This window comes from Abrus precatorius, unplaced genomic scaffold (genome assembly GCF_003935025.1).
Source record: "Abrus precatorius isolate BTA unplaced genomic scaffold, Abrus_2018 Scaffold9, whole genome shotgun sequence".
Taxonomy (NCBI): Eukaryota; Viridiplantae; Streptophyta; class Magnoliopsida; order Fabales; family Fabaceae; genus Abrus; species Abrus precatorius.
Genome location: NW_020874439.1, coordinates 26,400,766 through 26,463,896, shown reverse-complemented (window position 1 = coordinate 26,463,896; position 63,131 = coordinate 26,400,766). Strand labels below are relative to the sequence as shown.

At 30.2% G+C, this 63,131-nt stretch overlaps 4 protein-coding genes and 1 pseudogene across 6 annotated transcripts; 2 read left to right on the top strand and 3 right to left on the bottom strand.

Annotated features, from left to right (window-relative positions):
- Positions 1 to 13,164: 13,164 nt before the first annotated feature.
- On the bottom strand, positions 13,165 to 27,141 carry LOC113849168 (lysophospholipid acyltransferase LPEAT2). Of its 3 annotated transcripts, none has more exons than XM_027478865.1 (14): positions 26,614 to 27,141; positions 25,007 to 25,187; positions 24,852 to 24,911; positions 24,174 to 24,337; positions 24,017 to 24,080; positions 23,843 to 23,908; positions 22,843 to 22,938; positions 16,514 to 16,558; positions 16,085 to 16,155; positions 14,823 to 14,889; positions 14,318 to 14,368; positions 14,027 to 14,137; positions 13,890 to 13,937; positions 13,184 to 13,797 (listed from the first exon to the last, which is right to left on the bottom strand). In XM_027478865.1, exons 1-14 carry the CDS (start codon positions 27,012 to 27,014, stop codon positions 13,636 to 13,638), a joined length of 1,587 nt encoding a protein of 528 aa, XP_027334666.1. In that variant the 5' UTR covers positions 27,015 to 27,141; the 3' UTR covers positions 13,184 to 13,635. The 3 variants fall into 3 exon arrangements, 1 of the variants encoding a protein (XP_027334666.1); XR_003502076.1 differs by having other exon boundaries at positions 13,220 to 13,797; positions 14,259 to 14,368; positions 26,614 to 27,140; XR_003502077.1 differs by having other exon boundaries at positions 13,165 to 13,797; positions 16,085 to 16,558; positions 24,174 to 24,351; positions 26,614 to 27,136.
- Positions 27,142 to 34,442: 7,301 nt separating this feature from the next.
- LOC113851114 lies at positions 34,443 to 40,286 on the top strand (annotated as a pseudogene).
- Positions 40,287 to 49,309: 9,023 nt separating this feature from the next.
- LOC113851113 (serine/threonine-protein phosphatase 7 long form homolog) lies at positions 49,310 to 50,078 on the bottom strand. Its single transcript, XM_027481597.1, has 3 exons — positions 49,857 to 50,078; positions 49,623 to 49,745; positions 49,310 to 49,531 (listed from the first exon to the last, which is right to left on the bottom strand). The coding sequence occupies exons 1-3, from the start codon at positions 50,076 to 50,078 to the stop codon at positions 49,310 to 49,312; spliced, it is 567 nt and encodes a 188-aa protein (XP_027337398.1).
- A 2,542-nt stretch (positions 50,079 to 52,620) lies between these two features.
- On the top strand, positions 52,621 to 56,534 carry LOC113850047 (putative receptor protein kinase ZmPK1). The gene is made up of 2 exons (XM_027480370.1): positions 52,621 to 53,173; positions 53,918 to 56,534. Exons 1-2 carry the CDS (start codon positions 52,707 to 52,709, stop codon positions 55,845 to 55,847), a joined length of 2,397 nt encoding a protein of 798 aa, XP_027336171.1. The 5' UTR covers positions 52,621 to 52,706; the 3' UTR covers positions 55,848 to 56,534.
- Positions 56,535 to 59,362: 2,828 nt separating this feature from the next.
- Positions 59,363 to 62,677, bottom strand: LOC113851112 (receptor-like protein 7). The gene has a single exon (XM_027481596.1). It carries the CDS (start codon positions 62,675 to 62,677, stop codon positions 59,363 to 59,365), a length of 3,315 nt encoding a protein of 1,104 aa, XP_027337397.1.
- Between the last annotated feature and the right edge of the window lie 454 nt (positions 62,678 to 63,131).

The following is a 63,131-nucleotide window of genomic DNA, read 5'->3' as shown; positions in this document are numbered from 1 at the left end:
TAATACTAATTTTATGTTAAATAATATAAATTTTCACGTTAATATATCCACAATGTAAGAAAGTATAAAATTTAATTTACTTAAAATATTTTAAATAAGTATATTATTCAAGTTTAAATTCAGTTATTCTCTCTTATTCTTGGATTAAGTGCACATGCTAAAATTTTAATATGGTATTAGAATGTAAATAAAAAAATCTTAACAATAATTGAAAATTTAAGATAAAAGAGTACAAGTTCAAATAATAATAAAAATTTAAAATAGAAGTCTAACTTAAAATATAAGTTCAAGTTAAAAAAACACTAAAAAATATATGTTACAATTAAGGTAAAATTAGTCGAATTTGAAAAGAGTTTGTTATATATATATATGAATTGACTAAAGTATTTTAAATAAGTGGGTCATTTAAGTTTAATTAATTATCTCACTCTTAGATAAAAAAAATCGTAATAAAATAAAGTGAAATATAATTATATTTTCATGATTAAATTATCAATTTATTTTTAATGGTTCACACAAATTTGTAAAGGTTTTTTTTTATTAATTTTTCTATTATAAGATAATATAAAAAATATTATAATTTATTTTACTCTATTGTATACATTCAAACAATCATTTTATTAAAGTAATTAAATTTTATATAATAAATATATTAAAAATAGGTTAAAAGAGAAAAATAATTTTAGAAATAATAATAAATAATTTTATGATGGTATAATGCAAAATATTTTAGAGAAAAATAATTTTACTAAGTAACAATTGCTTTAAAATGAATAATGTATCCACCTATTTTAAAAGAATAATTTTAGATTATCTCTTAACATCTTTTCGTTGTTTTTTCTTATTTATTGAAGACCAATTTTAGTGGGAGTTTTTCATAGCGCAATTTGATAATGCATTTCATCATTAGAAAGACATGAGTTGGCGCATTCAAATTCAACCAATCATATCTTAGCTAACAATTGCAAATCAGAAAATGGATTCATTTGATGATTTTAAGGGATCTATTTGTGTTTTGAAATTAAATAGGAAAAAAAAATACATGGTTTAAGAAGAATTTGAGGAACCTATTTTAATTAAGTTAAAAATAGATGCTAGTGAGCTATAAAGATGTATTATAATTTGTAGGGTATATTTAATAAATTCTTTAAAATTACATTATTAAAGAGGAAATTATTTAAATTGTACAAAATAAAAAATATTATATCATAGTGAAACCTATTCAAAGTTATAAAATAGAAAGATAAGAAAGTTTTGAATACTTCTTTATATGTATATAAAGTGATTTACTTTATTAATTTATATTTTTATTAAAAAGTTTAAAATATTAAAAGAAAAATTAATGAGCACCAGTTTATAGGAAGAGTGACAAATTTTAGGGAAAAAATAGTTAGTATTTTATACAACTACACATTTAAAACTCAAATTTAAGAGTATTTTAAACTGAAATAATTTTTTGCTAATTGATTTACGTACACATTCCGTTGTCATTTATATCATGATTTGGGAGGAATAACATATAATAAAAATAATTTTAAATTCTTTCATTGATTTTGTAGTCATAAAAGAAAAATAGTATTTTTATTTTAAAATATTAAATTTATTTTTATTTAACACTTTTGTAAGATATTAAATATGTCAACTGGCCAAGGATACTAATAAGAAAAAATAGAAAAAGTTATTAAAACAATATTTATAACATGAAAAAAAATAAAATTTCATTAACAAATGTTATATGTTAACGAAAAACAAACGACATTGATTGTTTTTATTGGTATATATTTTTATCTAATAAAAGCTAACCTGGTAGTATTGATATTATAAATTTACACCAAGATATAATACATTAATATAGTATAAATTTCTCTCACTCTAAATTTCGTAATCCTCCCATTTTTTTTATTACAATTTATGGGGTGTTATTAATACTCTGTTATATATTTTCACTCGCTTTCAAGTAGTTACATTTTGTTTTTAAAACACCTTTATTTTGAAAATTATATTTATAATTTATTATCATTCATATGTCATCAATTATTTTTTAACTTATATGTAAGAGAATATAAATAAAAATTAATAAATGAAATTTTATTAAAAAATATTCATATTTAATATTATTTATATATTAAATTTTACGATTTTTAATAGTAGCTTATTATATATAAATTTTATTACATGTTCTTAAGTACATGTTAACAAATGTTATTCTTTTAAAATGAAAATAATAATTTTAATATTCATTTATTTAAAATTAAAATATTATTAAAATGATATTTTTTAATTTTTTAACTTTTATGTTTTTGAATTATAATTAATTTCATTTCCACGTTATGTAACTACTATCGCTGCCATTATTGAATGATAGCTTGACCATCACTATCCTATAATTGTCACTGCCATTATATATGAATTGATTATATGTTTATTGATTTAAACCTAATTCAATTTTATCTATGACTAGTCCCAATTAGAAGTATTGATATAAAATTAAAATTTAATTTAGAATTAAATCCCATGCTTTAGTTCCTTGCATAACTCAAACACATGATTTGCACCAATTTAAGTTTTGAAAAAATTAGAATTAAAATTACAATTTTGGACTACAATCTCAATTCCATGCATGTAGACCTGATTATTCTTTGTATTTTTTTGTTACCCATAGACAAATAAGCAATATGAAGACATGAAAGTGGGATTTTATCGCTTGTGTGCATAGGTTCATACAACGTTAGAGTTGCTCTTGATAATGTGGATTGAGAAATGATAAAGTATAGAGAGAACTTCATGTAGTTGATGAATTTCATTTCTGGGTATGTCACATTTTCAAACATCACCAAAGGTAATCCAGGGCAAGGAGATTTTTATTTTTTGAAGTCAAAGTATGAATCAAGAACAAGTCTTAACTACAAGTTGTGATGAAGTGATCAAGCCTGTGTAGCCAACATGTCAAGTTACAGAAGATGAACATGAAGATGCCCCACAACCTTGAAATGCCACAATAAAGAAAAATAGAAAATACCCCAAAATTTCCCTAAACATAGCTTAAATGGGCACCCCGACAACCTATGACAGCAAAGCTCATTTAATGTCTTATTTACAACATACAATACGGAGAAAGTGTATAAGCTTCACCCCTGCCATAAAGTAATAAGCCATATTAGTACTTCACTAGCCAACACACAGAGCACTTCCATGTCATGAGTACAATGTTGTAGCTCTTGTATGTAGGTTACTGAAACACAAGTTCCCCAATTGCATTTTCATTTCCTACTATAACAAGCTCACAATTATAACACAGTATGCCGATTGGTCTATTTTATTTGATAGAATTTGACTTGCAATTTTTTTCAGTTCCTATTTAATAAATGATAGCATAATATTTTATTGCACTCGTGAAAGTTTTATCTTCCACATTCCAAACTCAAGAGATATTTTTGAGCACATTACCCTGCATATTAGAATGGTAAATTTGGAATACTCAACTCGCCTTTGATGTGATTAACAAGTTTATGTAGGTTGAGCTAAACAAATCTATAATTATTCTAACTTCTAAATTAGAAGCTTAAACTTAGTCTAATGTGAGTAGCGGGTCTCAACTTGCTATACATTTCATTTCATTTCATTTTGTTGTTAAAAAGTATATTTTATATAATTAAGCAGATATAACACCTTAGAAATTATCCATCTATTTAACATTTTTTTCAATATCATTAATCTATCCAATAAATTTAAAATAAACATTTTAAGTGATATTTAAATATCTAAAACAAATTCTTTTAGTGGTTTCAACCACTTAAATATAAGGTGATATTTAAATATAATTATTTTTATATTTGAGTAAAATAAATAATACGCATAAATAGTAAATTTTATTGGATTAAACTAAAAAAACTCAAAATTGTTTAACTCTTTAAATTTAATATATAAACTCTAATATTTTGAAGTCTAAATTATGTGTATTATTCATTAGAGACAATTCTTTTCATATATATATATATATATATATATATAATAATTTAAATTATTCTTTTTTATAAAATTTATACTTTTACACTTAAAATATTTAATAAATTTTTTTATTTTGTGTGTGATATTTTTTATTTAATAATTAATAATTAAGCATTTAAAATACGAATATTTAGAAAACTAATTTAAGATTCATTCTTTATAAAATATTCCACATTATAGATTTTTAACCACAAGTTCAAACCTCAACATTTATGAGCCACTCAACCATATTAAGCGACAGAGATGAATGGGGAAGACCGACAAGGACTCCATTCTCTTGTCATTATTTGATACTTTTCAATTATTGGTAACATAGTTTTTCAATAAAAAAATCTCTTGCAGTCACCATTATTATTAAGACCATATATAAGGTTGAAAGTTAAGAGCGCGAGATATAGTCAAGTAAAGCTGAAAAAGACATCAAAATAAACTTTTAACAAGACTAAATTCAACGAGTTGCATGTCCTATGTAAGAAATAAAAAGAGGGTAAACCGCAAGCTTACAATTTGTATCTACCAGTATATTATCACTTCTATTTTAGGTTCAGTTGAAAAAAAAATCTGTTTTTTTTTTTAAGAAATAAAAGAACTTAATTTTCATATTATATATATATGATACAGGTAAATGAATATGGTATTATAATACCAATATCTATAACCATATTCTTATTTTTGCAGATATTTATCTATTATCATATCTAAATCTGTCAAAGGAGTATTTACCATATTTTTATGGGATATTTAGTAGAGTACCCTTGGAGTTCTTATTTAAAACAAAGATAAGTAATGCACAAAAGTTATATAACAAAGAGGATACGATCTTGACTAGGAATTAAGAAATAAAGGATGGATGGAATAGTCACATTTTCCTATTATTTAATGAAAGATACTATAAACTGAGTTTTTCTTTGAGGGGTACTCCAACCCAAAATATAGTACAAGGATTATAGATAGTTAAAGTAGATAAAATGTTCTTTCCTCCCATCAAGAAAAGAAAAGGGAGTTCCCTACAACTTTGTGGAAATCCAATCCCAAGATCTAACCGTGATCAAGTCTAGAGTTTTTCCACACTTATGTTTTTCATTATTGAAAACATTACCGTTCCTATGAAGTCAAAGGACCAAACGGATGCAAACCAGATAGAATATTAGTATGATCTACCTTTCTTTGATTTCACAACGTTGAAGAAAGTGTTGCTTAACCTCCTTAGGCAAAACAAATTGAGGTTGATCCGGTTGTAGCATTCAGACAACAAATAGGTTTAACTTTGATAAACTTCCTTATAGGAAAAGAAAATTAATAAGAAAAATAAATAATTTTTTCTAATAAATTAAAAATAATTTATACTCTTTAAGTTTAAAGAAACTAAATGAAAAAACTTTTAAAAAATAAATAAAAAAATATAAATTGATTTTAATCTATGAAAGAGTTAAATGCATTTTATTACTTAATTATATTTTACTCTTATGAATAATTAATGATAAATTTATCCGAAATGAATTATAATATTTTCACCTGCATCTAAAAAATAAGATGTTTGATAGTTTTTTCTCCATCTCTACAATGATAATCATGTAAGAATCCTTTCTCTAGAGGGTGGATTTAGTTTGTAGCCTGTCCAGAATTGCTTTCCATGGACAAGTGGAAACTTTCAAAGGAACATGTTTATGTCATAATATGTTGAAGAAGTCCCATCTATGATTTCATTAGTGACTTATAAAGAATTATTATAGGGGTGATTTAACTAAGTAGATTCTTCTTCCAATCTATGACTTCTGCATCTTTTATATATATACACACGAACAGAGTTGATTAATTGTAAGAAATCATTCAGCAAAGATTGTTTTCATTAAAAAAATGAGTAAAGTGGTTTGATAAATATAAAATAATGAGTAGTTACTTAAAGTAGCTTTTAACTTTTATCAAAACATAATTACAACCCTAACCCAAAAATGTCCCCTTTACTCTCTTGTTACACTAGAGAGCTTTGTCACAAATTATATGCATGTAAATTCTAGGGCTTTTTGTTTTATCATTTTGAAACCATTTTCACTGGTTTTAAAGCTGTAGTGTCCAAAGGATAGGAAGGAAAATTGATGTTAACTAATCATTAGAGTCGTTGAAGAAATCATTTATAAGGAGTTGACACCTCCTGCATATCATTGCTTCTCAGTTCTCCAGCGAAAGGGATTTTCTTTTATCCTTATTCTATTAATCTTTCGTGATTATGAATTGTTTAGAAATTTTGATTTATATTTCAGATTTGTTTGGTTAATTCCCAATTTCGATATGAATTTGTTTAATGTTATTCTAGTTACTTATGCATAGGCTATCGTTTAATTTGTCGAAAATAATACAAAGCACCGCTGTTAAAGTACAAATAAGAAAATGATTTTTTACAATGAAAAACTGAAGAACCAATAGATATCCCAAATGTAGATAAATGTTGTTATATATAAATTGTAAATATTTCTTGATGATTATTGAATATCATTACACAAAGTCTCAAAGGTGAATTTTCACACAAAATAAATAGAAAAGAAGACATGAAAGATAAAGAGAGAAAGAATAAAGTGAAAAAGATATTAAAATAATTTTAATTCTAAATTTATATTAAATGTTTATTTTATTAAGTTATATGGTAAGCATGTAAAAGTATAAATAATTTAAAAAACTATTATTTAATAAAATATTTTAAAATTTTATATTATGTAAATATTTTTAATAATTTAATCAATAAAAAAAAATCAAAACTTTCTCTTTCTCCAATGTACCCCGCTCGCACTTCCTTCCAAATTTTGAGAGAGAAGGAGACATTCTGGTGAGGGGGAAAAAAGTACTCTTTTTTATTTCAATCAAATAAAGATAACGCACTTTTTTCTATTTTTATTCAAGTGTTAGTGAATTTGAAAAATCTACATTAAATATATGAATTGTGCAAATCTTGATATCTGTAACTCTGTACATTGCATTTTTAAAAGCTTTTATATTATTTTAGTTGCAAAAAATAAATTATTTGGTTTTATTTTGCTGATAAATTATTCTTTTTTCTTTTGATATAATTATTCGCTTTATTAATCAGAAGATAGATAGTACGATGTATATAAATTGTATATGAATGTATGAAACAAGAAAATTTGGAAAAAATAATTTCACTAAAGTTTTCTATATATAATAACACTCTTGTCAAAATGCATTTTTTAAAATTTATATAATATTTAAAAATAATATATATCAAAATATAAACTTTTAAAAAATTTAAAAAATATGAAATTGAAAAGGCAGTTTTTGGTACAGCTACACAGATTAAGAGATGAAATTACTAAAAATTATAAAGTAATAAAAATTGTAAATAGTAATTTTTTTAAATATTTAAAATTATTAAAAACAAAAAAATAGTTAATCATGACTTTTTAAATAATAACAAATTTTAAAAATAAAAAATTGTCAAAAATAATTTTAAAAATTAAATTATTAAAATAGGCAATAACAAATTTTCAGTGGAAATTTACTTATTAAAAATTTCTTATATTCCTGTAATTTTTTAAAAATCTTATATTTTAATATTTAAATTTTTTCCACATCAGAAAAAAAAAGGGCTCAACGAACAGCATCTTCACGACAAAAAAAAAAGGGTACAATTTGAAGTTTTTCGACATATCGTTGTCAGTAAAAGTTTGTTTGAAAGGTTTTTGTTTGTTTGATGGCTCCAGTTTTTTTCATTTTTATTTTTTAATTGTTAATTATAAAAGATATCCAATAAAAAAATTATATTTACTTTTTAAAATATTTTAATCAGCCCCACTCCTTTCATTTTCATCCACGAAAACTGCGGTCCCTTGTCCATTACTGTGATCTCTCTCAGTATCAAACAAAATAAAATAAAAATTTATCATTTTCTAATATTTTTTTTGTCAAACTTTATTCTATCATTTTTAACAAACTTTTTAAATATAAAGTAAAAGTCAAAACTTAAATTAAGTATTTATTTTTTAAAATCAAAGACCAATTAAGTTTTTTAATATTTTAGAGATCAAAATATTTGACTTTGAGAACTAATTTAAGTATTTATTTATTTAATAATTAAATTTCACTTATATTTTTAAATTTTTTATATAACGGCAGATGAAATCATCCTAATTTTATACTAAATTCATGCATAAGCATTTGTTAGGTCTCTCTAAATGAAAATAATGGAATCAATAACTAGAAAACTAGAAAAACTAAAACTTCACCTATTTTAAAAATTCATTCACATTCAAAAGATATAAATATCCTTTGTGACATTAAATTAGTTTTGTGCACACTCAAATATATTTTTTTATTTTACTTTTTTCTTTTAATTTTATTTTATCATAAAATTCAACTTTTTTTTTTCTAATTTATAATTTATAATTCCATGATATGCACCTCAGTTCGAACTCCAATATAAATTAACAGCATAAAATTAACCCAAAGTTGCAAACACATACATTGTTACCATAAACTCCCAAATCGAGGTGTGTCCCTTTTTGTGATATCTAGATTTTACCTTCCATGACAGCAAACTCTTCTCTGCCACGTGTCATTCTCCCTGGTTTGGTCCTCTATCGTCCACCCTCCTGCATCACATGGAACCCATATTTTAGGACAAACTATAATAATTTTTTAAAATTTAACCAAATTTTATTTTGTTTTTTGCTTTCAATTCTTTTAGTTTATGTAATAACGTAATATTTCATATTATTTTTAATTATATAAATTAATCAATAAAAAGTATATGAAAAAGAATTAAACCATTGAGTAAAATTCTTTAAATTAGAAGTAAAAGAATAAAATTTATATAATTTTTAATAAATTTTAATCAATAATTAAAAGTATGTTGAAAAAACTGTATTAAAGAGTGTAGTGTTAAAAATAACAAATGTTTTGAAAGAATAGTACTATAGATGTAATTACATATATGGAATATTTGATGCTACAATAGTTAAATATTTATAGGCGTGAATTATATATATTTGACCCTATTAAAGAGTGAGTCACTTATAACCTTTAAAGTGTGAATTTGTTGATCTACATGTAAAATTAAACTTAACTATTATTTTTTTAGTGATAGGTTTTTTAACTTATTATAAAATAATTTTTAAATATACTTTGAAGCCAGGTCAAATTTTGAAGAGTCTAAACCTTAATAATAAATATATACTTAGTAAATAAAATGAACTTAGATTTTAGATTGAAAAAATAGACCAAGTTGACATCTTATAAAACCTAACCAGCAGAACAAACTTCTAAGAATTTGGATTTGGTACAATCAACAAAAGGAGCAGTTATTACAGTCAAACAATGAGGACTGTCTAATCTTCATCCATTGGCATAGAAGATGGAACAATGAGATGATAAGAATTTTAATGCATGTTACTTTCCAATTTTTAAGCCATTAATTAAAAATCGAAGACCCTCATCGTTGATTATGATAATTGCATTGCGCCAAATCCCAATCCTATTCATAGTGATAGCACTAGCATTTACAGCTGTGTGGATAGAAAACATTTCAACATTGTTCTACCAACAATTTTGTTTCTAATGTTTTGGAATTTATTAGTAGAAGATTGATTATTGGAACTTATCAATGATTTGTATAGGGTTTGTTGTACAAACTGGTATGATGTTTATTGAAAGAAAAAGAAGATAATTTAGGTTTTACTTTTATAAACACAATTTTTTAAAGAAATTATGTTTTTTTTTTTTATGTTTGATTTATATATTATTTTAAATTAGATCAAGAACGACCCAATTTAATGGTTTTTGCATATAACAAAGATTGAATTTTGCTGCTTACAATTCATATCTCTCTAAATTATCACTAAAATATCAATGAAAGGACAACAAACTTATTGTAGCTTAAGTTCAGAGGAGATTATCCAGATTATATGTTTTAATTTTTTTTTATTTTATCTAAATTAATTATACAAATTGTTTATATAATTTTTATCAGTAATACAGTTTAAGATGGGCTTTTTTATTTATAATGAACTGATAGAAACATTTGTTGAAGAAAGCGTCAGTAGCAGAGTATGTATCGATTTTGATGACATTTAGCAATGTCGAACTTTTGGTGATTATAATAATTTTTAGTTATTATGAAAACATGACAGCATGAAAAGGAATATAAAAAAATAATAAAGAGCTTATAAAGGTTTTTTAACTTATCACAAATTCTTATGTTTCTGAGAGAGAATTTTACTGTATAAAATAATTTTTCTTACTTGTCTTTAATAAAATATGACTATAATATATATATAAAAAATAATTCTTATACTTCTAAATGAATAGAAAGATATGCAATTTGAGTTTGTAACATACTTTAAAGAATTTTGTTAATTTCAACTTTTAAGATTGAATTTAAATATTTATAAATAATTTTTTTATAAAAAAAATATAATTATTGTATTAAAGTTATAAAAATATAATAAATAATTTTTTTAAAATAAAATTTTATTATTATTAATTGCTTATTTTTCTAATTTAGAATTTAAAATTTAGGGTCGAAGTTAACAAAATCTGATATTAAAATGTGTTATTAGTAACTTAATTTTCATTGGATGAGAAGGTGTAAAAAAGTATCCAACCAGAGAAATAGCACTCTAGTAATCCAAAATTTAGCATAATTGACAAAAAAAAAGGCAATAAAATGAAATTTACTAAGACCACTTTCTTGCTTACTTCGTCGTGCACTAATGCCTTAACTTCTTATTCGACCATTTTAATTGTTAATTGAGCTGAGGGCTGTCATTTTGCCATAGCCTAATCACCCTCAAACCAAACAATTAAGTGCCTATATATCTAAATTTTTAACATGAAATCGCATTCATAAAATGATTTTTTAGAGCAAAAATGTAACTTGGAGTTCTAACATGAACTAATCAGACCCTAAACAACCAAATTTCAACTAAAAAAAAGACATTATTGATGTAAAACAAAAAGTTTCGCTAATCACTCTCTTATAAATAAAATTTATTAATTATTATAAAAAATATTTTTTAAAGCTTTAATATTTCTAAAAAATAATATTTAAATTAAATATGTTATCAAAACATTCCTCAAATTTATTGTATAATTTTTTAAAAAACTTTTAAGACATACCTAACATATATCTTAATAGTCTCAGAAAACATAATTTTTGGGAAACATGATTTCTAAGAAACATGATTCTTAGAAACCAAAGAAGATTATGTACACTAAACACCCTCTCAAGGTAATTGATAACACAGACATGATTCTTTTTCTTTTTGTACCGTACTTTTTTTAACCACATAATCTTTTTAAAAATAAATCTAAAATATATTAATCATTTTAAAAAATTAAATTAGAGAAAGTGTTAAATCAATCTCACCAAGACTAGAAAGTTAGCATAAGTCCAAACAAATCAGCAAGGCAAGGCACTAAACCAAAAACTAAAACAATAAACAATAGTACAAACAAGGTAGACAAGTACACTTAAGTACGCTGGATTAGATCAAAACAAGGAGCAAAATGCATAGTAATTTGCATCTGAGCCACAAAATTGGTTGACTCGCCAGATCCATGACATTGGCCGAGTCAGGGTCAAGTAACATCGGATCTAACCTGTTCTTATGTATTATCAACTTATTGTGTTAACCCAATTGGTTTACTTATCACATTATTGGTTGAACCCACAGATCCAATCCAAGCTTTATAATCAATGAAACTAACCAAACACATACTACAATTGTTCTCTCTCCATCATTGGTACGTTTAGGGTCACTGAAGTCTAAAACATGTTATCAATTTCAATTAATTATATTTGGTTGCTTTATGGATCTTCATGCTTTATTCTATGTGGCGAATGCATATAAATGAGTTGACAAAAAAAGGAACTAATTGATTAATATAAGGGACAAATATGAAAATGCCGGCATCACAGAGGTGAGAAATGGAATAAAATGAAACAATCTTATTTTGAATAGTTTAAAATAAAACTAAAATATGATTAACAAAATTAATTTATTTCATTTTACTCAATATTCCTGTATCATCTGTTCCCTTCTAATTTGATTAATGCCTAGTGAACTCTCACAAATTTTACTTAGTTTGAAAATTATACGCACCTCTTCTATTTTTTATATTATTTTTACACATTGATACACATTATACAAAGAAAAGCTCTTATAAGAATAATACACATAATACTTACAAACAAAACAAGAGTCGAACAAGAAAATCAAGTATAATTTTAAAATCAAGCAATATTTACGTATAATTGTTATTAACTTTAAGACTTTGTTTAAAAATTTGAAAAAAGAGAAAGGAAAAGAGTTTGAAGGAAGAAGAAGATTAAATCTCTCCCTTAATTAGATGTTTAATATTGAGAGAGGAGAATGATGAAATATTTAATTATATAAATAATATTATTATATTTTTTATTTTTTTTAAAAAAATATTTTTCTTTCTCTAAATATTAATATTTTTATTTTTTTATAAATTTTTTAAAAAATTATTACTTAAAAAATTAATATTAAAAAAAGTTAAAATTATAATCATAAAAAAGTACAAAAAAAGTAAGAGAAAAAATCCTTTAAAACTGGATAACTGAAAAAATAAAAGGTTACAGAGGATTTACAAAAACTCCCAGACCCTTCCTCTACTACTTGTAATACTTACAACTAACAAACATTAACCTCTCCTTTCACTTAAGAAAGTTAATACTTTTTCTTTCCTTTATAAAAATTATAACTATTTCACTGTTATTACACATAATACCTTCTTCTCATTTCTACAAAAATGACTCTCTCCCCTAATAAAGCATAATCAAACATATTGTTAACTTAACTTTAGTTTCAACAAATTTTAGAGTATTTTTTATATGAAAAAAAATCAACATAAAAAATAAACACAACATTTTTCATGAATCTGTAATAACTTATACTTCTTTATTTTTTAATAATTTAAAAAACTTTTTCATTTAACTTCTCTATAATTTAAAGAAATAAATTATTTTTAACTTATAAAAAAAATTATTCATTTTTTATATTAACTTTTTCTTTTACAAAGATTTTCATAGTTCGCATACCATCGCATTTACCAGAAATTTCAAGAAAGCTTATTCTGAGGCTGATTAAAACTCCATCTAAATTTAAAGAGAAACTATTTGTGCATGAAATCATCATGCATTCCAAAACAACAAAATCATTTCTTGAGATTCCATCTAAAAATTCCAGGATCAATTATATTACCTTCTGGTTCACATCTCTGAGAGTGCATTCACAATGTTTGTTACAAAAGAAAACCTAACAAGTAGGTTCAAGCCTTACATGAACCACATTGATCCCTAAATGCCATTGTGGTCCCTGAACCAAAATTCAAAAGTTGGATCAGTACGATCATCCACCCAGATAACCGACATCCAGCTGTGCAAAACTGACCTATAGTTAAAATAAAGCAGGAAGACACAAATCTTGACCAAATAATTACGCTTTATGAGTAATTAATCAGGGCAAGGTAAAAAATAAGGAAAAAAATGAGGCCTCTGCATCCTATACTGTATGTAATCCCCAGGAATACCTACCCATTACTTTGCTTTGTACTCCCTATAAGACAACCACCTAAAAAGCAAGAGTATACCCATCACACTATCTCTAGTACTCCATTAGCATTCAATTCCTTGTGCCGCGGTTGAGGTATAAAAAATGCTAAGAGGATAGGATTTCTTCTAAGGCATGAAAGAAAGTCATCCTTGTCAAATCTTCCATCATTATTATCATCAAATAACATAAAAAGCTCATGAACCTACAAGTAACCATCAGTTAACGTCGGTCAGACTACCGTAAGAGTGTTAAGAATGCTAATGACAGAAAAGTTTTTTACTAAATAGAAATTACCCCATCCTTGTTCCAGCTGGGGATGGCAGGTTGGATGAAATCTTGTAACTGATTTTAAAGGGAATTGAAACGTACAAGTTAGTGATAATCCAATGAATTATAGTAAATGCAAATATGAGCAAGAAAGGTCATAATACTTCTTGTTCAACAATGTAGGGTTTTACTGCACCACCGCATCCAGCAAAGGCTTCTTCACAGGCTTGATGGAACCCTGGCTGCTTCCTGACATGTCCAGATCCATACAAGAACTGGATACAACATACAAAAATGTACATAAGATGTGTGTGTCATAACTAACCGAACTTCATGAATCTAAAGATGCAGTCAGTAGTGTTTTGCCCCAAAACCAGTACAGTGTCGTAGTATTACTATTTGCTAGTTGCTTCTAATCTCTTGCATATAAACGGTATATTATTGCAAATAGTCACCTGTCTGAATGTAATTGTCCCACTCTTCTCCACATCAATGAACGCAAATATCTGTAATAAAATATATTCAACATAAACAATAGGACAATCAAACAACAAAAAAGCAGCAAAAGCAACTCAAGTCACGTGTATCTGGCTTTGGCAACAGAAGACAGAGATGAAGGAGGAAAATGGTCCGTTTGGATGAGAGGAAAAAAATAGAGAAGCAAAAAAAAACACAGATAACGACACATTTCCTTTTGTTTAGTTGAAGTGAAGATAAAGAGAAAAAGAGAGCACACTTGACTTGGAAACAAAAATTCAAATTTTTAATTCCTGTCATTTTCTCTTCAATTCTAATTTCAAAACTTTCTCTCCCCCTCATTTTCTTTCCTCTGATAGTAATTTATCGAAAACCATGCATGCACGTGGTATTAATGAATTTAACATAAAATGGTCAGAACATCAAGTCTTGAGGGGTTTTAATCACACAATATTAAAGAAATCTTGAGCAATTTGCTCTAACCTTTTCAGATAGCGGGCAATCCTTAAGTCTTAAAACCCTCAAGAAGTCATGATATTGAACACGACCACTGCAAGCAAGATATGGACTTTATCAATTCCCGTAAGATAATATAGTAGTGACGTATAACTACAAATGTAAATTTCTCCAAATGCAATCATATGTATAGGTATGTAAAGGTCACAGATGAGAGCATAAATAGAAAAATACATCAAAAGGAAATACTATACAGCAAGGTAGTCAAAATCAAGATCTTATATAGAAACGAAAGGGGGATGGAAAACACAAAGTGTCGAATTGTAACATGTAATGTAAGATCTTACTTATAATATAAAATTATATTTGAATAAATATATGCATATAAAATACCATAGATAAGCAAAGTAAACTTAAAATCATGAATAACATTGAATAAAATTTAATAAGAAATATGTTATAATCCACAAAAATTATAACTCAATAAAAATTACAATTTTATTCATTTATCTAAATAATATAAGTTTTCATTAAAAAAAAAAAAAAGCATTTTTCTACATTACCCATGTCAAAGCTATTTGCCCAGCCCACACCTTGCAATATGTAGACAAAATGCCAACCCAAAAAAAGGACCAGGAAACAGTGCAACTAGGAAAAAAAATCAGAAACAAAGATGCATAATAATAAACAAAATGGAGTTGAATAGAGAGAGGGGGGGCTCATATTCAGGCACCCAAAACCCATTTGCTAGATGAACTCACAGGTGCAGTGACCAACACCCAGGGGCAACTCAAATTTTCAGGTGATGCAGTAACCAAAACCAAAGAAATAGAGGCAAAGAACGGAGAGAGATGTTGTAGGAAAATAACATAGACATGTGGGTCTTGGGTTATATAATCGGGGTCATAAGAAAACCAGGTGAGTCAATCGGGTATTTTTATGAAAAAATGATTTTTTTTTTTTAAATCTGGTTCTTTTCCAACACACTAGGATCACACGATTCCATGAATTCATAAGCAAGATCGTGCTATCCCAACTTATAAAACCGCATCCTAGGATCGTGATCGCTCAGCATGGAGAAAATTGTAAGATCAAACGATCTTACGAGTATAATTGCAATTTTGACTACCATGCATAAAAAGTCAACATTGATTGTCATCAATATAGAATCAATTGCTTACTACCAAAAATAAACATTAATGAATTTATAATTTTGTTTCTGCCAGTACCAGAGCAAGAGTGGAATCCCTAATAGTGAGACCTTACAAGAATAAGTGAGATATTAGTACCTGGGATCAGGATTCATAGCCAAGAATTTATCCAGAAAGTCCACTGCTTCCAAGCTGCTAATATGAAATAACTGAAAAGAAGCACAAATTCTCTTTTATCCTTTGGCATTACCATGTAGGCAGACCAGTAAGAGAGACAAGATGTGTCATTCTATCACTTATCATTAAGATACCATAATACAAAATATTTTCACCCTTTCACTACGTATGCAGCCACTCTAGGTCACTTATCTCTAGCATCCATTAAAGGGTTGCTGTAGCATTTGCATATACTACAGGACAAACAGATAAAAGGTTTAACGCATAAATCTCACCTGAAGTGGTAACAAGTTTAAGACCAGGGCTTTGACAATGTCAGCAGAAAAAAGTTAAGGGTATATTTAAACAATGACAACATTAATTCAAGCTCATTTGTTTCAAGAGACTCACTGATTCCACCTTGGTCATTTCAACCATGTAAATTGAGGGATTCTCCTGAAAAGATCAATAAGTTAAAGTATCAGCAACAACAAAACTGGAAATAACAGATTAGGAAACATTTAATAAAAATTATATTAAAAAATGAGGAAAATGGGAGAACTTTAAGGAAGTATTTGGGCAAATATGCAGGTTAAAACTGTTGGGGGTATTGTCTTGGTTAGCAGTATAAACTATAAAGTAGTAAAAATTTGAAGTTAACAGGGATTGTTGGAGCAAATAAAAGCTTAAAATGTTTGCCTATGGTATGGGTACCTATGAAGCATGGACACCTCTCTTGTTTTAAGTATTGCAGTGTGTTGGACACATTTCTAACACTAACAGCTCTTCAAAGTTTTATTAAAAATATATATAACTTTCAAAAAAATTAGCTTAATTTTTAATGAAAAATATTAAAAAATGATGCTTCCTTAAATATTTTAGGAATGCTCATTACAAATAGAAAAAATAATAAAACTTAGTGTATTTGTTTGAGAATACGAATATGATATAATTTTATTTTATTTTGAGATTTTTTTTGTAAAGAAATCAAGTACTTACATTGTAAAATAATGTCTCTTAATATTTTTTTTGAAATTATATAATATATATATATATATATATATATATGTGTGTGTGTGTGTGTGTCGCAAGCGTCACTGTCGTGTCCAGTGTTCTTTCAATTTTATTTCTAACTGGTGGCAATCTAATCAATGATAAACAAATGGAAGAGAATAATACGATTAGCCAAGCTTTGACAATTTTCCAGATCAACTGTGGCATTCAATTTTATATTAGAAGTTCAAGTTGTTGAATTCAAATGCCATGGAAATTTTATCCTTAGTCATGAATGGTTTTCTCATTTTTCAAATAAAAATATTTTGATAAGGTGAATCTAGGAACAGCTAGATGTTCGAAGATTTCACAAGACAATAGGGAACTCAATAGAAGAATGAATTCCGAATATTACTTATTGAAAAACAAGAATGAAGTTCACACAGAAATTCTTTACAAACAAACTTCCTTCCTTACAACAGATGAAAACTATTTATAGTTTGTCAATTTCTAACTAACTTCCTATACGTGAAATTATAACGAAATTGTTGCTAACTACTCTTACACGTGTACAGTGACTTGAACGCAAGTCACCTATATCAATATTTCCCCCCTAAAATAATCTTTGTCCTCAAGGATTGAAATGAGGAAACTTCCACTTCAGGTCATAATAAAACTCCCACGTGGCATCCTCTAGCAGCTGATGCTTCCACTTGACCAAAACCTTGGTGACAGGCATATTTCCCCTCTTCACAGTCATTCTGTCAAGGATGGATTCAAGTTCTCGTCCTCTCCCAATTGAATCAGAAACTTCAGGACAATTGCTGGAAACAGGTACCTCTCCAACATGCTTCTTCAATTGGGATACATGGAAGACATTGTGGACATTGGATCCCGCTGGTAGTTGAATTCTATATGCAACTGTACCTATTTTATCCAGAATTGTATAAGGACCATAATACTTTGGGGACAACTTAGCATTGACCCGTTGTGCAACAGAAATTTTTCTATAAGCATGAAGTTTCACATAGACCCAGTCACCAACCTCAAATTGCCTGTCAGATCTATGCTTGCCAGCAAGCTGTTTCATTCGTTCCTGAGCTCTTTCCAAATTAAATTTAACCACCTTCAACATTTCTTCACGTTTCTGAAAGCTTCTATCCACTAACTCAACCCTAGACTCCCCAGGAAGGTAAGGTAAGTGCACTGGTGGCTGTTGACCATACACAACTTCATAAGGGCTGGTTCTAATTGCAGAATGGTAGGTAGTATTATACCACCACTCAGCCAATGACAACCATTTTGACCACTCATGAGGAACATTCGCACACATACATCGAAGGTAAGTTTCCAAGCACCTATTCAATACTTCTGCATGTTCATCAGTTTAAGGATGGTAAGCAGTAGAAAGGTTTATTTGTACACCCTAACAAGACAAAATATCTTTCCAGAATTGGCTCACAAACACAGGGTCTCTATCACTTGTTATTGACTCGGGAAAACCATGCAGCTTAAACACATTGTCTAGGAAACATTGAGCAACATCAGCAGCTGTGTAAGGATGTTTAAGTGCCATGAAGTGTGCTGCTTTACTCAGCCTATCCACCACCACATATATAACCTGCTTCCCACATGATCTCGAGAGACCTTCAATAAAATCCATATTGATATGCTACCAAATTCTTCCTAGAATATGCAATGGCTGCAGTAGTCTCGGGCTGGCAGCTGTATCATATTTAGACTTCTGACAAGTGCTGCATTGCATTACAAGGGTCCTAACATCTTTTGTCATTCCTTTCCAAAAAATCACAGCTTGCATTCTCCTCAAAATAGCATCTCTACCTGAATGACCTCCACTAGCAGAAGCATGCAGCCAATCAAAAATAGCTTTTCTAATTCAGCAATCCTTCCCTACAACCAACCTCCCTTTTCTTCGTAGTTCATTGTTCTGCCAAACATAATGTTTATGTGAATCAGCATTGGCCTGAATTTCAGTGATCAATTGTTGTAGTGTGCTATCACTAGCCCATGATTGTTTAATTTTGTCATACAAGTCAGATTCAGGTACACAAGTGTTGATGGCTTGACAGTCAATAGGTTCCAGTCTTAATAAGGCATCAGCAACCACGTTTTCATGCCCTTGCTTGAACTCAATAGAGAAATCAAATTCCATCAACTTGACCAGCCACCACTGTTGAAAAGCAGTTGTTAACCTTTGGTTGAGTATGTATTTTAAACTCCGATGATCTGTTCGGATAATGAACTTTGTATTAAGCAATTAATGCCGCCACTTCTGCATAGCAAATACCACGGCCAAAAGCTCTTTTTCATAGATTGACAAAGCCCGTTGTTGAGTGTTTAGAGCTCTGCTGATAAATGCAATAGGATGGTGGTCTTGCATTAAAACAGCACCAAGACCATGACCAGAAGCATCCACTTCAACAATAAAGACCCTGGAAAATCTGGCAAAGCCAACAGTGGAGCTTCCACCAATTTGGCTTTTAGCATCTAAAATGCATTTAATGCTTCATGAGACCAATGGAAATTCTCCCTTTTTAGCATGTTGGTTAGAGGTCTAGCAATACAGCCATAGTTTTGCACAAATCTCCTGTAATATCCTGCAAGTCCAAAAAAACCCCTTAGCTGTTTAAGAGTGGTAGCTAGAGGCCAATTTTGGACAGCTATGACCTTAGCAGGGTCAGTTGCAACCCCTTCTCTTGAGATATAATGGCCAAGGTATTCCACCCTTTCAACACAAAAATAACATTTGCTCTTTCTAGCATACAAGGAATTGGACCTCATAGTAAGTAAAACCAGCTGCAAATGCTGTAAATGCGTCTCTAAACTACTGCTATATATTAAAATATCATCAAAGAACACTAACAAAAACCTCCTTAAGTAATCCTTGAAGACATCATTCATCAGCCCTTGAAAAGTGGCTGGTGCATTTGTGAGGCCAAAAGGCATCACCAAGTATTCGAAGTGTCCCCCATGTGTCTTGAAAGCAGTTTTGTGAATGTTACTATCAGCCATCCTTACCTGGTTATAACCAGACCGAAGATCGATTTTTGAAAACACCACTGAACCATGCAATTCATCCAACAAGTCATCCACCAATGGAATTAGAAATCTGTCCTTGATAGTCTGTTTATTAAGATCCCTATAATCCACACAGAGCCTCCATGAACCATCTTTTTTCCCAACCAAAACTACAGAGTTAGCATAAGGACCGGTGCTATGTTGAATCACTCCACTATTGAGGAGTCCTAAACTAACTTGTCAATTATATCTTTTTGACGTTTGGCATATCTATAAGGTCGTTTATTTACTGGATCTGCCCCTTGTATCAGGGGTATTTTATGATCATGCGTAAGCCTCTTTGGAGGTAATTCTGTTGGTTCCATAAAAAGATCTTCAAACTATAATAAGAGAGCTTCGATAGGTTCCTATACAATAGTGTCAGAAGCATGAGTAGTTAAGGAAGAAAAAACTCCCCGACCTCCCTCACAAATGTGCAACATTGACAACTGAGGTTCTGAATTCAAGACCTTGTTCAGCTGTTTCTTCTTCATAGTTGTTAAACCTGATGGATTAGCCCCTCTCAAAACCAGCTTTTTTTCGTCCACAAAAAATTCCATTGATAGTTTGTCAAAATTCCAGGTTATGTTTCCTAAGGTAACTAACCATTCAATTCCCAATACCAAATCACAGCACCCCAAGGGAATCAGTAACATATCTAAGACAAAGTTGGTTTGTCGGATTGTCCAAGTGAATTGTTTGACTACTGAGCAGATTTTTACCTTATTCCCATCCACAACGGCCACATTCAAATTTCAAACATCCTCAATTAAGCAGCCCAATTTCTTAGCCATGTTAACATCAAGGAAATTATGAGTACTCCCGCTGTCAATAAGTATGTGTAGAGGTTTCTTTTTAAAATAGCCAGTCACTCGCATGGTCTTGAAAGTAGTCACACTTGTCAACGCATTTACAGAAATTTGAGTGTCCAAACTGCCGTCCAACGTAGGAGTCACAGAACCAAGGTTGGAAACTATAATATCATCACCAATCTCACTACTGTCATCATCATCCGCTTCCAACACATGCAATTGGAGTTTCTTATGGGTAAGGGCATGGGCTGGGGTAAAAGGCTCATCACAAAAGTAACAAAGTCCTTTGGCTCTTCTCTCATTCATGTAGGCTGGGGTAAACTTTTTAATGGTTTGTGTTTGGTACTTGGGGAGTGTAGTTTGGTTAGCTGGTTGTTTAGGTGGGTTAGTAGGCAATATGGATTTGGAAGGTTGTGATATCTTACTTGGTTTAGAAAATGGATTAGAGGTAAAACTGTTTGCAGCAGCGGATTCATATAATTTCGCCAAAGTGAAAGCCTTCCGAATATCCTGAGGCTGGAACATCCTCACCATCAGTTGTATTTCCTTTTTCAATCCTCCTAGGAAACAGCTCAACATATAATCCTCAGTTAAATCCAGCCTAGAGATTAGGGAGTCAAATTCCTCATGGTATTCAACTACTGATCCTTTCTGTCGAAGCCTCATCAAAGAAGCCATAGGGTCATCACAAGTATCTCCGAATCTATCAGTTATTATCTTAGTAAACTCAGTCCAATTGGGTAAAGTATGTACACCTAGCGTTTTTACAAAGGCTGTATGCCACATGAGGGCTTATCCTTCAAAATGAATAACTGCCAAACGTACTTTGATATCTCAGGAGTACCGTCAATAGAAAAGTATGTATTACATTGGTAAATCCATTGATTTACTGAATTGCCATTAAACCTAGGAAAGTCAATACGTGCTAACCTAGTACCACACGAGTAATTGTTATTCGCATGATCTTTACGTCCAGCATTCACAACACGTCCATTTGTTGCTGTCAATTCAATCAGGTGTTGGCGCATTTCTTGGAAGGAACATTGAATTTATTGATCCATCGAAACCTGCGAGACCTCTTGGACATTCGTCTGAATCGACGTCGCCAACGCCATCAATCTCTCATCCAATCGCAAATTGATTCTTGATTCAATGCGCTCTTCCGATTTGCATTGTGCAGCTTGGCTTCTTGTTTCATCTGCCATTGAAGAAGGTCCTAGACAAATTCACTGATACCACTAATAAGGTGAATCTAGGAACAGCTAGGTGTTCAAAGATTTCACAAGACAATAGGGAACTCAATGGAAGAATGAATTCCGAATATTACTTATTGAAGAACAAGAATGAAGTTCACACAGAAATTCTTTACAAACAAACATCCCTCCTTACAACAGATGAAAACTATTTATAGTTTGTCAATTTCTAACTAACTTCCCATATGTGAAATTATGACGGAATTCCTGCTAACTACTCTTACACGTGTACAGTGACTTGGACGCAAGTCACCTATATCATATTTTTGGTCCATAACATGAGATCTTCAGTTTAACCCATATTGCCATTCAAAATCACGAAAGCAAAGAGCTTCACAGATATCACTACAGACTGAAATAATCAATCTACAAGGAGAAGAAAGCAGTAAGTAAAAGAAACATAACTCTAAATATGTACTTGGTTGTCTGTTTTTTTTATACATGTATCTATTACAAAAGTTGTGTTTAATATTGTGATTAAAATGTTATGTTTTCAAGTTTGAATTTGACCATTTTAAACACAGCAAAAAAATTTCAAAATGCAAAATAGCAATCAAGTAACAAGGATGAGGATATAACTGAAATGATAATTAAAATAACACACCTGTTTTTCTTCTTGTGCTTTCATATGAAGCATTATGTCACCATAAGAATGTCCTGTCTGGAAAGCATTCATTGCAGTTGCAATAGCATGGCTAGTCTGCATTTATCCACATATTAATAGTTGAATAGTTACAAACTACCAATACAGGGAAGGATTAAATTCAACAAATCAACCAGCCTATTTTATGTTATAAAAGACAAACTAATAAAAGAGATAAAAAAATGGGCAAAAAACAAGCAATGTTTGTATAATCACGCTAAGGTGCTACTCCAACTTTCTCTTGTATAAATTGATTCCTATTTTTTTCTTTTTCTTGTATATCCATCCATTCATCCACCTCAGCATTATCATCTCAGCTTATCTAAGTTTCATCTGCTGTTGGCATGCCATTGCCCAACATTCACTAACATAGGGAAAACCTTCTAAATAAAAAGTTGTCATTAGAACTTTCCCGTGAATTTGATGGACACACCACAATACTAGACAAGCCTAAAGCAATCTTCCATTCCATCCACCTAACCAGAATACTATGCGTGAAATCCCAATTAATCTTTCCAAGTTTCCATCACTTTGTGCTATGACGTGAATCCTAATTTTTCACCTCTAAAATGCTGCTAATTGGCATTTTACTGAAATTTACTTTTTGCACAGTAAAAAACTTAGACTTGCAGTCAGATTAGCACCTAGTTGAAATTTAAGGTGAAAAAAAATCAAGGATAATTTTTTATACAATTTTTCACATCAACCTTATGCCTGGATTTCTTTACCAACTTTTCTAGGGACCATAACACTGATCCTTAGAGGTAAAAGAAGATTCTCAGATGCCCAAGAGAAATCTACTTCAACTCACAATTCACAATGAAAATATATCCATGTAGAGGTTTCAAGGATCAAACTACTGACAATTGTTTTCTGCATTTTGCAAACTATGAGCATAAATATAAAAATCCATTGACAATAAATGAAAGCTACCAAAAAATAAATAAATTAGAAAACTTACCCTTTCACGAAAATGTACAGCAGTTTCCTTATCATCCAGGGGTGAAATCACGGGAAGATATTCTACCTGTTCAATTCAAGTTGAAAGTTCAGAATTACTTCAAGAAATATTATTTCCATACAACATGGCAGATTAACCATTTTAAAGAAAAACTCAATCCATAAAAACTCATACCTCAAAAAAGTTGTGAAATTGTGTGAACATCCTGAACATAAGCTTTCCCAAAGAAACATTACCCCTAGCAAATTTGCATTTAAAACAATGAGAGGGATAAGTTATGCCTACAAACAACAGTAATGAAATGCAAGGATCTTCATAAACAAATTCCTACCAGGATTGGTCAAAGTGCACATGAGGATAGCGTACAACTACAGGCTGGATAGGGTATCCAGGGATAAATGCACCAAGTTGGAAGGAGATAAGGTTCCTGCCATTAGTTGTGGTTCCCTCTGGAAATAATAGTACTCGAGGAAATCTATTGCAAGAGGCCCTTCTCTGTAATTCAGATCCTTGAAAGAAGATTTCTGTATCAAATAGCTTATAAAATTGACAACCAGCAAATTATATGAAGTGAGATATCTATAGGTCAGTCCTGCTGTTTCGAATAATTCTCTCATCTTGCTACTGAATTCCGAGTCTAAAGCTAAACACTTCACATGTTAAATTATTACTCACCAATGTAACTATACACCATGTTAAACTCACACAACTCTGAAGTTCTGTTCCAGTTTATATGGCTAATTAGACTGTCATAACTTAATTATAATCTGGATTATTTATGTTGCTCATTGTATCCTAAAACGTATTGCTGATATACCTCCTACTTGAGAACAACAACAACGCTCAAAAGTGAAAAAGAGGGTATGGTTCAAAACTATGGGCATCAGAGAGGTGACTGAAAATAGAAAGTGTAACTGAGCATTAATTAGCAACCATATCAACAGCCAAAGAGCAAAAATTTTAAGATGCAGATCAAACAACAATGAGCAAATTAATAGAAATGTTTTACCTTTATTTCCCTGACAGCCTGCTTCCTTGATGATGGCAAGAACCTGTTAACATATATGACCTGGAAACAAAAGAAGTGGAAAAAATTGGAAAATGGAAAGTGCTTTTGTATTTTTAATTAAGCACACATAAAACGTAGCTGTCAAATGGAATTACCTGCATTGCTCTAATAATGGTGCCAACAAAAGGTATGGAGTCATGAGACTCAGACGCCACAATGGTGGGAAATAATTCATAGAAATAGAAGATAGGCTCAACATAAGATACATGATTGGATACAATTACTGGAGCAATTTCCCTTGGTGCTGGTCTCCCCTTCCGTTTTATCCACTGATAGCTTCAATCGATAGAAGGAGACAACAAACAGAGATATTCATGGATCAGAACCAAGATAAGCTAAGGGCTTTTTCAAATAAATATATAAAATGAATCTGCAATCAACCTTTGAGAAGTAAAAATAACCCAGTATCATATATTTAATTCATATAACATGTAAAGGCACTGTTTCATCCATAGTTATCAATCTTGGATAGTGGCAGCCAACACCAAAAATGCTATGGTGGGATAGAGCATAGCAGGATGACCACTACTTAGAAATTTTATAAAAATAAATAATTTATACTTTATATATAAATGCTAAAAGATTTAAAAAAAAAAAAAAAAAATCTCCCAAAGCAGTGTTTTTTTAGGGAAAAATGATTTTTTTATAGCGACCTATGACTGCTCCACTCCGCTATTTCACTGTAGCACCGCTATTGATAACTATGGTTTCATCTCTTTTAGTTTGTTCATGTTTTACCTTTGGTTTCCAGTTTTCTATCTATAAAGAAACTGGCTGATTCTTATTAATAAAAAATTAGACATGACAGACTCAATCCCCCCTATGCTCTCTTTCATAAAGCACAGCATTATAAAACCCCTGATTCTTATTCATAGAAAGTATAATTCTTTTCTTTTCAATTCCCCCCCCCCCCCATCACCCCCAAGAAAGCAATTGTCATAAATCTGAGTACAGATGCGCACAGATTCTATAAATGAAAGCCAATTGTATTTTGCATACTAAGGCGTGCATTTATTCTGTTTTTCCCTTTCATCTCCGTTCCACCACCTAACCCCAGAATAAAACCAAGAACATCATTAACTAAGCAAGTAAATTAAACGCCTCATTTCCATTAACAACAAAAAATAAATCACTTCCTTAATCCACAGCAAACCTTTGTCCTTTTCCCCACCAAAGACCAAACCAAATCTTTACGCCATCCAGTCTTCATTATGCGACTCACATCACAACTACAAATTACTAAATCAGAGAAGCCATAATTACATGTACTTCAATGCCACACCAAAGTACTTAGGGCATGTACTCTAATTCTACAAAAATACTTTATTTTCCTAAAATCCTCTTAAAAAGGTAGCGAAAAAACAAATTTTCTAAACTCAGCCGATAAATCAGCTAATTAATTTTAGAAAAATAATCATTTTTTGTCAAACTACTGATTGGACTTTTTAAAACAATGAAAAACGTTTACAAACTCACACTTAAGCTAATCATAAACCAAAAATAAAAATTCAAGAGAAGAATTAATAACCATCCCCAACTACTCTCACATAAAGGGTTCCCAAAGAAGAAACAGAAACTCACACATACAAACACAGAATTGACTAAGATCTCAAATAATTATTTTTCAAAAACTAAAACAATTTTTTAGCATTGACATATTAAAAAGAAAAAATAAAATCAAAAGTGAAAAGTTGAAGAGTACCCGAAAGAGAAGAGAATGAATCTAGCACACAATCGAGTGATCCACATAACCCTACACCTCCACTTCGGCATAGGGTTTTCCTTATCCTTCCACCCTTCCAACGCCACTCTGGTCGCCACATATCCCACCGCCAAACACAGCCCAAACAGCACCAACCGCACGACCGCAAGCGGCAAACACACCACCGTCTTCAACCACTCGTACGCCCCTTCCATCCCCGGCGTGTCATTGCGGAATGGGTCCACCGTCGCCGGCGGCGGCACGGTAAACTCCTCAGTGCACCCAAGCGAACGGAAGGGATTCGCATCGGCGGCGGAGGAGGCGGGGTGAGCGCTGCCGCGGACGTCGACGACGATGTGATCGGAGGAGAGAAACGGAGTGGTGATGTCGGTGTCTGCCATGGGCGGCAATGGAAGGGAGCGTAGAGATACGCGTAGAAATACTGTAGAGTATGAGTAGAGCGAGGCCTAAGGAAGAAGGAAAGGGGAAAAGTGAAAGAGAGGGAGTGTGAGCAATGGTGCGTGCTTCTGCTCCTCCTTTTTATTTCCTTCTTTTATGGTTTATTATGCGACGTTGCTGGACCACTCATGTGTTCAAATTTATTATTATTATTATTATTATGTTGTAAAATATCAAATAATCAATTATTTTATTTTTTATGCTAATAATATATCAGTTGGTAACAAATTTGGCCCCCGTCTGATAGGTTTTTCACTTTTTTACACTTTAGATTTGAATGCAATTTTAGCTGGATTTGATGTATGATCTGTATATAATTTTTTAATTTTTATTCATATTGATCTATTGATCTGTATTTGAAATTTTCAGTTATAATTTTTTAAGAATGATATGAGTTTGTTATTTTAAGCATTGATTTTTTAATATAAGCTTAGTTTAAAACTATTTTTTAAAAATCTTAATTTTATTAAAAATAATAATTTAAGCAAAATTTATTTAAAAATATTTATAAAAAGCAGAAAATATGAATGATTAAAGTATGTATTATAAATGGAAAGGAATGTGAGGATGTGAGCGCGTGGCACCTGGCACCTGGCTATGACATGGCTCTCTCTATGTTGCTGTTATTAAATTATTTAATGAAAAGGTTTTGCAGAGGAACACGATGTACCCACTTGCACTTCGCTGGGTGCCATGGATAGGGACTGTCTGCTTCGTCCCTTTGACTTTCTTTTCACCTTTCACATGCCTCGTTACTTTCTTCGTTTCCACACCAAAATTATTCATCATTCCTAGTTTTTCTTCTTCTCTGTGCTTCAAACAACCCCTATTAAAACTATAATCAAAGTGTCTTTATTTTCTATTTATACTTTATTTAACAACGTAAAATGAAAATTTTAAACAGAATGAGACATATTAAAAAAAAAACCACCGTCTATCGTCACATACCTCGCCGCCAAACACAGCCCAAACAGCACAACGCTCACCGGAAGGGGCAAATACACCACCGTCTTCAACTACTCGTACACTCCTTCCGTCGCCGGCGTGTCGTTGTGGAATGGGTTCACCGTCGCCGCCGCGAGCACGGTCAACTCCTCAGTGCACCCAAGCCAAATCGGAGGAGAAAAACCGAGTCGTGACGTCGCTGTACCACACATTTTCAATTTATTTTATTATTATTTTTATTAGGTTGTAAAATATAAAATATTCAATTTATTTATTTCTTTATCACAACATGTCAGTTGGTAACAAGTTTGCTGAGGATTAGGCCGGTGTGATTTGTTTTTTACTTTATTAAAAGTTTAGGTTTGACTACAATTTTAGCTGGATTTGATGTATGTATGATCTGTATAAAAAATATTATATTGTTAATTAATTAAAACATATGGTCAATATAAATTTGAAAATTAATTATTATCAAATTAAAAAATTATTGATATAAAAATCTAATTAGATAATAATGTTAAATCAATCTCAGGTATATTTTAATTAAATCAATATCTATTAAAACTGTCAGTTATAGTTTTTTAACAGAATTTTTTAAGAATAATTTTAAATAAGAATAGTTTTATGAGTTAGTTATCTTGTTTTGTTATGTTATATAACATTTTTTAAAATATGAATTTTTATTACAAGTAACATGACATATATATTCATTAAATAAATTTGAAATATTAAATTACATTGAATATGTAATTTTTTAATAAAAATTTATTATATATAACTTATTTATTTAAAAGAATATTGAACGGCTTAAATTATTATTATTATTATTATTACTTTAAAAGGTTTTGCAGAAGATCATGATGTAGCCGCATGCCCTTTGCTGGGTGCCATGGATGGGGACTGTGATCGTCCCTTTGACTTTGTTGATGAACCTCGTGGAATGTGATTAACCATCATTTAATATTTAGGCATAACTTTTAAGGTTTATCATGTATTTTAAATATAATTTTACTAAAATAAAGTGAAAGCTTTGGTCATGCTGTTCTATATAGAAATTTTGTTGAAAGGTGATAAATTTTTTTTTTATAGGCAAAACAAATCTTATTAAAAAGAGTTCAAGGGGAACTCAAAACCCATATACATAAAAAATTACTTACTCAAAGAAATAAAAAGTAAAAATATACTTATGCAAAATTAAGACAGATACAATTTCGTGAGTTCAAATACCAATCAGCTAACATAATAGCTTCTCCCTTACTAACAAGTGATAACCATTTCCAGGATCTCAGAATAATAGAATCTAGGACTTCCCTCTCATCCAAAACACTATTGAAAAATATAATTCTATTTCTATGCAACCACAAAGACCACACTATACTTATCCAAATTATTAATAAGAGATTAGTATCTAACTTTTGATTAAGAGATATTCTTTATATATACCAATAATTTAAATCCCTAGCGAATGTGTTGATTAATTATGTATTTTTTTTAAAAAAAGGTACAACACAATGATATTTTATAATAATGAAAAATAAAACTCTAAATTTGACGCAATTTTGACTCATATTGAACATAATTATACAATTACCATATTGTAGTTTTGATTAATAAGCTTATGCTGTGAAAATTTGCTATTTAAATATATTTTGAAGTGTCAATTATATTAGTTGCTTTAAACAATAAATTTGAATGCAATTTTACAAAATTAAACACATTTATTTATTGCATTCAGTTTAATTAAGGTTATCTAAGGTCTATTCGAATCACAGTTGAAATGGAATTATATATGTTAATATTTTTTATTTATTTTTTACTTTGAGATAGTTTGATGTTCATGGTTTTGTACATAACAAAATGTGTAAATTTGATTTCATCACTTAAATAAATAATGTATCTTACTAAATTGATCAACAAGTTAATACTAACGATGTTGTTTTAATCTATCACAAACTAAATGAAACTTAACTATATTTAACAACTTAGAGTGACTTAAAAATTACAAAATAAAATAAAAATGTTAAGCAATTTTTCTCTTCATTTTTTTTTTTACAAACAAGGGGAATTAATGTATAGTAACTTTTTTTAAGTTTAAACTTGCCTTGTATTAAGGTTTTTCTTCATGCAAAACGCTTTTAATTTAATATATAATCTCAAGGATATTTTTTTTCTTAAAAAATAATAAATCAAGAACTAATAACACACTATCCATCAATAGTGAGTTTCGTTTCAATCTTTGATCATGATTTTAACTTGCCCTATATTGTGTTTGCCTAACATTCTGTAAATAATGTGATTTATATGGGCTATACTTTTATATTTTTGTTCTACTTGATCAAAAGTTAGGGTACAAAATCAAGTTGGGATTATTTATCATTCATAAATTTCTTTTTTTCTTTTTCATGCTTGAAACATGTGAAATCTATGAACTTTAAAAACGCTTCATAGTTGTTGAAATCTAAGGAAGATGTGAAGTAAACATCCAAGGAAAGAAACAATTGAAATTATAATCAAAGCATCTTTATTATCTACTTATACTTGACTTAACGAAGTAAAAAGAAAAATTTCAACAGAATGTTCCTTTTTAACAATAAAAATTATTGTTTAAGGTATTTTTGTGGACGAAAATTCAGTAATTAATTCACAGATAAAAAAATTAATTTATTAAAGAAATCAATATTTGCTATAATTATTTAAAAATCTTTCTCTTGCAATGATATCTTAGTGCCTCGTTGATTAATAGTGGGAAATCTTTTACACATGTGGATTAAATTTAAGAATAACACTTACAGCACACACATTTTTTTATTGGTACATGAGAAAAGAAAAGAACAAAGCTGAAGAAAACGAATCAATATATATTCTAAGAAATTAGATAGTAGCACATTCTTTAATCCATCGAGAGGCTTAGATCAGAAGTTAAAACTATCAATCAATTTCATCTACATTCTTTTATAAAATTCATTAAATAAGAGATTTGACTCATTAATATCTACATTATTTAATAAGTTACATAGAAACTTATTTACTAACAAAAAATACATTAAAAAACTGTTTCTTAAATAAAGAAAACATGTATATAGACTATTATATACAAAGTTACAATAAAGAAAACAACTGATTTGTAAGAATATTCCATCTGAAAATTATAGAACTTCCATTCTCTTAGTAAGGTTAGATAAAAAAAAGCATGCCCAATTTTGAAAATAAGAATATTGAATGCAAACCATTACAATGGTTGATCACAAACCTCAAAGTTGCATGTGACACATTCAATACCTAATATTAATTGACTTGAGTCCAGAAAAAAAAAACATAATCTCTCTCCAATGAAGACCATTGTTGTTTATTTGACAAGTTAGTCAAACCTCAATGAATGCCATTGCCACTAGTAAATGAAAATGATGTTATTTTCTTGCCACCTTGTGTTGTTTGTCTAGTTATAAAGATGAAAATGTTTAGGCACAACAAGAAGACAAACTTATGGACCACCCCCTGAGGAAATGACAAATTTTATGTATAACATTGAAAGAAATTTTAGTTTTTTTTAATTAGAGTTTTATTTTAATAAAAGTTTATATTCATTATTATTATAAGTTACTAATATAAAAATTTAATTTTAATTTTTAAAAATATTTACATACTACTAGACATGTAAATCAATTGATATAAGATTATTTCAGCTGAATTTATAGTATCAAATTTGAGTATCAGTAAATATAACTAAACAAAAGATAAAAAAAAATATACATAAATATAACTAAATCTTGTCTGTCTGTACATATGTTGGTTTTTATTATTTTATTTTTAAAAAATGAAAATAGCATTCAATTTATATTTTTAACGAATGATGTAGATTTCAGTAAATAAAAAGTTAGGACTAAACCATGTCAAAATTCTGTTAATATTTAATGCAACTTGATGTAAGGATAAATTGATAAAAAAAATTTAGTTTAAGATTTATGGTGCCAATTTGCCAAAAAAAGTCAACATTTAAAGTGATTTTATATGTTTTTTCCTTTATTTTTTGCTATGTCAAAAAATTGAAGATATACAAATATTAACAAGTGCACATTTGGAAACTAATCATGTTAGATAAATAACTATATTTTAAAATTTCATTTAAAACTGATAAAAAGTATTTTTTTTAAATAGCTTATATTCTTTTTGATCAATTTAAAATAGCTTATAAAAACCATGGGTATCCAATAGTCAAAATTACCCGCTTAATTGGGCTAGGCTATTCGGCCCGAAAGATATAAAGGGCTCAGACTATTTATGTTAGCCCGAAATTCTACCCATTTCAATAAAATAAAATAAAATTGGCATGCATGGCCTAAGGTGGTTGCTTTTATCACCAGTCTTTTGAAAATTAAATTTTAAAAATAACTAATGCATTTTAGAATTTGTTTCTAGAAAAAAAGAGAATTAATGTGACTAAATTAAATGAAGTATAAAAAGTAAAAATCGTGGCTTAATTTATAGAGCCTAAGCAATCTTATTTTTACTAATTTTTTGAATTAAATTAAAATTTTTATAATTTTTTTAAAATAATTTAATTATATTAAATATAATGATTAAAATAAGAAATTTTAAATTAATAAATAAAAATTTTAAATTTAAATTAAGATTATATTTAGAAATTAAATGTTCAATAGAAAATTTATATGACATAATAAGAAAGAGAAAATTTTTAATTTAATTTAAATTAATTTGTTTCAGCTTTTAAAAACGTTTTCATTTAAAAATGAAAACCCAAGTTTAATATATAGAGATGGATAAACTAATGTAGAGAAGACAAGTGTCCCCTTGTTAGTTTTCATTTTATAGATTTTTCATAGAGACAAAATTTGTAAAAAAGATAAAAAGAAAAGTTGTTTCAATATTTGACTGTTTCAATATTGGGTAACTACAAACATAATATAATAAATATGAGAGAAACGTTGAGTAAGTGCAACGTTTTTTTTTTTAATAAAATGTTTGATGCTATTTTAATTTGTGGAAGGAGTAGAAATCTTAAATAAATAAGAGTTTTTTTTTCTCAAATAAATAGTAAAACATTTATTTATGCGAGACTAAAGGACACATACAAGATGCTGAGGAACAAAACATACATGTTTGTTTCCCCTTTTATATCTTTTTCCTTCATCCCAAATTTTATATACAAGTAAAATATAGAAAACATAAATCAAAATAAAATTTTTCCAAAATTATTTAAAATTATAAAAGAAATACATGTAATTAATTTAAGTAAAATTTTAAGAATACCAACTAAAAGAGAAAAAATTAAAATTATAAAAAAGATATGCATAATTAATAAGTTAAGCATTACAAATATGATAATTAGAGAAAATACTCTATCCTTATCTATGTCAGCTTCTTAAACATTGTTGTTATATTAGATAATAGAAAAAAGATAAAAGGAACAATATCACTTATTTAATCTTAACTAGTATTTCATTTTGGTTAAACTTCAAGGCTCAAGCAATGCTATGATGAAAATAAATGAAGTCTGCTAAAATGTTAACATGCTTGCATTGGAATTCAAGGAATATAAAGGAGTTCTTAGTTAAATAGGCTCCTTGTTTTTAAGCAATATCTCTACAGCACTTGACAGTGATATGTATCTTGTAACTTCTAAAATTAAACTTATCAAACTCTTCTACTTCTCATCATTTGTTGATTTTAAACCATAAGACAAAAGAATTAGGCGATTTTAATATTAGTCCCGTAATTCATGATTGGCCTAATTTGTGATCTCCCATGTGTTTAACAACTAAGATAATAGTCTAAGTTACAAAAAATAAAAGAACATAGATAACATCATGAGAAATCAATCTTCAATAACACTGATATTGTAAACACTAAAACATACACAATAAAAATGTGAATGTTAATAGATGTTTATCCTGAAGAAGCAATCTTAGGCTCTATATGTGATGTTGACTTTAGCCAAATATGGAAGAAAAAATCTACAATCTATCTTGCAAGTTTCCCTTACTAAAGTCTTTGGTTAATAATTTGTATGGAAGAAGCAAACTAGTTGAAACTTTCTTTCCTATCCTTTCATTTCTAGATTTCTTATGGTATATAAGCCTCATCTTGGAGACCAGTTATAGAATATTTATCTATATGTTAATGTATTTTAAGCCTGGCATAGTAGCATGTCACTATTAAATATGTCACTATCAAATATATTTCTACAGAAACTTACCCACACCTTTTCTTTTATCTGGCTTCAATTGTTGTTAAGTTTGCTGAGTAATGCTTCAGTTAATGTAGTCAAACAAAAGGCAATAAATTTCTTTCTCATCCATTCCTTCCATTGGCTAGATATATTTGATTTCTTTTGTACTTAAGCTTATTTCCAAAGATGATATATATTTTTTTCTTTATTTTGTATGAGCTTGACCACAACATTTGACATGTTTGCAAAATTTTTATATTGTTTACTGAGAGCTCATCATGTGAGTAGAGACATTGCACTTGAGACCCATTTAAACATTCTTTTTGCTGTTAAAGGAAGGTAGCCTAGTTAACTTATGAACATTTCCTTATCCTTCATTCTTCAAGCATGTATTATATACCTCTTGTTTACGCTAAGAGCTTTAATGCATTTGCTGCTAAACTCTCTAAGGATGAAGCTAAGAAATTATCTAGCATGTGATCATTTTTCTCTAGTTCCTTCATTTTTTTTAAATAGTGTATATTTATGTTTTTATTTTTATTTTTCTTTGTATGTGTAGCAATGGATGAATTGCTTTCTGTCTTTCCAAATCAGTACCACAAGCTCCACACAACAAGATCATGGGACTTCATTAGATTACCTTTGACTGCTAAGAGAAAATTGAAATAAGAGGTGACATAATTGTAGCTCTTTTGGAAACCAGTTTGTTATATCTTACTTTCATTTTTCATTATATATATATATATATATATAATGGTATTTCATGATTTAATTGCAAAACATTTTGTTCCCATGTTGGTGAGGTAGGGATCACTCCTGAGTTTCAAGGATGATGGATTTGGTCTTTCACCAACTAAATGGAAAGGAACTTGTGATCTGTTGTAGTTAAAAAATGAAAATAGAGAAGAACAGAGACAAGTAGTTTTGTTTTGTAATTTTGAAGAAGAAATATATTTGAATTAATCAGCAACATTACAATAAATAAAGAAAAGGAAACCACGTAACCAATATATCAGCAAACATAGATAACAAAAACTAACTTGCTCTTAAAATGTAGGAACCACTTATTGATTGGGACGCCTATCTAATAAACTAAAAATGGTAAAAAAAATTTAACATGCAGTAACAAAAACATATGTTTAACACTCCTCCTTGCTTTAGAAACTGAAAACTCTAATTTTTAGCCTTAAAAGTTCAAATATGCTGACAGGCATTGACTTTGTAAATAAGTCGGACAATTGATCTTTAGACTTGCAGTAAACTAAGTTTACTTCTCCACTTTGCTGCATCTCTCTCAAGAAGTAGAGCTTGATGTTGAATTGTTTAGTCTTCCAATGACACACCAGATTGTTTGTAATTGAAATTGTTGCCTGATTGTCAACGAAAATTTCAGTTTTGTTCTTTTGCTGTATATGTAAATCGCATAAAATCTTTTTCAATCATAGAGCTTGATTTACAGTTGATGTTGCTGCTATGAATTCAGCCTTTGCAGTAGATTGTGCTACAATCTCTTGCTTCTTTGTGCACTATGAGAAAACTCCTGAGCCTAGGTTGAAATAGTATCCTGAAGTACTCTTCATGTCATCAATGGATCTAGCCCAATCACTATCAGAGAATCCATGCAACCTGAATTCTTGACACTTCTCAAATTTGACACCATAATAAACAAGTCCTTTGACATACCTTAATATTCTTTTAGCTGCTCTTAAATGCATTTCACTAGTACAATGCATAAATTGAGACAAGAAGCTTACAACAAATAGAATGTTTGGCCTTATTGCAGTGAGATACATTAAACATCCAATCAAGCTCCGATAATATCCTTCATCAATTTTTTCAGCACCATCTTCTTTGCTTAACTTCTCCTTGATATGCTTGGCCGGTAATGCACCTTCAACCACATCCTGTCTCATAAGCCTTCGTTGCTCTTGAGCTTGCAAGGCATGTAACACCTCTGCCAAGGGGATCTTGGACAAATCCTTTGTGTTCTCCAGGGTGGTTATTGATGCTTCATATTTTTTAGGCAATGTAACTAGAATTTTTTCTACAATTCTAGAATAAGCAAATTCAGTGCCCAATAACCTTACCTTATTAGCAATGCCGAGCAACCTATTTGAGTACTCTTTGATTGTCTTAGACTCTTTCATTTTTTACAGCTCAAATTCTCTCATTAAATTAAGCACTTGCATGCCCCTTATCCTTTCATCTCCTGCATACTCCTCCTTCAAATAATCCCAAATTGCTTTTGTTGTTTTTAACGTCATAATCCTAGTGAAGACGGTTGTTGAAACACTAGCAAAAGGCATGATTTGGCCTTTGCCTTCTTGGTTTTTGTCTCCCTGTGACTTTTCAGTTAGGCCATGGTAGAATTTTCTGACAGCAGATGAGTAGTGTAATCCTCTTCCATAGCTTTCCATAGATCCAATGCCTCTAGGTAGGACTCCATTCTCATTGCCCAAAGGTCATAGTTCTCCCCATCAAAGATGGAAGGAGCAATATGGGAAAAGCTTGCTTCAGCATTCATTTCATAGGTCCCATAAGAAAACTGCTCTGATACCAATTTGTTGGAGTTAAAAAATGAAAACAAAGAAGAACAGGGACAAATACATTTTGTTTTGTAATTTTGAAGAAAGAATACATTTGAATTAATCAGCAACAATACAATAAATAAAGAAAAGGAAACCACGTAACCAAGATATCAGCAAATGTGGATAACAAAAACTAACTTGCTCCTAAAGTGTAGGAACCACTTATTGACTGGGACGCCTATCTAATAAACTAAAAACGGTAAAAAAAATTTAACATGCAATAACAAAAGCATATATTTAACATGATTAATATGCTAATTTCTTGGGTTGCAATAAGTAATATTGTTATTCTTGTATACATTATGTCACTATATTTTGAATCTATGGACTTGACATATAATTGGTAGTATCAATATCGTGTTTTAATTAAATTTTATGTATAATTAATTTATTTCAAACTATTGATATAAGTGGTTAGCGAAATAATTAAAAAATAAATATTAAAATTAATCATTTCATAATTGAATTTACTACTTATATTCAGTTATACTTGTGTGCATACAGTCAATCTCTAATACTAAGTATGCTAGGAGCCACATTCTCAGTGAATTATTCTACATATATCTAAACATAAACATCACAATATGGCATAAGCTAACATTATGCTTCATTCCTTCTGCTTGCAACTTTCTATAGAAAATATGAAGCAAGATCATAGGAGCCAAATACTTTAAGATTGATGGAAGGTCTGATCCATCTAATAGATGTGGATGGTCATGGAACTCATATTACATCAATAGCAGTAGGTAATCATGTCCATAATGCAAGCCTTTTTGGTTTAGCTGGAAGGACTGCTCGCAGTGCAGTGCCATCAACCTAGTTGGCAATCTACAAAGTCTGTTGGACAAATGATGGATGTGTAGACATGGACATACTTATTGCATTTGAAACTGCTATACATGATTGTGTGGATGTCATACCTATTTTCACAGGTGGAGGGAATGCAAATTATGTGCAAGATTGTATAATAATTGAAGCATTTCATGCAATCATAAAAGGCATAATCATTGTGGCCTTAACTGGAAATGATGGTCCAATTATAACAGTTGCACAAATAATGCACCATGGATTGTCACAGTCGCAGCTAGTGGCATTGATAGGGATTTCCAGAGCACTATTGAGTTAGGAAGTGGAAATAATGTTTCTGTAAGTTCTATTATTTTGGCCACTGTCACAAATTGCTCTTCTACTCTTTTAGAGGTCCTCTCATTTAATTTCTACCAAAACTTGAGGCTTATAAGTTAAGTTTAAGTTTAACTTATGAGAGAAGTTTTATTCATCTTATTTATATTGTTTCTGTATGATAATTGAGAAGTTTCTGTATTTGTAATAGACCTCAAGGTGAGGCTTAATGTATATAACTCAATAGATAAGGTAAGACTATATAGGTATAACTTATAAGTTGCATTCATATATATATATATATACACACACACACACATATTATTGATACAATCTACCACAATAAAACAATCATACCTAATTTAGGCCCATATAAAAGAGCTTATAAAAATATTGCTTGTGACTTTTATTCATGCTTTTTAGCTTATTTCAATATAGCTTATCAAAATAAGCTCTTATCATATTAGTTCAAGAAGTTTTATGGTTAAACATACAATAGTCATTTTTATTCAGTTATGAAAACTACTTCATAATGAGTCACATGCATGCATTTTGTGGCATTATATCTAGGAGCAAATAATGTAGTTTGTAGGAATTAGAATGGATTTTGGTAACCACAAAAGTAGTCTTATAATTTTATTTATAGCTAATATAAAGTCAGTGGCTTGTTTAGAAGTATTATGATGAATATTTCATGTGTATAACTGTGAGTGTTATACATGGGGCATAAGTGAGCACCTTCAATTCAAAACAAAAATAGTACCCTTTAGTTAATGTGATTGATGCAGCTCAAAACTCTTCAAATAAGGAAAATGCTAGGCAATTTTCTTTTTGTTTTTCAATAATACTAGTTAAAATTTTTATATTATTAACATTACCAAAGAACATTCTAATGCATTGATAGATTTTGCTTTGAAAACTCCTTAGAGCTAAATAAGGTGAAAGGAAAAGTTATTTAGTGTAGATTAGGAACATGGGGCACTGAGGCTATAGTGAAAGCAATTGGAGGCATTGGTACTATAGTTGAAAGTGATCAATTTCTTGATATTGTCCAAATATTCATGGCTTCTACTACCATTGTGAATAGTAGCATAGGTCAAATTATTAAAAATTACACACAATCCACAAGGTTTGTTTCTTTAACAAGCTTATAATTTATTTGATGCAGCCTGATGTTATAGCTCCTAGCATTAACATCTTGGCATTTTACACACTTACGAAGTTAATTATTGGGTTGAAAGGGATATCCAATTTTCAAAATTCACACTTATGTCTAAGAATTCTATGTCATGCCCTCATGTTTTTGGAGTAGCAGCATATATGAAGTCATTTCACCCAAATTGGACTCCTGCAGCAATCAGATCAACAATTATTACCTCAGGTGATAGTTAAAGTCTTTGCCACTTTTGTTAGTTATCTTGATAAAACGTGAATATATATAGATACATAATTATGATAAATTTAAAAATTATAAAACACCAGCACAACTATAATACAACACATAAAATTAGTAAAAATAATATAAGAACACAAATCTTAAAGCAAAAATATTTTAATTTTAACATGAGTCATTTTAGACATAAAAAATGATATCATTTATATAATTATTATGGCATTCTCATCTCTATTGATACAAATTAAAAAAATATAAAATATAAGTAATTGTTCATAAAGTGGCTGATATAATTACATACCCAACATGATACAATAATGATAAGACTACTAGTTTGAAGTATTTGTGCTTCTTATGAAAAATCTTAAGACTTTATGGCTGAAGTGACAACTTCAAATCTCTTGAGATGGCTTGACTTGTGATTTGTCTATTTTTTTTTTAAAGCTAAACCTATGAGCCAAGTAATTAACAACGAGGCAGAATTTGCCTATTGTGCTGGTCAAGTGAATCCAACAAGAGTTGTGAACATTGGTTTAGTCTATGACATGGATGACTTTGGCTATATCCAAGAATTCTTATGCCATTAGGGCTATAATGGTTCCACTTTATCAGTGTTAGTTAGCTCTCATATAAATTGGTCCTCTTTGGTTCCTGGTCTTAGCCATGATGCTATCAACTATCCTAGCATGCAATTGAGTGTTAAAAGCAACATAGATACAATAGTAGGAGTTTTTAGGAGCAGAGTGACCAATTTAGGTCCTACTCCAACATCTACAATGCCACCATCAAATCTTCAAAAGAAGTGGAGATCATCGTGAAGCTTACTAGACTTGTTTTCTCTCACACCCTTTAGAAGAATGACTTTAAGGTAATGGTGAAAGCAAAAACTATGACAAGCATACAAATTGTGTCAGGTTCTCTTATTTGGAGAAGCTCCCATTACATTGTTAGGAGCTCAATTATTATCTACAGTCCATGAAGTTATGGTTAGCAGTTGCCAAATCAAGCTTGTACCACTCATTGCCTGTATTTTAACATTTGTTGCTCACGTTATGTTAATCATATGATTATAATTCTTTAATTCTCATAATGTTTATCATATTAGTGCAAGCATCAAATGCGAAGTCTTAGTTATGATCTTATAAGGTTTATGTTGAAGTCTTATGATTAACCTTAATTTAGTCAAACATTTGCTTCTCTCAATGTACTATGGTGAAAGTTTTGAATCAAAGAATGCAACTTGCGGTATATTAAAAAAAAGATAAAATAAGAAAGAAAAAAAAAAGAGATTAACAAAGACCTTATAAAGTCATGATACAATAAATAGAGGACCGTCAGTTCCCTTAGATTATCAATTACCTAAAGAAGTATGGTCTGGAAAGGAGGTAAAACTTTCATACTTGAGAGTTTTTGGTTGTGTGTCATATGTTTTGATAAACTCTGATAATAGAGATAAATGAGACTCCAAGGCAAAAAAGTGTTATTTTATCAGCTATGGATCTGACATGTATGGCTACAAGTTTTGGAATAACCAAAACAAGAAAATCATTATAAGTAAAAATGTTACTTTTAATGAGTACAGGTTCTATAAAGATAGATATGCGGAATCTATGAATGCAACAAGATTGCCAAAACTTTTTGAAAGTGTAGAACTGGAAGAAATTTCAGAAAGTGATGTAACCAATAAAAGTCAGATACAGAGGAAGAGTCTGAATCAAAACTAGAACCAGAACAAACAACAATGTCAGAAATCCCTATGACCCAATTGAGGAGATTCAGTAAAGTACCAGTAGCACCGCAAATGTATTCTCGTTCATTGCATTATTTATTATTAACTGATGTTGGTGAGCCAGAATATTTTGCAGAAGCCATATAGGAGAATGACTCTATTAAGTGGGAGTTAGCAATGAAAGATGAAATGGTATCTTTTCAAAAGAATGGAACATGGTCATTAACTAAGCTACCACAAGAAAAGAAAGCCTTGCAGAATAAGTGGGTTTATAGGTTAAAAGAAGAACCTGACGGTAGTAGAAGATACAAGGCGAGACTTGTAGTGAAAGGGTTTCAACAGAAATAGAAAATTGACTTCACATAGGATTTTTTTTCCTATTGTCAATATGACTACCATTAGAGTTATCTTAAGTATCGTAGTTCTAGAGAATCTTTACTTAGAGCAATTAGATGTTAAAACTGCATTCCTTCCTGGGGATCTAGAGGAAGATATCTATATGGTACAACAAGAAGGTTTTAAAGCTCCAAGCAAGGAGAATCTTGTATGCAAACTTCACAAAAGCTTGTATGGCTTGAAACAAACACCAAGACAGTGGTATAATAAGTTTAATGAGTTTATGAGCAACTTTGGATTTCATAGATGTTATGCGAATCATTGCTGCTATGTTAAGAAGTATGCTGATAGTTATGTCATTCTTGCTTTATATGTTGATGACATGTTAATTGCAGGATCCTGTATGACAAAAATCAACGAATTGAAGCAACAATTGGCCAAAAACTTCAAGATGAAGGATCTTGGCTCAACTAAACAAATTCTCGGCATAAGAATCTTTAGAAATAGATCAAAAGGTATTCTGAAGCTGTCTCAAGAGAAATATATAGAAAAATTGCTTTATAAATTTAATGTTGAAGATGTCAAGACCAGAAATACCCCTTTAGGAACTCACTTAAAGCTTTTAAAGAAGTAATCTTCATAGACAGATGAAGAAGAAAATTACATGTCAAGAATACCATATGCATCAGCTGTAGGAAGCTTAATGTATGCTATGGTGTGTACTAGACCTGACATAGCACATGCAGTGGGAGTTGTCAGTAGGCTCCTATCAAATCCTAGAAAGGGGCATTGGAAAGGTGTGAAGTGGATACTGAGATATCTAAAAGGCACTTTAGAAATGTGTTTGTGCTTTGGCAAAACTAATATCACTTTACAAGGATTTTCTGATGTAGATTTGGGAGGAGATTTGGGAGGAGATTTGGATGGTAGGAAAAGCACCACAGGTTACATTTTCCCCTTAGGTGGTACTATTGTGAGCTGGAAGTCTAAACTTCAAAGGAGATGCTATGGCTAAAAAATTTTCTCAAAGAATTAAGAAAAGAATAGGAAGATTCTCCATTATTCAGTGACAGTCAAAGTGCTATATCTCTTGCTAAAAATCTAATTTTTCACTCTAGATGCAAGCATATTAATATAAAGTACCGTTTTATCATAGACCTAATAAGTGCTGGAGACTTGTCTTTGTTGAAGATCTCAGGATCAGAAAATCCAGCTGATATGTTGATCAAGACTGTTACAACTGATAAGTTAAGGCTTTACATTATCTCAACTAGCCTTCGAGGATAACTAATGATGAAGGCGCTACACTAGGTGAAGAGCACATGAGCTCATTATTTACAAGGACCTAATCAGACTCCAAGTAGAAGAATTATTGAGATTGAGTAGTCTTATTTGGTCTCATATTATCTATTCTTGAGCGACTTCTGTTTTACTATTACTATATAAGTAATGTCCTATAAAACTTTAAAAATCATCCCGTGAATAACTTCTTGTATTCCTAGTATAGTTGTGGACGTAAGTACATATACTGTGTGTAAAACCATATTAAATTCTTGTATTCTCTCTATCTCTTTTCTCTTTCTTTTTTAGTTGTTCCTAACATGATTAACTTTAATTCAGTCAAACATTTACTTCTCTTCCTGTACTATGGTGAAAGTTTTGAATCAAAGAATGCAACTTGCCGTATGATAAAAAAAAAGATAAAATAAGAAAGTAAAAAAAAAAAGAGATAAAAGATGAAATAGAGTATAAACAATGTTATTTAGATTAAAAGATTTACTCAAATAATAAAAAGAGAGTAAAAATAAATAAATAAAATATTGTTTAAAAAATTAAATCTTGTTTATGAAAAAATAAATTTTTATCATTTTATTTTCTTAACATAAAATAATTTCTTATCTATTTTTTATGTAATAAACAAATTATTAGATTATTTAAAACTGAAAACATAAAACATACAACCCGTTTTTCTTGTATGGATTGTACAACAGGAATGAAAAGAAATATGTAGTTGTACCGAGATTAAGAGTATATTGTATGATTTTTATACAAAAAATAATTATAATTATTAAATATATATAATATAAAGTAGTTTATAAAAAATATAAATATTTTTTAATTTTTAAAATATTAAAATAATAATTATTATTAATTTAAAAATGTATAAAATATTATGTACTTTTAAATTATTAAATTAATTATTAAAATGAAACATTTTAATTCCTCCTCATTTTAATCCTCTTGTTACATCCGATACAAACAGAGTATTAATTGACCTTCAAGTCTTGCAAATCCTTAAAATCAACGTACCATTTAAGAATGCTTGACATTGGTTCACTAAAATTTTAATTTTTCTAAATTAGTTTCATAATTAAAATATATATTTATTTATTTAGAACACTTACAAATATTATATTTAATATATTCAAAAAGTAATTTTTCTATTTTATTATCGTATTAAAATCGGCTTAATGATTTAAATAATGCTTTTTTAAAAATTAATTACTAAAATAAAGTAAAAACTAAACTAATTCCCTATTTGAGACAAATTTTTGCCACATCAGCCCATGTTTCATATAAAAGTCAGACGAAAGTAATTTTTTTATTTTTTATTTAACCATTTTGTGTAAAAAAGGGACGAAACACTCCACAACTTGACACATATTACTAATTTCATATAAAATCGAGGCGAAATCATAGGATCTCAGTGCGTGTCCAAATCTTGTTAAATTCATCTCAATTTTGGATGAAATCATAGGATTTTAACACGTGTCAAAATATCGTTAAATTCGTCTACAGTTGAGACAAAATTCCTTTTAACCACCAATCAACAAGCTGCCCCTACACCTAAATATCTAGTAAAATTTGAATATATGATGTATGCGGATGCAAATCCAAATTGAAGTGCAGAAGGGGTTCCTAAACTTTCGAAGACTTGAAGAATATTAAGGTCAGTAAATTTTGGATACTTTTTTGAGTTTTTTTTATTGATAAATTATTAAAATTATAATTTTTAATTACTAAAATAAATAGAGGTAGTTAAAATTTATGAATATTTAGTAAATATATTTTTGTATATGTTGAAATTAAAAATTATTTAGATATTGTTAAAAAAAAATATAGAAGTTAGTAGATAGTTAATATTAACTTGTGTAATAAATAAAAATGATATTATATTTGTTGTGAATATTTATTTTATATATGTGGAATACGTATAAAAAATATAAAATTTTTTGTAATATAAAATGATGTGAAATGTAGTAATATGTTTGTATATATTAATAATAATTTAAATTAATTATTTATATAAATAAGTATAATTATAATTATTTATTGACATTTCTTTTCTTTTTTTTATAAACACAGGACGAGTGAGATTATTATTATTATTGTATATTGGAATGAAAAATTTGTTATTGGAAATGAAGGTGTGACATTTGAAGGTAATGAAAAAGTAATAAAGATAAAAAATGGATAAGTTTTATGAAAAAAAAAAAAAGATTCATGAAAAGTTGAATCTTAGTAATAATCATTTCATATCTAGAATAATTTCTCATTTTATGGTTGGTTCAAGGGCTAAACAATATACTGCATTGGATATATATGATGATGAAGATATTGATTATATGATTAGTGTGTATCAACAACAAAGTATTACAACTGTTATTGAATTATATGTAGATATTGTATTTAGTGAGAGTTCAAGAGTTGGGTCAAATATGTTGGACTTAAGCTTATCAATGTCACCGTCTAATCTTATGGAAATGGAGAATATAAATGTTATAGAAGGTATAAATTATACTATAATTTTATTTTTTTTATAAATTTTTAATGACAACACATATTAAATAAGTGTGTTTATTTTGAAAGATGTGCAGATTTATGTAGTTATGAAGATGAAGTCAATAATGATGATGATGAGATATTGATGAAAGACATATTCTGTTAAACAGCTCATCGGATACAGATATAAATGATGATTTGATTTAAACTTAAATTTACAACAAGAAAATGTTGGAGGTAATATTTATAGAGTATATTGATTAAATTCTTTATTTTTTTTAAATGATGAATAATGTTTGTTTATATGTAGTAGTAGGTGAAATACCTTTTTGGAATATAAGTCCACACTATAATTATATTAATTGGGACCATTTAGACCAAGAAATTGAAGCCAAAAAAATTAGTGATGACATTTCATGGGTTATTGGAGATCCATTACACGTGAGTTTATTATTTGACTCCACAAAGGAAGTTAAAAATTCCTTAAAACAACATACAAGAAAAATACATCAGAGTTATGTTGTTGTTGAGTCAACCCAACAAAGTTGTATGTGAGGTGTTTAAACCATAACAATGGTTGTCCATGGAGAATAAGAACATCATTATTTAAAAATGCAATAAAGTGGAAAATAACAAGGCATAGGGTAAGCATACATGCCTCAACCCAACAATATCTCAAGATCATACCAAGCTAGATTCAGATTTGATTTGTTCATGCATCATTGGTAAGTTTTGAATAAAATCTTATTTCATGAAGCCTTTTGACAATAAAGGAACTTACCTCTTTTGTTTCGTTGTTATGTAGGTATGGTTAATCTTGAACCATCATTGGCTATAAGTTTAACTTAATAAAGGATGACAAGTCAATTTGGATATAAAATTTCATACAAGAAGGCATGAAAGGCGAAACAAAAGGCGATTGTAAGAATTTTTGGTGACTAGGATAAATTATATGCTACATTGTAAAGATGGTTAGAGTACATCCAATTTTATGCTCTAGAGTCTGTTTATAAGATTGAAATGAAGCCGTTTGTTATTAGGGATCAAGAGGACAACAGATTTAGAATATTTGATCGATTGTTTTGGTGTTTTCATCAATGTAAGGAAGCATTCAACTTTTGTAAAGCTATTGCTAAGATATATAAAACATTTTTGTATGGTAAGTATCGTCACACATTGTTGATTGCAACGACACAAGATGGGAATAATTGTGTCCTACTATTTGCTTTTGCAATTGTTAAAGGAGAGACTTTGTCAGCGTGAGAATGATTTTTGGCAATGATTTGTGTGTATGTAACAACAAAGATAGGATTATGTTTAATATCTGATAGGCATCAAAGCATCAAAAGTATTGTTTCAAACCCATATATTGAATGACAACCTCCTAATGCATATCATGTTTATTACATTTGTCATATATCAAGTAATTTCAATCATAAATTCAAGAACATTGATTTGAAAAAATAGTTGACAAAATTAGGTAATATGACTCTATCTTTTTTTGGTTTCCTCTTAACTTATATTGATTTTAATTGTTAAGTAATGGTTGAATAATTGTTATTTGCAGCATATATACCTTCGAAGATTGTATTCAAAGAGAAGTTAAGAAGATTTCGTAATGAATCACAAAAAATACAGAGGTGGATCGACAACATATCAAAGAAAAAATGGGCTTTGAGTCATGACGACAATGAACGCCGTTATGGGCACATGACTACGAATTTGTCAGAGAGGCTGTTAACAAGGTTTTGAAGGCAGCAAAAAACTTACCTATAACTGCTCTGGTCAAATGCAATTATGGATGAATGATTGAATATTTTGTGAAGCGTGGAAAGAATGCTTTGAATTACCTGAACGTTGGTAAGAGGTATTGTTTAAAACTGCTGCTAAAAATGCAGAAAAATCAAGAAGAAGCATCTTCATATCAAGTGAGACGATATGATATAGAAAGAACAAGATTTGAGGTTGAAGAGACCTTCAATCCTATCACGCAAAGGAGTGGTAACAAATGGACTGTTGTTCTGTGTAGAAGATACTGTGAACGTGAGAGATTTTAGACATATCAATTTCCATGTTCACATGTAATTGCTGCTTGTGCATCAATAAATATTGACTTTTGGCAATATGTTGATGATGTTTACTCTGTACAAAATGTCATCAACGCATATTCATCACAGTGGTTCCCCTTTGGAAATGACAGTAATGTGCTTACACGCAATGAGTGGAAGTTAGTTCTTGATGAGACGAGAATAAGAAGTAAAGGAAGACCAAAATCAACTCAAATTAAGAACAAAATGAATTGAGTTGAGTCACAAAGTAGACAAAGATGTAGTAATTGTTATCAAATTGGTAACAATATACGTCAATGTACTTCTATAACGCCTAATGAGTAGTATAAAGGCCTTTATGTATGAAGTTGTACGGTGTATAATATTAATTATCAACATGGTTCTCTTTATTTATTTGGCAATATGTTCATTATGTATGTTATTTTATTTATAAGAAATCTGCATAACATAAGTTAATGTAAATCGAATGATGTATGCATTTAAATGAATTACCATATGTCACAGAACATCTAGTCAAGTTACAAATGATGGAACAATAGAAATATAAAAAATCTTACATAAGATATATGTATAAGTAGTGGGCTCAGTTTTGTCAAGGTCAATCCTCGTGTGTCTAGTTGGGTTGATGTGGGGTCAAGGTCGATCTCTAGCTCCACGGTATGGGTTATGACATACCTCTAGAGGTGGAACATCTAAGGTTGCTTCGAAGTCAGTATTCAAATAAATTCCATGACTATATGGGGTATCATATGAGGTCCCAGTAACAAAATCTGGATGTAGTGGTGGTGGTGTTAGAATAAATGGATCATATAGAGGCAGAGTGATGAATGGTGATGGACATGAGATATAACACTCTATGGTGATGGAGGGATCTATGGCAGATGTTGGGTGGCCTGAGATGAGTGGAAATATGTAGGTGGGCTGACTTGTTGTGTGTGGAAAGGAAACTGCGATGCAACGTAGAAGACTCCATCAGGACGCTCAAGTATGAGAGGAAGAGACCAGTCAGTCGGTTGAACCTCAGTGCGTCTACGCTATAATCCCCTACCTTTCCTTACGGTCCCTAGGTTGACCAACATCTATAACTGGATCCTCAGTATTGCCACTCTATATCGGAGGGTCAGATGAAGAAATAGGCTTCATAATGAGATTCAAATCATTCTTCAACACTATCATAGACTGACACAAGTCTCATATCTTATCAAAGGTGAAAGAATCATGACTATCAGTCATCAAATAGTGGGCTCTCTCAAGACCATCACCCTACAAAACAAATTTTTGTATGTTTAACAATATCATTACAAACAACACAAAACTTAATATCGTGCTTATAAGTACGTTGAATTACACTTACAAGTAATGATGAGACAACTGCGTCTCTTGTCATCCAACGTCTAGTATGAGCTCTACACCACTACATATACTCAGAGTTGGAACATAACTGATCAATCTGGGAGTCATTAGTCATGACCCAATGTCTCCTTTTCTCCTAAATGTCTAAGACATCCCTAAACTTCTCTTGCCAATTCTATGATGTCTTCCCTTGCAGTGTCAAGTCTTGTAGTGCATCTGGCTGGAATGGGCCACGAGGTATTTGTTGAACCATATCAAATTGATGCATTACTCAATCTGATTGGTGCTACTCACACACCTGAAAACATATCAAAGGCACTATGGCCCTCCACAAATCCATCCCCTTATGACATATAGGTGGTAGCGAATTAATCAAATCAATTGAATATGGTTGCCAAATTATCTGTAAATAAGGAACAAATATTAATGTTAGTTTTCATAAATGATAAACAAATTGAAATATGACTATAATTTCATATCTAATTAGCAAATCAAGGTTTACCTCTTCACGACTAAGCATATCAAATTTATATCTATAATAAGATATGTCCTTCCTCTTTTTTTTATTCCTTTGGTTTGCCAATCACCTGCTAAAAAAAATTAAGATAAAGTTAGTACAAAAAGTATGTTAATAAAAGTTTAACAAAAAGTATCTTAATATTACCTAGTAGCATATGGAAGATGGAGTCGTATGTGAGGGGCATTATTGGGAGCTAGAAATGGAAACCTATCTCATGCCCACATGACAAATAAAGTAGCTAATCCACCTAAACCATATTGATCAATGTTAGTGGTCATACACAGCTCTCTATACAATACTCCCAATACTGCAGACCCCCAACTATATTTACCAGTAACAGCGAAATCCTTTAGTAGAGGTAAGTACCTCACTGACACTCTACTGCTGGAGTGATCACTCAACCAAAACCTCCAATCAACTGCAATATGTAAGCCCTAACAAACCAGGTGATCTGTAAAGCATTTTGTGCATGCATCTCCACATAGGCAAAATGTTGGTCTGACCAACTCATCTTCAGGAAGCTACCAACAAAAGCATCACGTGATGGTCTAATCCCTTGACTCTCTCAACAATATCAGCATAATTACCTCCAATAAGTACTATCACAGATCTTCCATTAATCTGTAAACCTAACAATACGAATATATCCTGCAAAGTGATTGTACACTCGCCTAGAGGCAAGTGAAAAGTGTGTGTCCCTGGCCTATATCTCTCTACTAATGCAGTGATCAACGAGAGGTCTAATGGGAACTGACATACGTGAGCAATCCCAGTAAATCCCGCAAGCTCTAAATGTGAAAGTATGTCCTGTGGAATACTATCCAAACCAGTTGGAATAAACTGACTCTTCCTAACTTTCAAAATAGGATGTTCCCCACCATCCCAAATATGTTCAGACATGTGAATCTTCTGTAAGCACAATAATGAAAAATCCTTTGGTCCAGGATGGATGATCATATTATGTTCTAAAGATGAAGCCATCTAAAAAATATTATATATATATATATATATATATATGTGTGTGTGTGTGTGTGTTAGTTTCATTATTATTATAAAATATAACATGTTCAATAAATTTATTTTTTTTATTTTTTATTAGTTATCATTAATTAAATTATATAATCAATAATTTATTTCAACTAATTTGTATCACTCCAAAAATTTATATTGCATAACTAATTTTTTTATTTCATTAAAAATTAAATTATTTAATTAAAATATCTTAATCTCATCTTATTAGTATCACTCTAAAATTTAAATTCAATAAATATATTTATTATTTCATCATAAATAAAATGATATAATTATAATTATTTATTCTAAATTAATTAATATCACTCCAATAATTTAAATTACATAAATAAATTTATTATTTCATCATAATTAACCAATATTAATTAAATTTTTTCTTTCAATTATTTTATAAACTCAAATTTTTGCTAATATAATTTTAATATAGATTAGTATGGTCAATTTTAATGCTTTTAATTTTACATATAACTTTTTTTTTTGGTAGTTATCTGTTCGTTAATCATAAATCAATATATCTTTTTATATTTTTAAATGTTATTTAATATAAAAAATAGATATTATGTTATTATTTTTATACACTATTTTCTAATTATCATTTCTTATATAATTAATCAACCAATTTGATACAACTATTTTCTATTTTTCTATTCAGAATTTTATTTAACTCTTTATTATTTTATTTAATCATTTTAATTATTGTTTACAATTTTATAAATTTACACTTCAAATTACTATAATAATTCTAAATGCAAACTCTAATTTTAATCTTAATATTACTATCAAATTTTAATTATATAAATTCTGGTTTTTTTATATTTCTACAAATTTACTAAAATTATTTTAATTTAATTTTTAATCTAATTATTATTATAAAAAAATATTATAATCAATAAAATTTTATAATTTTAGTTATAAAACTTTAATTTTTAATCTACCTTTTACCATTATAATAAATATAAAAAAATAAATTTATTAAACAAATTGAAAAATCTGGATGGTAGATTTTTGGTGGAGGTGGCGATTTCTAACGACAGACGGTTCCCAACGACAACAGCTGTATGGACGACGACATCTCTCTGGTGAGCAGTTCCTCTTCTCTGTAAGGTGATGATTAAGTAGGTTACTAGTTCTTCCAATGTTCTCAAAGTTTCAGTCTAACAACACCTTCACTCATTATAATCTCAAGCCGATCTGGACACTTTTGTACAAGGGATCTGAATCTCACTCAAAAATCACTCTGAAACGGCAAAAAAAAAATCCTGTAAAAGTTTAGAACAACAACAATGGCAGTTTAGTTTCAATGACAGAGGGGAGAAGGAAGAGGGAGACGCAGTTACCGTTGCTTTCGTCACACGTGATTCAATCACAGTGTTTCGTTTTTGACTCAAATGCAAAGATGATTTCGTCCTACTCAGTGACGAAACATGTTGATTGAGTCATGTGTCGGGAGGTGAGAAAATTTAATTTAAATTTTTTGGCCTCATTCTTATATAAAACATGTATCCAATTTTACAATTTTCTTGTCTATATTTCAGACGATTTAAATAAATTAAAAATAAAAAATTAATTTTACTTAGGTCAAATATAAAATATATACTTACGTGACAAAAATTTATCTTAAAATAAATTAGTTTAATTTTTAATTTATTTTAATAATTACTTTTTAAAAAATATTATGTAAATCATTTAGCCATCAAAATCCCCCTAACATTACATTTATGAAAGTAGAGGTTGGAAGTTTGTGGTATTGGAACCCACTGTCTTATTAATCACCTGTCCCCGTTCATCCTTCTTCAGAATTTGCTTCTTTAATACGTTCATTCTGGGATATTTAGATAAAAGGAATTGACAGCATTTTTAAATAATCAGAACAGTTTCAATTTTTAAACTTCAATTTTTAAATTATTTTATATTTTGTATTTACAAATTTTTAATCCCAATCTTTAATTCAACTTAAGTCTTTGGTAATAATAATAATAATAAATTTTTATGTACATAAAAGATAACTATTAAGACTCTTTTTCCCGTTCCTTCTCTGCTTCAAGTAATGTGCACAATCCTTAAGGTGAGGTCAAGGATCTGAATTAAATATTTTTATTTTTATAAAAATTATTAAATATATTTTATATTTAAAATTAAGATGAATAATGTAAAAGAAAGTAAAAATAAAAAAGAATTTATTTCAAATATAACAAAATTCTAAAACAATTTTGCTTTTGAAATTTGAAATCTGAATCTGACTCATTCACGGCATCCGCAATTTCCAAGCACCAAAGAAAAGGTTACGGAACCCTCATGTGTCATTATCACGTGATAACTATATATTATTAATTAAAAATTATATAAGTTATATAAATTTCATTTTTAATTTAATATTTTTACTCATATTTTGATAATTTTAACAAATAAACAGGTATTAAAAACAGTGTGTTTAAAAAAAATTCAAAAAGTATCTTTAAGTGTGAAGGAAACAAATAAGTCAAAGATTTTTAATAAAAAAAATCGAGTGGCTCTTTTCTTATTAAGAAATAGGATGCTATATTTAGCCGACAAGGGAAACGAGAGGGGTATGGGAAAATGGGTTCTTCAATCATCTTCCTACCGTTTCTTCTTTTGCTTTTCCATTTGGAACCTTCATCGGCATTCTCACTCTCCGTCGAGAATCTGGAAAAAGACATCATAGTCTCATCACCGAAGGGAACGTTCACTGCAGGGTTCACTCCCGTAGGTGAAAATGCTTACTGCTTCGCCATATGGTTCACCAAACCACCTCGTACAACCGTGGTTTGGATGGCCAACCGTGACCAACCGGTAAACGGAAAACGGTCAACACTTTCTCTTCTCAAGACCGGCAACCTCGAATTAACCGACGCAGGGCAGTCCAACGTTTGGTCCATCAACACTCTTTCTGCCGAACCTCTTGAGTTGCATTTGTTCGACACCGGCAACCTCGTCCTCCGACAACAGAACAATCAAAGCTCCGTTCTGTGGCAAAGCTTCGATTTCCCCACCGATACGCTCCTTCCTGGTCAACCTCTCACTAGGTATGAAGCTTACTATCCGCTATCAACTTTTCATTTTATTACTCAAATCATTCAGTAATTTCATTTTTAGGGTCCATTTGTAACCCATCGTTTATACTATCAGTTAACTATAAAGCTTATGATTAAATTAGAGCTTTTAATAAAATTTGTTGTAAATGTTTTAAATAAGAAAAATTGGTATGAGTTTAAATTATTTAGAATATTAATGCTACAAAATTTTGAAAAAATATTGGAAGCTAGTTTCTAATGAATTCAACGTTATTTTTTTAGTAATTTCTTAAAAATAACTTTTAAAAGGATAATTTCTTTTAGCTATCGTTTACACCCAGTTCTCTGCTAACTTATTCATAAGAAAAATATAAACTCTTAAATATGTTATAAGTTTATATTATCAAACAAATTTAAGTTTTTTTTTATATAAATTTAAGAACTTAAATAATAGGAAGCTGATAATTGGGATATTATAATAACATTTTGATTATTTCAAAATTAGATTGACTTATACTCAATGTACATACATGTGTTTTGAAAAAACAAAATTAGTAGTTATTTTACTTTTTAAAATGTATTTTTAGGAAATAAATATTAAATGCAGTGCCTTGATTAAATATTCTAGTTGAGGTTTGATTTTGGCAAAGATTGATATTAAAGTGACACTAATTTAATTGAAAATTCACACTAACATTAAATGCTGTGTCTAAATTTTGTTCAACCACCTGAACTACTTGATAATACTCCGGGCAGGTTTACGAAGCTTGTTTCCTCAAGAAGTGAGAGCAACTATTCCTCTGGTTTTTACAACCTCTTCTTCGACAATGACAACGTTTTCCGTCTTCTCTACGAAGGCCCTCAAGTTTCAAGTGTTTACTGGCCAGATCCTTGGCTTGTAAGCAACAACGTTGGTAGTGGTAACGGTAGATCCACTTACAACAGTAGCAGGGTTGCAGTGCTTGATACTTATGGACAATTCAGTTCTTCTGATCATTTCAGTTACAAGACAATTGATTATGGGAAATTGCTTCAACGAAGACTCACCCTTGATCATGATGGTAATGTTCGTTTGTATAGTCGAAATGATGGACAGGAGAATTGGTCAATATCTGGACAATTTAAGTCACAACCTTGTTTCATTCATGGGATTTGTGGACCCAATAGTATTTGCGTTTATGACCAAAAAAGTGGTAGAAAGTGTTTATGTCTTCAAGGGTATAGTTGGGTTGATGATCAAGATTGGTCTCTAGGTTGCAAACCCAATTTCCAACCTTCATGTGACAACAAAACTGAGTATGGTTTTCTACCCTTAGATGAAGTTGATTTTTATGGATATGACTATGGATCATCTTTTTCGAATTACACTTATAAACAATGTGAGAGTTTGTGCTTGCAATTGTGCGAGTGCATGGGATTTCAGTACACCTTTGGTCTTGAGAATGGCCTTTTTTGGTGTTACCCAAAGACACAGTTGCTAAATGGGCATCACTCACCGGGTTTCTCAGGAACAATCTTCTTGCGGTTGCCGAAAAGCTATGCTCATGGGAACCCCGTTGATGTTAACAATGGCTTGGCTTGTGAGAGAAATGGTGTGGCAAAACAACTAGAAAGACCATATGTCAAAGGCAAAGAAAATGGCTCTGTGAAGTTCATGCTTTGGTTTGCGGTTGGGTTAGGAGTGGTTGAAATAATGTGCATCTTTTTGGTGTGGTGTTTCTTATTTAGGAACAACGAACATAGTGCAGATAAACAAGGTTATGTTCTTGCAGCAGCAACCGGGTTTCGGAGATTCAGTTACTCTGAGCTTAAACAAGCCACTAAAGGTTTCAGTCTAGAGATTGGAAGGGGTGCTGGAGGAATTGTATATAAGGGTGTGTTATCAGATCATAGAGTTGCTGCAATAAAGAGACTACATGAATTTGCAAACCAAGGTGAAAGTGAGTTTCTTGCTGAAGTAAGCATTATTGGTAGGCTTAACCACATGAACTTAATTGGCATGTGGGGGTATTGTGCTGAGGGTAAGCATAGGTTGTTGGTCTATGAGTACATGGAAAATGGTAGTTTAGCTCAAAATCTTTCATCAAATGGACTTGATTGGAGTAAGAGGTATAACATTGCTCTAGGAATGGCAAGGGGTTTGGCCTATTTACATGAAGAATGCTTGGAGTGGATTTTGCATTGTGACATAAAGCCACAGAACATACTTCTTGACACTGATTATCAACCTAAGGTAGCTGATTTTGGCTTGTCTAAGCCATTAGATAGAAACACCCTCAACCATTCGAGTTTTTCAAGGATAAGAGGAACACGAGGTTACATGGCACCGGAATGGGTTTTCAACATGCAAATCACTTCCAAAGTGGATGTTTTTAGCTATGGAATTGTTGTGTTGGAGATGATAACTGGAAGGAGCCCAACAACAGGTGTCCAAATAACTGAATTAGGAGCAGAGTCACATCATGAGAGGTTGTCAACATGGGTGAGGGAAAAGAGGAGGAAAGCATCACAAGTTGCATCATGGGTGAAACAAATTGTTGACCCTTCTTTGGGATCAAATTATGATGTGAACCAATTGGAGATATTGGCAACAGTGGCTTTGGAATGTGTGGAGGAAGAGAAGGATGTGAGACCCAGCATGAGTCAAGTTGCTGAAAGGCTCCAAAGTCATGAACATGATTCTTGATTTCTCATGGCCCTGTCATTTTCCCTGTTTATCATTTTCTGTTCCTCATTGTAATATTGATATTTTCAATTTTGAATAGAGTGTTTATTTTTATTTGTTTATTACGTGTTTCTCTACTTGAGCAGTAGAGTTAAATGAGTGAAACTAGTTTGAATATTTTTATTCCTAAAGGGAAAAAGTGTAAGGAATGCGTATGAAATAAAAATTTGAAAATGTAGATACTTTATCCCTAAATTGAATCTCTAATGTTGAAGTTATGTCTAGTCAATGTAGCTTGTTTCTTCCTCGGTTTAACATTTTATCACGTCCTTGCATGTTTTATGAGAATTAAGAATGTGTTTGACAACTTGTTTTAACTAGTTTAAAATTTATTTAATCAATTTATTAACTTCCTTGATCAAAATAAAGGTGTTTGATAAATCAACTTATTTTTAATAATTTACAGCGTTACATTTATAACTTATTTTTGTAAATTTTATTTTTAATATTGTGATAAGAAAAATATTTATCATCTTCTTTAACATTGTACTATTTATATTAATTATTACACTATTTATGCAATAATTTTTATAAAATATTTATTTTTTAAATAAAAATGATGAGTTCAAAATTAATTAAAAAATTTAAAATTATAATTATCCAAAGTTATTTTCGTAACTAAATAATAAAAATCACATAAATTATTTTACTAAAAAAAAGAAATTCGTTGCCCATGTTATGTCTAGATTTTGGCACAAATAATAATAATAATATATTTTTTAAAAGAATAAACTTGAAGTGGTTTCCTGGTAAGTTCTGAAATATAGCTGCAATAATAATAATAATAATATAATTGACACGTGTAGCAGCCACAATTGAACATCGACGAGGCCCAAATAGGGGAGCTTTTCACACTACGCAGTTCACAACTTGGGAATACGTGTTAGTCAAAACTCAAAAAGGCAATTTTTTTATTAAAATATAAAAAGTACAATTTTTGGTAAAAATGAAAATAAAAAAGTACCTCCACTCATGTAATTAATTATTTTGTTTGTGTAGACATGCAATTGGACTTAGTCAATACTTGTATCGACATTCAAAATCTTGTGAGTTTTGTTTTATTATTATTTTAAGAAAATTCATGTCTATATAAAATATTAAGTTCAATTCTTAGCGCTGAATTTTAAAAGTTAATGATAATAAAATTTTATTATACTTTTTTACTTTTCAAATAATAATTATGTATTTTAATAAAAAGAAATAATATCTTTAAATTTCATGTTATTCTAATAATTATCCTCCTCATCAAAATATTGAGACATTGATAGAATATATTCTCCCTTCAGTTCTATTTTAAAGTCTTTAGGAACAATATTATGCAGATTTCACTGTTTATAGTGTTTGGTATCTTGTTGAGTAGCTTTATCATCTCAGTTTCTGAATCTAAAATCAGAGAACAATGATAGCAATGCCCCTCAATTACTAACCACCACAAGTACAATTACAATGTAGTAGATGTATGTGCCAACTTACATTTTCTTGAAATAATGAAATTAAAAATTCTATATTGACACCATGTTTAATCTTTACAAGAACAAGAGCTGCACATGCATCATCTAGACAATAATGTGGAGTACCCTTTTCTTGAACTTCATAACAAACGAGGATAAAGTATAAATCTAAAATCAATATTGGTCATTTTTTTTCTCTTTTGCCATAATTAGTTTGTGTGAGTTCATATGAGGTGATATCTTAGATTTTCGAAAACATAGAAAAGCACAAGTGGACAAGAAAGATACCTTATATTCAAAATAACAAGATTTCTCCAAAGTGACTAGCTGGTCATTACTTATGTAATGCTTTTAACAAATTAAATGTCATGCAATGGAGAACATTAATTTTTGCAGGTAAATAATTTTCTATTTTCCATTCAAATTATAAGTTTTTATTAATTTTCCACGAACCAACTTGCTCATCTACCAACTTCCAAATCCACTTTACATTTTAAATTTTTTCAATCATTGTCAGGTTGGCCCACTCTTAATCAATCCTGGCTACGATTCTTAGCCCATTTTTAAAAGTGGACTGAGCTGGCCCTCTTTGCCACCTGTTAGATACCTGTACCATAATTTTTTTAAGCTCAACTTTCTTTTTTGGGTTGTCATATGAACAATGCTGTACAAAAAGCAGCTATGGCAATGCCATGGAAGGAGCATGGCATAGTGACTGTTATTTGTGCAGTGGCCATGGCATTAACAACATCCATGGCAGAAATAGTAGTTTTGTTTTTCTTTTGTTTTTTTTGTTTTAAAGGAAGCAAACAATCTCTGTCACTTCACATGAGTATTATTCCTTTCCTTCTCTTTCTCTTTGTTTTGCTTTATGAATATGAAATTCACATTTCATATTTCTAATCATATTCTAGTTTTAATAAAAAAAGTTCAAATTCTCGGACCATATGTCATATATCAATAACTATAGGAAAAAACAGTGCATGCCACGTAATAACTTGTAAATTTCGTATGTATATAGTTTTTTATCATAGCTTTGATGCTTTTGCCATAGTCTACAAAACCATTTGCCATATTATTATGGCAGAGTTTTTAATCTAAATCAAAGTTTAATTAATTTTTTATAAAAATTTCCTTTACCCAGTAAGTGAAAGGAGAGATTGAAAATAAATAAACTTTAATGTATGTATTATATTTTTAATATGTATTAAAGATATCTCTAGTTATAAATATATAAACAAAGTAAATGTAATTTCTTTCATTATCAATATACTCAAAGAACTCAAATATATTTTAACTACACGAATTTTATTTATATATTCGACTCCTGGATCCGTCCTTGCCTGCCATAGCCCACAGTGGCGTGCATTTTATTATTGTAATAGAATAATTGTAAGGTTTTGGGAAAATGAACACAAGCCATGGTAGGTTGGCTCAAAGCAGAGGATTAAAATGTAACCCTAGCCCAGTGGGCTTTTTAGCCCATAGGGCTTTTGATTTATTGGGCGTTTTGGCCCTAGCCAATTGGGCTTTTTGACAGCTCTAGCAGAGGCTAAGGCATTCTATTATATGCCCAATATTTAAAGGAAAGTTACCAAACCTGTCTTTTCTAGAATTTTGAGTAAAAATAACTCAAGGAAGCCTAGGATATTGTAGATGTGAAAATGTTAGTAAAACACTTTATAACGTACTTTTTAAAAATATATATTTTATTAATTAAAATTTATTAAAAATTATACATTCTATTTTATTTTCATAAACCAAATGCCACTTTATTTTTACTATAGCCTTGCATTGTCTGTTCTAACGGTGACACTTGCACAGCCATGTAGACGTGCCCTTCTAGCCACTCAATATTGCTCAAAAAATAAAAAGCTTAAAAAATTTAGACAAGTCTTTGATGTTACATCTTATCACTTGGTTCAACCTATGTTATGGATTAAATCTCATATCCTTATTTCACTTTGACTGTAAAAGAGAGATTTTAAAAAATGCCAAATACAAAAATAAGAGTGCCAATTACAATCAATAAGGCTTCCACTTTAAAATTCTATATTTTGTTTCCCCACGATGTTCATAAACAAAATCAAGTTGAGGAATGATGTTGCAAAGGAGTTCATCTACATGCTTGGAATACCATGTTCTCCACCTCTTCCAGAAAATAAGGGGTACGATGAGAATTCCAAAGCCAAAAGTAAATCCTAATTCTGCACTTAAGAAATTCCAATTGATTGAAGTCCCTGTATGAGATGCTGCTGGTGACAACCCTTGATCTCCTTCACCACTATAATTTTGGGTCAAAGGGGGCCCATATAACCCTTCATTGCCCATAAATGAATTTGATTCAAATGTCTGAATTTGTGTTCCTGAAGGTATTTTTCCCACCAAATGATTGTAGGAGAGGTTCATGACTGAAAGAAAAGATAAGCTTGCAAGCTCTATAGGAATGTTTCCACTTAAAGAGTTGTTTGAGAGGTCTAAGGACTCAAGATGTTTTAGATTGCCTAAAGAAGAAGGGATGCTACCTGAGAAAGCATTTTGTGACAAGTTAAGAGCATGCAGTGCTGTGAGTTTCATAAGCTCTGGTGGTATTGGCCCTTCAAAGTTGTTGGATGAAAAGTCTAAGGAAGTGAAAGCGATGAGGATTTTAGCAAAATTTAGCTGTTGACCTTTGTTGACAATTGTAACTGAATCCTCATAATTTCTAATACCAACACCCTCTTCAAAGATATGAGAAACTATGAGGTCAATTATAAAGGGTGGTTCTGTTGCTGTAATTTTAGCTAATTTCATTTGAAGCTCACTGTTGAGATCTACTATTGCAGTCTTAAAATTCAAAGGATTAAAGTCATCATAGAGATTAAAAAATAAATGACCAGATTGTTCACCTTCATTTTCAGCATGCATCAATCCTTTCCAGCTTTGTAAGAGTGTTGTTGGTAATATACCGTTGAAATTGTTAGAGGCTAGATCAACAATTTGAAGTGTATCCCAATTTCCAATGTTATTGGGACATCCAAGATGCCCATGTAAATTGTTTGACCTTAAAATCATGACTCTGAGGGAAGAGATGCTATTCAAGAAGCAAGGAAATCTGTCAACTAATTGATTATTTCCAAGGTTTAGCACTTGTAGTTTTTGGCAGTTAGCCAAGGATTTTGGGATGGTTCCCTTCAAAAGATTTCCACTGAGATCCAAAACCCTTAGAGAACATGAAGTTGTGAATGTATCTGAAATGTGATCAGTGAGCTCATTTCCACCAAGATTTAGTAGCCTTAGAGTGCTACTTCGTCTTGTTAAACACATAGGAATTGGACCATTGAATCTATTATTGGAAAGATCAAGTGCTCGAAGATCTGAAATATTGCAAAACGATTCATGGATTCTTCCACCAAAACTGTTGTTTGAAAGAGAGAGAAAATATATGAAAGGAATGCGACTGCCAATGTCTTTTGAACTAATAGAGCTGAATCTATTGCTTGAGTAGTCTAAATAAATGGCATTTTTCAAAAAAGTAGGAGCAGGGCCTTGGAGAAGGTTTGAATGAAGGTCAAGTTTTAGCAAATTTGAACCAAGGTTTTGGAAAGGCCCTTCAAAATCTGTTAAAAAGTTGTAGGAAAGATTCAAGACAACCATATAATTAAATTTCCAAATCCAATTGGGTATTGTTCCTTCAATTTGGTTGCTGGATAAGTCTAGGTATAGTAGTTCAGATTTATTTCTCAAAAATTCAGGGAATGCACTCAAATTGCATGAAGCCAACCAGAGAGTTTTCAAATTGGGAAAGGATGGTGCATCATGGTCATCCCTAATGTTTGCATCAACTAATAAGTTATTGTGTGCAAGATCAAGTGAAGTCAAATTTTGCAACCTCCCAATCATACCAAGCTCTATAGTGCCATTGAACTTGTTTTCAGAAAGTTGAAGCAAACGAAGACTTTTGAGTTGAAAGATAGACATCGGAATAGGCCCTTCAAAATTGTTGCCACTTAAATCAACAATCTCTAATAATGATGAAGAAGCATTTGGAAATTCTTCCAGCATGCCATCAAATTTGTTGTAAAAAAGCATGAGATATTGAAGAGATTGAAGTCTAAATAAAGATGAGGGGACACTTCCATCAAAGGAGTTATCTCCTAAATCAATGCTTATGAGATTTTTAAGGCCCTCAAAATAGCTAGATGGAATTGCACCCTTAAAATTATTATGATTAAGGGATAAAATTGCAAGGGACTTGGACCTATTGAAAGATGGAATAGGACCAGTGAAGTTATTGTATGACAAGTCTAGATGAACAAGTTGGGTAAGATTTGACATTGAGTAAGGAAGTGTCCCTCTAAATTGGCAATTTGATATATCTAATTTAGACAATTGCTTCAAATTGTGAATAGAATCTGGCAAAGGTCCTGAAAAATTTGTGTGACTAAGGTTGAGGTTGTGGAGAGATACTTGAGATGGGAAGTTTGGTAGAGAACCATGAAGACTTGGATTATTTGACACATCAAGCACCTTTAGTGATGATATTTGGAATATACTTTTTGGAAAGGTTCCACTCAACTCACAGGCACTGAGTTGCAAGGTGGTCAAATTAGACAAATTCCCAAAAGACCATGGCACTGGGCTTGCTATGATGTTGTGGTTCAATCTAAGTTTTGAAAGAGATTGAAGTTTTGCCAATGATGAATCTAAAGGACCAGAGATATTGCAAGATGACATACTTAAAACTTGTAAGTTTTTAAGTGAAGATAAAGCATAGCTCCACTCCTTTCCCTTGATTGATATTGCTATGCCATCTATATATAGTTCTTTGATTTCTGTGAGGTTCTGCACAAGCATTGCAATATTTGGCCTCTCAAGCTTTAGAGCATGTTGTGAGGTAACTGTGCTAGACAAATCAAGAGTTGTCAACTTTGTCAAGTAAGAAATCTCAATAGGAATTTGTCCTTCAAAGCCAGCATTTGACAAATTTAAATACCTCAAATTCTTTAGCTTTTGAAACCCTACATAAATACCAGAATGGAATTCATTATAGGCCAGATTTAAACTCTCTAGATGTTGCAAGTTGAAGACACTGCTCAAATTTTCTCTACTTCCAGAAATAGATTCTTGGCTCAGGTCAAGAGCTACAATGCGTCCCTTATTGCATGATACTCCATTCCATTCACAACAATCATCACTTTGGTTCCAATATATTAGTTTGTTAGACTTGGTTGAATTGAATATGAGATTGTTCTTCAGCTGGAGTAACAATGATTGTTGATGGCCAGTCACCAAAATGACATTGAGGCTCAAGTTTATGTGGCAGAAGGCTAGCAAGAAAAGCCGTAAGATTAAACTCATTGGGATTGATTATGAGACAACTCTATAACAAGTAGCAAATGGTTTATGGTTGAATGTGTTTTTTATCTCCCTTTTATAGATCTTGATGGCTAATTTATGACTTGACTAATTCTAATCTGAGGCAGCTTTATTTGGTAAATTATTAGTTTTATTAACTCCTATTTTATTAAAATATTTTTGTAAAAACTTAGTGTTGAAGTTGTTGTAATAATTAAGTGATAACTAGTTTTAGAGTTATTTTAGTGATTAATTAATAAAAATTATCCCTAACAAATAAGGATATTCTTGAATAACAATAATATTTTTTAATATTTTAAGATAATAAATAAATTAAGACGAATAAAAAATATATTTAAAATCATATATAATGACAAAGAAGTAATAAATGTCACATTCACCTATCTGTAACATAACTAAATTGATTAAAACCTTAAAGTAGTCTCCCAGAGATAGA

Coding starts and splice junctions, on each gene's coding strand:
- LOC113849168 (XM_027478865.1), bottom strand. CDS start 27,014: ATGGCAGACACCGACATCACCACTCCGTTTCTCTCCTCCGATCACATC. Junction 24,081..24,173: donor GTGCACTTTGACCAATCCTG/GTAGGAATTTGT, acceptor CAAATTTGCTAG/GGGTAATGTTTCTTTGGGAA. Junction 22,939..23,842: donor CTGTACATTTTCGTGAAAGG/GTAAGTTTTCTA, acceptor GGATAAATGCAG/ACTAGCCATGCTATTGCAAC.
- LOC113851113 (XM_027481597.1), bottom strand. CDS start 50,078: ATGGCTTCATCTTTAGAACATAATATGATCATCCATCCTGGACCAAAG. Junction 49,746..49,856: donor GATTTACTGGGATTGCTCAC/GTATGTCAGTTC, acceptor ATCACTTTGCAG/GATATATTCGTATTGTTAGG. Junction 49,532..49,622: donor ATCACGTGATGCTTTTGTTG/GTAGCTTCCTGA, acceptor CTGGTTTGTTAG/GGCTTACATATTGCAGTTGA.
- LOC113850047 (XM_027480370.1), top strand. CDS start 52,707: ATGGGTTCTTCAATCATCTTCCTACCGTTTCTTCTTTTGCTTTTCCAT. Junction 53,174..53,917: donor CCTGGTCAACCTCTCACTAG/GTATGAAGCTTA, acceptor TACTCCGGGCAG/GTTTACGAAGCTTGTTTCCT.
- LOC113851112 (XM_027481596.1), bottom strand. CDS start 62,677: ATGAGTTTAATCTTACGGCTTTTCTTGCTAGCCTTCTGCCACATAAAC.